Below are 62,156 nucleotides of genomic sequence, written 5' to 3'. Positions count from 1 at the left end.
CTAGCAGAAAGGTCAGGAATTTTAAGAAGGAAATGAATTCCTTAATTGAAGATCCTATAAGAGTAGCAGAACAATTAGATCAATTTCTAGGGCCTAATTTCTGCTCATGGATGGAAATGCTATCTATCATGGGTATGTTGTTTCCTGCAGGAGCTCTTATAAGAGGCTCAGAAAGAGTATGTCAGAAGGGAGATGAGAAACAAAAACAAAAGGCTAAATTAATGGTTTCAACAGTGGATCATGTAGTGAAACAAAGAATTGGTAACAGAGAAAAGAACACGGAAGGAAGGTTGAGCCATGGAGGGAGACAGAGAGAGGAAAGATCCCAAGGATAAACTGTACTGATTATTGTCACTGTCACTGTGATTGTTAAATGTTTGTGTTGTGAAAGTGTTACCTAAGAAGCTGTCATGGGACAAGGGGTCTAAAGAGATAGCGACAAGAGCCCCTGGGCTGTATTTTGGCTCACTGGAGAGATGTTGCTGGTGAGCCAGGGGGAATATTGGATAAGAAATCAGGAACATAAATGATGAAACAGAACCAGTTTTTATAACTGAGTCTCCTAATCGTGAGACCAAGTGCTGGGTGTTTGTGGAAACTGAAGAACTGTATTGTTTGACTTGTGGGTTTTGAAGGGAGTGGGACAAACTGTTTTAATGGTATATGGAGGTGTAATTGTTGATGGTATATGATATGTGGAAGTGCAATTGATGATGGTATGTGGAAATGTAATTGAGGGTATGAAAATGGCAAAAGGGCTAAGGAAAACAATGAATCTGAGATATTAGGGCTTGTGATCTGTGCTGGCCAAAGCAGATGGGTGCTGGCACAAGAACAACCCCTCACACTGCCCCCCCTCCTTTGCAGCTCAGAAACAGAACTCTTGGAGTGAGAGAGCCGGGAGCCAGAGATTGTTGCCGTGAGCAGCATGTTACTTGTGAACTGGGAAGGGAGGGGACAGGACGCTGGAAGTCCTGTCCCCTGTCCTTCATCTGCAGAGATCTAGGAAACCCGATATCCCAGTGTTAGCACTGGAGGGCTCCAGAGGGGAGGAGGTGAAACTGAAATATAATGTTAGTAGCTTTTGTAACGATGAAAGTTTGGAAAGTGAAAAAGGTTTGGGAAAGACACAGGCTGAGGAAGGCAGAGATGAGCAAGATGTAACAGGAATGTCAGGACCAAGAAGAGAGGTGAGGGATTTGGAAAATTGATTAGCAGGGAAATTGGGAAGAACAACAGCAGCTGCTACTGTTGCTGCACTAGAAAAGAGCCCTAGGACTTGGAGATCCCCTGAGGAAAAAGCAGGGAGTCTGGAAGGCCCCAGGGAGGGTTCCACCCCCACTGGACCAAAAGCAGCATGCAAATAGCAGAGGAATGAGACATTGGTGAAGAAACTGTACCCAGCTGAGTGGGGGAGGGAACCACCTCTGATCACAAAATCTAAGTGATGGAACCTGGGAATTTAACCTTAGCAGACCCACTGCTAGGGTTAAATTGGTTAAACTGAAACTAGGGGAGCAGGGTAAAGAGCTTTAATTACTACCCGCAGACAATTTTTCTAGCAGTAGTAGGAAGCCACTACTGGCCAACAAGAAGCAGCTTACCTTTGGGGACCAATTAAATACAAGCTGGGAGGATAAGTAGGAATACATAAATTATATACACCCAGTGGTGGCAAATCCATACACTTCATTAACCAAGTTAAGGAATGAGTAGGTGGAGTTTACCTTCTGGATTTGAAGGATGCATTTCTGCCTGGTTTGGCCAAAGGATTTGCCTTTGAATAGGAAAACCCCAATACAGAGAGAAAAAGATTCAGTTAACCTGGACAGTGTCACCGAGGATTGTGAGAACAGCCCAGTGATTTTTTGAGAACCAGTCAGCTCATGAGCCCAAGACTTGGGTTTGTCCATCCCAAGGTGGAAGTTTACTGCAATATGTGATGCCACAGTAACAAAAGAGGACTGTGTACAATGGACTGTGAGTTTGCTGCATTTCTTGGTTTAAATGATTATCAAGTTTCTCAACAGAAAGCTCAAATGATCCAAGAGAAGGAAGGAAGCAATTTGCTGAATGCCTTGAACACCAACACAGAGCTACCTCCGAGCCAGCAGCATGTGACTGCTTGGAGACTGTCATGCCAGTCAGCTAGACCTACAGGAGGAACCACTGGATGATGCTGAGGATTCCTGGGTTCATCGATGGAAGCAGTTTTGTGAGACAAGGAAACCGTAAGGCAGGATATGCTACTACTGACAAGGAAATAGAAGTAAAACCATTACCTGTGGGGACTTCTGCTCAGAAGGCTGAAATAACTGCCTTGACAAGAGCCTTAAATATATGGACAGATGCTAAATATGGATTTGGAGTGGTACATGCTTATAGTACCACCTGGAAAGAGCAAGGATTGCTCACACACAAGGAAAACAAATTCAGCATGGTGTAAATCTACGAAAAAGCGTGGATATTACACATTGTAAAGGACATCAGAAAGGTAACACTGTACAGGGAACTGGAAATAAGATGATGGATCAGGTGGCAGAACAGGCAGCTGACGGAAAAGAAATTGTTGAACTGGCTTTAATTCCAGACGGTAAACTTCCAATTTCTGAACCCAAGTCAGAAGGTGTAAAGTATTTTAGAGGGGATAGGAATCTAATTAATGGTTTAGAAGGGAAGAGAGCAAGCTGACAAATGGGTGCATACCTGGATGGACACACTGCTGAGCCCATTAGTATTTTATGGAAATTGGTCCTAAGGAAACATAATAAAACATACTGGGGGAACAGACGCTACGAAGTATTTGCATGATCTGAGTACCAGGAACAGGGAACAAAAGGGACCTATTGGGAAAGAGAACCTTCCAGGGCAACAATGGCAAACTGTTTTTTCAGAGTTGCCAAGAAAAGGGGGGTCTTGTTATATACTAGTTCTAACCAATATCTTTTCAGGATGGCCGGAGGCATTCCCTTGCAGAATTAATAAGGCTAGGGAGGTGACAAGAATTTTGTTGCAAGAACTTTGTTGCTAAGGTGGTGCAGAAAATAAGCAGGTTATTGGGAATTGGTTGGCAGCTGCACACACCATAAAGCCACTAGAGAAAATGAATAATTTGATCAAATTAGAGATTGTTAAATTGGGGCAGGGAGCTGGCCTGTAAGAGGACGGCTCAGCCTCATTTCTCGTCAAAGAAATAGTATGTGTGTAGGATTTGCTTTAGCCTGGCTCGATAATTCATATCTTAATATCACTCAAAACACGGCACAGAGGTTAAACCTCTCTGACTGCCGGATATGTATGGCTCTATCCAGGAAAGGAGGAATGGAATTCACCAGGTATGGGATTCCAAGTACTAATTGGACAGCTTGTCGCAGTAGGTGCGCTCATGTAAATTCTACAAAAGAATTAGGGGAATAAATCAGAGCTGTTGTGTCTATATTGGCCAGTCTCGGAGGGTGGAAACGGATTTAGAAACATACACGACTGATACATCAAGTATCTCTTGATGATACCTCCGCTGGGTTTACAGAGCTATGGGGCAAATTAACCAGTTGGTTACCAAATTTTGCATGGCTAAAGCAACTCTTTGTGGCTTGTATTATTGTAATCATCCTGCTAATTTTTATGTGCATAGCAATGAAGTGTGTATTATGGCTATGTAAAACCTCTGGGAATAACTATGAAGAATGGAAAAGGCACAAGTTAAGGCAGAAAGTGGAGAGTGGAAGTTATTTCAAATCTTCCCTTTCCCGGAATGGAGTAATCTAGCAAAAGAATTTGCTAGGTTCAAGAAAAGGGGAGATTGAGTTCGAAAGGACAGTCGAAGGTTTAACTACTGCATGGGGCTGGGGTAAGTAGAATGTAAGGCAAGATAAGAAAAGGAACTCAGCGAAACTCCATTATCAGCAGGGATCAGTACAAGGAACCAGACGAAGCCGGAGTGACTCTGAAAAGCAGCAGTGGGGTGAAAAGGGCAGAGTGATGAAGACGCCGAGCCTTCATCCAACGACCACCAGGAGGAGCTACAACACATGCCCCAGGGGGAGGGACCGTATACAAAGGAATTCCCAGGAAATGATGAATATGTAGATGGGTCCCGGGAAACCTGCTGAATATGTATAAGCTTGGCTTTTAAATATCTAACATTTCTGCCCATGGTTATGTGAGTTTGGTAGGGCAGCGACCCCCCTCGTATCCGTTGTGGGCGCAGCACCATAATAAACATACCCGCTTTATAACTTAATCTTGGGTTATGGAGTTTGATTCTGCAAGTCAAGTTAGTGGGTTAATCTAATTATGAGCAGCATTTATGAACAGCCTGATGGGGGATCTGCAGAGGGTAATAGAATCTGTTCTTGAATTATGAAATTGCACACACTACACATCTGGAAGCTGTCATGGGACAGATCGCTGCCTTGTAAATGCATGCTGAGTGTTACAATATTTTATTAAGCACTCCCAATCTGTCAGGGTTTACAGGAGAGTAGAGACTGAGAATATTTGGGATCGTTTGTGGCTTAGAGCCATTAGCTACTTCCACCCACTTATTGTGACATTATTAATAGCAAAATAATCTCAAGAGCAGAACTTGGCTTAGGTGAGATCTTAGATAATAGGAGTGATATTCACTAAGGGTCAAAACCAGAGAGCCAAGCCCCAGGCAAACACAGGGCCATGCAGGACAGCTCCGGGCTGAGCTGGTAAACGTGTGCACTGCTCCTCAGAGGAGCAACTCAGACCAGGCCAGCCTCAGTACTGCAGGTCTGTGCAAGAGGAACTGCTCAGGAAATAACCAAAGGAGAAACGCTACCGCAGAGACACGACACTGATCATTGCTTTCCTCAGCATGGTTAGTGCTAAGAAGGGTGCTATGCACTGCACATGATATTGAAGAGCTTGCACCTCAGAGAGCTATGGACATGGTAACAAAAGCTATCTGCCAGAACAGAAAATATGAGCTGTACTGCTGTGCTATCCCTTCTAAAACTCAAGCTAACTGGTTAAAAACCAGTACCATCAAGCTTGCATGACATCCAAGGATGCTTACAATTACTGCCAAGGTTAAGCAACACCGTAATACTTCCGGAGTCAGAATGGCCAGTTAGCTATCATGACCCACCATCGCATACAAGTCCATGTCTGGTTAGGCACACAGGGATGGATTTCATCCCATGAAATGCAATCCTCTGCTGAGGAAATCAAGACTTGGCCTGTGAAAGAAACTTTGCACCAAGCTTCTTCACCTTCTGGAGCCACAGCTCAACAAGAAGATTTGAAAGACTTTACCTCCAAGGTTTTGGCTCCTTATTAAGCTATTGCATGCCTGCTTAATTCAAATCCCCATCCAATCACTAAATATGTTTTTTTTCTTATGGGTCATTATGATTTGATTTACGGCATCAGTGTAATTGTCAGAATTACTGTGGGTAATTAAAATACAAAATGCATGCTGCCAGAGGCTTCAGTCACTCTCAGCACCTCATTAAAAATCAGAAGCTGACCAAATTATAAATAGACTGGTTTGCACAAGTTCACAGGGAAAGTTAATTATGAAACTTCTCCTTATGCACTCAGAGCGCACACTATCAGTCATGCAAATACTTTAAGTGATTATACTGTTGTATAATGTGGAGTCAGATTAGAACATACAGGTGGGTGCGACTCCAGTTACCATACACAGCACAACTGTACTTCGCATGGTGAATGTGGGCCCCTAAAATTCTTATGGAAGCTTGATGATAGATGCAGGACAAGGGCCTGGGGAAGAGAGAAAAGCTGCAATTTCCTGAGAAATAGGGAAGAAACTGAGGAATGCACGGAAAAGTAGAAGTTGCAAAGAGTAAGGTCTATAATGGCAAGCCTGAAAGAAACAACAGAAGAATGTGAACTGAGGAGAAGAAAGCTTCAGAAAGAAACTGGGATAAACTTTGGATTAGCTGTAGTTAAACTCATAAGGAATGCTGGCTGGCTAAAATCAGAGAAAGATCAGGTGCCAAATATAACGAATGTGAAAACAAACTGAAAATCTATAGGCAGGAAAGGCCTCAGCCCTTGTCCTTACCTAGCAGTAGCCTGAATGTTTTACCCTCCAGAACAGAAAGAAACAAAATGAAAACCACAGAGGAAAAAAAAAATAGAGGCTTATGTACAAGGTCTAGCTTAAATTCCATCAAGAATTAAATTGCCGATGAAAGTGTGCTGTGGTCCCATCACATCCGGGGACTTAAAACCCAAACGGAGCATGCTTTTGCCTATTACGAATTTTGATCAAAATAAGCATGGGACCCATCCTTCAGGGGCAGCAAGCAGACTTGGTTTTCATACAAAGAGGCAGTGCAGTCTGCACAGAGCAAGTCTGGGCATATGCTGCACGCTGCAGAAGTAACTTTCCTCCATCAGGCCTCCGCTGGAATATCTGATCCATCACACTGATTCTTGAGCTGTGAGATTCAGTGACGAAGAGAAAGACGTTATTGTTCCACAAGCAAGATGCAGCCAGCCTGCACTGCCAGAGCCAGCCCCGTTTATTTGGGTGTCACCGAGACCGAGAGGAGTTATGTTCCAAAAATAATGCTGAATTATATTGTGTACCCGTATGAGATCTGGGGGTTGGAGGTCTGAAGAGAGAAAACTTGGGGGAAAGTATGTACAGATGATGTCCCTACCTGAATTTTCTAACCCAGAACTACCTAATTAACTGCAGGTGCATTTATCAGTTCATCACATCTATCGCTTCATCCAATCTGCCCTCTTGACTCTAACAAGGACTCCCCAGAAATGCACAGCAAAAACGTGGGCCTTGCACAACAGAAAGCAGAATGCAAAATATCCTCTTCTTCCTAGAGGAGCTCCCTGCCTGACAGCAGTTCAGACTTCCAGAGCCCAAAGTATCTGCCCATTTTCTTCTCCCAAACTGCAGAAGTGCCACTGGCGTCATTCAGGAAGGATTCTTTTGAACATTCCACCCCTATCGAGAGATAGGTATCCGCATTATTCCACGTTCCTATAAACCCTCTGAGGTTGGGCTATCACCGAAACACGCCCTCCACATCTTCCCCATTCTAGCAATAAAAGTAAATCCAAAGGAATGTGAAACTCATCTAACGCGAGGTTTCTTTGCTGTGCCAACTGACTGCTAAATTTTCCAACGAGCCCCCACCCTGTGGCGTAAATACCAGGTAGTGAGCAAAAGCACAATGTGCCTGCTGACAAAGGGATCTCGCTCACTTTAACAACAGTTTCTCCACCTCTATCTAGCTCCTTTTTCTTGAGAACACAGTTTTACACTTGTCCTTCATACAAATAACCTGAGGGTGGGAATTATTCAGAAGGCTCATGTTTGACACCCCATCTGTTCATTTCTGACAGCGATATATAATGTAAGGCTATAAAAACTTGAAAAATAATGCAACATAAAAAGGGATTGACTCGGCTCCAAGAGGCCATAAACAGTAACAAATACCGTTGTATGACTTATTTCGTGCTGTAATCTTTACAGTAAGTCATCTTTCTGACATTTCCTTGTGACAGGTTTTAATAATATTAATGCCCAGAGCAATCCAAATCATCACCATAGACATATTTATCAAGCTGCCAATCCAAGTAAATGAAATTCTATAAGCAATAATGTAACATGTTTAAAGGAAGCTAATAAAACAAGTCAGGAGAGAAATATTACTGCAAAGTATTCTCTCTCTTATCCGGCCCTGGATTTTATACTGCCATAATGCAAATCTTCCCCTTTGTGATTTATCGCTCCAAAAATACCAGTGACCTTTTTGGGATCTCTTGCACAGCCCTTCTCACACATTTATAAAGACTGTGATGCATTCTGCCAGATGAGCTGAGCTGGAGCACTCAATGTTACCGCTTTGTTTTGCCTTGCCTTTGGCTTGGGGAATGATGGGCAGCGTTAGAGTGGGATCTTAAGTCTTAAAGATTTATTCAAGACTGACAAGCTCTAACAGAGGCATGGCAGGTATTTATTAGCAATTATCCTGGAAGTAGATAATTACAATTAAGAAGGAGCTAAAACTTGTTTCTTTAGCCTGGGTTCCCCTTTAATCTAATTCAGTTTTTATTAATCCCTTACCTGGCTGAAGTGCTTCTACACCGAGACAAAAGGGAAGGAGACGCTGCAGAGCCGCACGCACGGAGCCTTGCTCACAAACATCCTTTTATGCCTCACTAGAAACTGAGCAGGAAAGAAAAACAAGAGTCAACAATTCTGCAAAACACACACCATTACATTTGTCACACCTTAGGCAAGACTGCGGAGAAGCCATGAGTAGTAAAGCAAGTGTATCAATGCCTCAAGAGCACAGGAGGAGCCCCAACAGGTCCTGCTGTATTCCCTCCTGGATGAACTTCGTAGCTCACCCAGTCCTAACCCTCTTGTGTTGTGGTTTTTTGTCTGTTTTTCTTGGTTATTGTTGTCATTGTATTTAGTATTGGTTTGTGATTTTTTTGCTTTAATGATGCTAATTAAGATTTTTCCCTGGATATAAAGATCTGCTGATTTCCAATGAGAAAGAAAAAGAAGAGTGTATGAGCACAGTGCATGTCGTGCTGAGGGAGATCCCCTTTCATTAGAGCAGAATGCACCACCAGCAACACTGCGGAGACCCGAACGAGAATCATTTTGAGCCTTACAACAGGTCAAGTCCAATTCTTTCCCACCACACTTCACCGCATTTCCCTGAATTATGGTGTGATTAAATTTTTTATTGATTAGCTCATATGTAAGCCTTTCTCAACCTTAGATGCAAGATTCCAGTTTTTTAAACAGAAATCAAGTATTTAGCAGGCTAAATATCCCCACAGACAGATATTTTCAGATGGGCCCGCAAAGGGGCAGAGTGGGAGGTGCCCAAACTCATTCTGAAAGCACTGCCTGCTGCACACAGCAGAAGCAATCCCCTGGGTATACCCAGACATCTCAGGAAATGAGACTTGAGCTCAAGTCCCCATCTTCTCATTATCACATTGCAGTTTGCCATCTTACATCAAACAGAGCAGGGATTTGAACTTGGAGCTCCCCTTGGCTGCTGTCCCAACTATCCTAATTTGGATAGAAAAGGTCAGTGTTGGCTTTTCTATTAGCAGAACACTCCAGGTGGTAAAGCTCGGCTTGATCTGAAAATGGGCAATTGCATCCAATTCTAATTGGGGTTTTAATAATAATAAAAAATGATTGGGATTGATTTGAGAACTGCAATGTTATGAAGAGTCAGCTCCAAACAGCTGTATTTCACACTCTGAGTTTTCCTCTATGACTTTGGAGACCTCACTTCACCCTTTCCTCCTTCCCTTCACCACTGTTTAAAGCAGAAATCCTTTTAACTGTGCACACATACAGCATCTAACCTAAGAAGGCTCCAGCCCCAGTAGAAGCCTCAAGGCACCACTGTAATACAAATAATAAATACTGCAACTAGAACAATATGGTAAAACACCCTCCCCAGGGAAGTGCTGGAAGACCATTCCCTGGTGTCATTTAAAACTAGACACCAGAAAACATCCCTGCCCTGACTGGGTAGGATATAGTGTCTTTTTGATATGGTGATGAGGGAGAATCTTGATGGGAATGGGAACAACTATTTATCTGCACATTTGGCCATTTTTTAAAGGGATTTCAGGATCTCTCTTAGTAACAATTTTGTTCCTCACTGCTGAGCAGCAGCAGAAGTCTCCGGGAAAATAAATAAATAAATAAGAACTGCATAATCCCCAAGGTGTAATCCCAGAGCACAGAAACTCACTTCACTTAAATACCTCCCTCTGGCATAATTGACTTTTCATGCGCATGTTAATAATGGTATTTCAGCAGGTTGTAAGGGCTTGTTCTTCTCCCCCCTGCATCCTCCCCTTTGGTAAATTTTGTTATTGGGCATGAGGAGGGGGAGGGCCACATTATAAACCTAATTATACTTTCATTTATATTTAACAAGTCAGCGCAATCTGCTAGTATGTGTGTATGTATTTACCATGCAGTCCCAATATATACAGCTGACCTAATTGGTTGTAGGACAGCAGCACTGAGCAATGTTTTATTGTCCTGATAGCATGTCTGTGCTGGGGACAGCTGCTAAGATGCAAAGCTCTCCGGAGGACACCTTACAACCCTTACCATACTGACATTTGCCTTTGCTGCTGAAGCATAAGATGGGATTTTGCAGGGAGGGGAGACATTATTTATGAAACCTCTTCAGTTCTACAGTGACTGCAAATTGCTCACAAGCAGAAACAAGGTAAGAAATAATAGTTTGTGCATCTCTTCCCCTGCTAGGTTCCTGTCTACTCGCTGCAAATTCTAGCACAACGCTATTTGCCAATATGTCCTGTCACCTTCTTTAGTGGATGTAGGAAAAAGCATAACAGCTTGCTGTTACTGACAGCTCAGTTTCAGACCATGATATTCTTCCTTATGATGAATATAGCATCTCAGGTTATGAGGAGTTCCAATGCAAGTCAAGTGGGACTGCTCAGCAAACTAAATACACTGTAGTTAAAACATTGCAATTCACACCTCGACTTAGACAGAACATGACTACACTCTGCCACTGGTTTGTGAAACCTGCTGGAAATCAGATTCCTCCAGCCAGGAAGAATTCAGTGGCATAGAAAGGACTCCTCGAGCATGCATTGCTGATGCTAGACAAAAAGGCTGTCGGGTGAGATTTCTCTTGGATCACCAACTGGCTTTTAGAGCAAATATCATTTAGGGCATACCATAGATTGCTACTCTTCCATGTTGCTGCCAACAGCACGCTGCAGTTAAACATCAGAACAAGCAAAACTCGTGTTGCCTATTCACATTCCTACATCCAGCTACTCTTGCCTTCACCCTGCCCTCTGAAAAGCAGCAGAATAAATGCGTTCGTGATTCCTCTGAATTATGCTTCAGTCTAGAGGGCAGTAAGCACTTTCTTGAGGTGTACCAGTTCCTCCCTTCACTTTTCCTTTGTACCTCAAATTGGTATCATGAGTTCATTGCATCTCATGTATGCTTATAGGCTCTGATCCTACAGGATAGTGTTTGAGCTGAGGATTTGGATGCATAGACACAGTTTTGCTTTCTAGACTGATCAGTTAATCAAGATAGGGAGAAACCATAAACCATCCACTAACAATAGCAGAAGAACTAGGAAGCGGGCTGTTCCTGCTTCCCACACAGGTTCTCAATGAGTAAGTTCAGGAAATGCCTGTTCAGCACTCACACATCTTTACATTTCTTACCCATCAACAAATCTCTGAGGGGGAAGGACACTAAGAGACCTTGACTTTGTAGGTTCTCCATCCAAAACAAGCGATTCTCCATAGCATTTCAGTTTCTCTGAAACAAAGGCAACGGAGTAAGATTGGCTTCCTTTTGAATACCCCTTGGTTGTGTTTAGACTGTGTCTGCAAATGGCCACTATACCATCTGAAGATTCTGACATGGCTTCAGAAATGCTAGGCAAAGGAGCATTTAACTGGTTATTCATGTAAGTGGTCAGAAACACAGCACAGTACTATAAAATAGTATTTCTATCTACTATGCACTAAATGGTCTTAAGCATGGTGAGCATGTACTTATTGCACCATCTCATTCCAAAGGGGGCTCCTTTTCTTTTTGAAGCATGGTCCTTCATGGAAAGGAAAAATAAGCCAGAGAATAGGCAGAGTACCCAGTACTCTGTACATCCTCAGTACTGTACTGTCCTGAGTTGAAATTATTAATGACTCTATTCTCACGATGTCTCTGAGAGTTGAACCTGTTATAGCTGCATCCCTTTCCCAATAGGAAACCAAACTTCAGAAAGGCTAGGTGGCCTACAGTCCCAGATTGAATCCAAGGAAACAGATCAAGAGAATGAGCTTGAGCTTCCCAAATCCTAAAGTAGCAATTTAACAGCTGGAACGTCTTTTCTCTAACATTTGATCAAGTAATTTCTGGGCCATAATCTGAGGTCACAGGCCATTAAGACCAGCAGTAGAACACCAGACAGTGATTTGAGGATGTACAGCTGCACTCTCGGAGGTTTCTAAGTCCCTACCTGCACCTCCTGTTTTCCACAGCAATGCAGCAGGTTCAGGACATACAAAGCTATTCCTTACACTCCCCTGGTCTGTGTCTTTGTTGCTAATCTGCATTCCTCCCCTTATTGGTGTTTGACAGGAGGTGCCAGGCTTTTCATGTCACATGTGTCCAAACACATCCAGTGCATTCAGGTGGGGAAGGAAAGGGTGGACTGGAAGAACTTTCAGACACAGATCTCTATCTCACCAACTGACAGGTGAACCCTCTCACATACCTTCAACTTCCTTGTTTGGTTGCAGCTGTTGCCAAAGCACACTAACTCGGATGAAGCAGCTAGTGATTCTAAACATACCCTGGCAGAAGAAGGGACATCTCTGAGTGGGTGATTTGTCAACCTTAAGCTGTAATTACTCTGCACAGGTATGCTAAATGCACGTGCATTTAGACTCGTAACAGGATAGCTCCTTCTACAGCCCTGTGTTCAACGAGTTGGGAGCTGGAAGGGCAGAGAGGGAGCTCTCCAAGGATGCCACGTGACACTCAATCAATCCCTCTAGGTCATGAAAGTATCATGAGACACGTCAGAGAATGAAAATCCTTCACAGCCTGTCTTACACAGGCAGTAATAAGTAAACGTCTCCCAAAACAAGATAATTTGTTTTAACTTACAGCCCTCTAGTAAGCCATTCACACTTGTTAAAATAGCAAAATGATTGCTCTTTTAGCTAAAGTTCACAGCCTCAGGCTCCTACATTAGTTTTTTATTCATGACAGTGAACTTGGTCTTCACCAGGTACACTTTCCTTTTTCCACTGCAGGTACTGGAGGCATCCTCACCTACACCAGCTGGAGTCTTCTGCATCTAACCTCCTTTATTTCCCTTCCTCCCACAGTGAGTCTGGATGCATCTAGGACATTGAGTACTGCTTAAACTGTGTTATATTGAGAAGGGAGGAATCAATCAAAGTAACTACAGTTAAGCTCCAATCCATCTGGAATCCTGGGGAAAACTGATTGCAAGGTCTTTTGGCTGGTTCCTGATGCAGCTCAGGCAGCCATCCTTTCTACTGCATATCCAGTGTAGAACTGCAGGTTTGCAAACAACTGCTCTTTACTAATACGTATCCTGAAATGCAATCTTGTCCTTTCAAAATCTAAGCTTGCCTAGGAAAGCAGAATAAAACCACCCAGGTGGAGAGAGCTCCCACAGTATCGATTTATTTCTATTCCTTTGACGCTGAATTCTATTAAGATGTCTCCAACACTTAAAGAAATCTCTTTTCTGGGAGGTAGCTGGCTTTCAGGAACCTCAGCTGCATCTAAGTTGATAAGTGTGTGGGACTGAAAATGGGCTCCAGTTTCCCTTTCTACATGACATTACTACACGGAGTCCTCCAGGTGTCAGTATGTTTCTTCTCGCTGTGTGAATGAGTTTTGCCTTCATCTCTGCCATCTGCAGTTCAGAGACATGTTTTGTAATGGGGCTTGGCTGCCATCTGCTGCTTAAATTATTTGCAAGTGTTAGAAATAAGCAGGAGTATGTGTATGCTCTTATTTAATGGAAAGCTCCTTCTCAAATCTTTAAAGCAAAGCACCATCGCCATGGAGGGGAGACACCAGAAGAAAAATTCACAAGTGGACATCGGTGTGCATTTTGGCCTTTAGTGCCTCACATTGCTGCAGTTAAACAGAGATCAAAGAGGCCACATTTTCTGTCTCAGCAGAAACCAAAACCAAAGCAAAGCCCAGGAACTGCCTGAAGGTGGAGTTTGAGGTGATGAAAGCACACGATGCTCTGCTTTGGATTAGATGTTATGATGAATCTGCTCTCTCAGTTCTCCTAAGTTTTGCTGTCTGCAGAGCATACACCATCAAAAGCCGCCTCGCACAAACCCCACAGCATTTTTCTGATGTCACACTCAGTGTTCCCTATTCTCACAATGGACAGGACCTAAATGCACTTCTTCATGGAACCTTGACCAAGAAACTAGTACAAACTGGGCACAGAATTCTTGTTTCATACAGCTCTATCTTTTGCTGTGACAAACCTGTTAATAATTAGAGTGCAAATCCTGAACAAAGTGTATTTTGTCCTTTTTTAGCCATGAAACTTTGACTCCTAACGCAAAGCACAAAGAAGCCTTCAAAGTAGTACCCATAAGATTTATTAGTACAACCAGAAAGATCCTTGTTTTACCAGGTAAGGGCTGTTCCAACCTGTTCTTATTCTTAGTATCCTTATAACCATGATAACTAGTTAATAAATATACAATCAACAGATATTGATTTGACCTTTTTTTTTTTTAAAGTCAGACATGGATTTTAAAAACTTACCTGAGAAAGTTTTTGAGTGAAGTTTGCTTCCACACTGACATTTTTCAATCTGCTCTGGATCCTGTGTAATCACTGTGACGAGCTTTGCAATAAAAATGTGCCCTAGAAAACAAAACTGAATTAGACAGAAATGAATTATGCTTAACTGATCAGATAATAAATGCACTTGTCTGCTCTTGAAAGTATTTTCTGTTCTAGAACTTTTTCTCCACAGAACAGTAATGAAGTACCTTACCTTATGACTTCTTCAAAGGAACGAGCAATAAAAAACCCCATTGTATTCTGGCAAAGCTTTATCTGTGAAGATGGATTGATCAGGATAGCGCTGTATGGAGAAACCATCAAAAGAACAATCGTGGTTTGCCTGACATTTTCCACCTCTGCTGTGAGAATTCAGACTAAATGATCACAGCAGTCTTCTCCCACCTTTACATTTTATTTTAATTCCCTTTGTTATAATTTCTATGACCCATGTTAGTTTCTTTTTCCCTCTTGCTTTCTCTTCTCATCATTCTATTTTCATCCAGACAACATATGAGCTCAAGAAACAACGGATTGAGGTGTGGCCTGTTTTCCATTAGCACTGAGCACCTACAACACGCACTGGCTGCTCTCGGTGTAGGGTTCCTTCAGCATTCGCAGAGAAGTCCCAATGTATTTCACACAGCAGTGGTTCCCCACACTCCTTTGTTTGCAGAGTTTCTATTCTACAGCCATTTCCTTTATAAAAGTGGAAAGAGTAATAATTGCACTCAATAGTCTGCCTTTTCTAGATGATTTCTCAAGCTTTGTAAAGATCTACGGCACTCATTTACTCTCCTTTCTGAACTAGTTCCAGCTTCCCCATTAGGATGTCTTGTGTTTCATCATTAGAACAGACGAGAGTGTTGTCTGGCCCAGGACCAGATCAGCTTTAGACAGCAAAATCTCTGCTGCCAGCACTGACAAATTATCCCTTTATGACAACACTTTATAGCATTTAGGAGCTAAAACTCATGTGGTTAAAAGAACATGAGAAGGCGTTTCCATTACCCATGAAAATAAATATGCTTGATTTGCCACAAATCAAAGGGAGATCAATGACACTTATGCTGAGTGCATACGGAATGGAAGGTGAAAATGGTGTCTCATCCCCCACCTCTTGTTTGAAAGGAGGCAGAATTTTTTTTTTGTGTATGGTAAAATTCAACCTGGCACTTAAGCAACTAGGAATGACATCCTTATCCCATCTACTAATTAGTGTGCGTAGGGAAATAAGAGGTTGGTCAAATCTGTGCAGACTTGAGGGCAAATCTGAGTTCTTTGGAAAGCATTAGTTTGGAATTTTTTGACTTCTTACTAGGAGAGCATTCTCCCTGACAATTACCTCTCTCCTTGACTGCCGAACTTGAGCTCAATCCCCAGGAGGACAAGGTTCAATTTTACAAAGCACAACCTAGGGAAAGAGACCAAGTCAGCCACGCTATCTGTCTGCACTGTGGAAAGGTACATCCGGAAGGAAATAACAGAAAAATGTCCACATCTGTGCCACATACTGACAAACCTCTATAAAAGTCATGTCTGCAAAATCATTGGAGAGCTGAAAAGTCATTACTTTGTAGTCTTTGTCTCTCAGAACCATCTTGTCCTTCAGATGTTTTCTCTTTGTCTAAAACAATCGATCATAAAGACAACGTATTTATTCAAGGCAAACCAAGTAGGATGTGTAACCTAACACTGGGACATTGCTCTAATCATAGAATCATAGAATTGCTCAGGTTGGAAAAGAACTTCAAGATCTTCAAGTCCTACTGCAACCTAACCATACTACTCTAACGACCCACCGCTAAATCATGTCCCCTAGCACCGCATCCAAACGGTTTTTAAACACATTCAGGGATGGTGGCTCAACCATTTCCCTGGGGAGCCTGTTCCAGTGCTTAACAGCCCTTTCTGTAAAGACGTTTTTCCTGATATCCAACCTAAACCTCCTCTGGCGCAACTTGAGGCCATTTCCCCTTGTCCTGTAACTGTCACCAGTGAGAAGAGACATGATATCAGATCAAAGGCCCTCAGTTACTGGCAGCAGAAAGACATCAGCTGTATGTTGTCAGAAACAATATCAGAGTTCGTATACAACAGACCAGGGAAAGGCTTAACTCTTCTGGACAATTCCAATTCATATTATCGTTGAAGAACAGGTGTAATTTTACAACTGCAAAGTATTGGGAGTCCATTATTTGAAGAAAGTTAGGCTTTATTTTGCAGTAAGCATAGCCTGGCTCCCTGGTTATTTGGGTCTTATGTTTAGCATTACCAACCATATGTGCAGGAGAGCTGTGATGAGCAGTGAGGGCCTACTTCAGGGTCAGCACTTCTCGATGCCTTTTCGTTTGTTCTTCAAGATAGCAGTGTGACTGAGGAAGGTTTGTCAATATCGAGGGAGTTAAAGCAGCAGAACATCCTGTTGCTGACAGCTCCTTCAGCTTTTATCCCCCTACTCATTACTTCACAGTATATGCCATTCTCTTGGCACACGAATGCCTTTCACATAAAACTTGATAGGCTGTTAAGCGTTTTGCTCTCCAAACAACAATTATTTAATGGACTTTTTAATTGAGAAAAGCCTCAGAACAGAAGTTTGCTGAGTTTTCATAGTACACATTAAAAATTTCAAATAACAGCTCAGCTAACTTTGCAGTGGCCAGGTGAAGCATTTGGACCTGAGAAACAGTGCAACTATGAAAAAGCACTTTGCCTACAGACAGTGGTTCTACATAAATCTTCTATATTTATCTTACCTGATATTTATACAGTTTGTCTGAATCAATTCTGTGAATGAAAAGCCCCTGAATACAGAAATAGCAGTCCAATTTAATTTTCTGTTCTGGAGAGTAAGTGAAGTATCACATACAGCCACTAGGTGATAGCAAAGGCATGTCTGCTGCGGGACTGGCAACCCCGAGGCTTGCTTGAGCAACTGTGTGCCCAACAGTCACGTCTGTATGTTTTCATTACATCTTCTGGCAGTCACATGGAAATTTCTGAGCAACTGTTCTTGTGCTGTATATTTAAATTTAAATTCAGAAGTGTTCTTGCCTTCTGCACCAAGGTAATCCCAGAACGATCAGGTAAGTTACAAAAGCCTCAGCTGCAGTTTCTGCACAAGAGCCAGTCCCATACCTCAGAGGGCACCCACTGGGCTACACGTACATGATTTAGACAAGCAAAGGATTTACCTCGGTATTCTCTTTCCCAATGAACAAACTGGCTAGGAGATTGGACAAATCAGGAACCAGGCAGCTCTGTGCAATGATGCCTAACTTCAGCTCAGCAAAGCAGATCATACTGTCTTCCATTGTCCAGTCCCAGCTGAGTATGTTTGGCAGGTATACTTGTTTCAGGGTAGGAGAACAGTTACAGGTCAGCACAGCAATGGCAGGGCCACTGTTCCTGTAAAATGTTCATCCTTGTCTTCCTCATATTCATCATTGCACTTCTTGAAAATCTGCGCCAGAATACATTAAGTCTAAGCAGATTTCTGATTTTGACGTTCTTTTGGTTTTGTTTTTTTCCTTCGTATGTTGAATGTGCATTTACTGACAACTTTGACAGAAACAACAAAGAAATGGTTGTTATTTATTTTTAATAATGTTAAAAGATACTCTAGCTAGGTTAGTGCCTGTAAGACACATTGGATAATATCTCTGCCTTCCCCAAATAAGGGCCTTTGACTCCAAAAATGCTAGAATTTTAACTGTGACACCCCACTGAGACAGGGAGACCACTGCCATACCTTCTTATGAGACTGAATTATCTGTAAAATGACTCTCGTTTTGGGGTAGTGATTCTTGATTGACAGCACTCTGTAGAAGAGATATAATTTTGGATTAATATGCTTGATTCTGGCTATGGACCCTCATTTTTCAAGTCCAGCTCAATGAGTTGGACTTCCTGACCTGAATCTCCACTTCTGTAGATGCCCTACAGATGGAAAGTAAAGACGATCCAGTTTGGAACTTGGACTTCTGGACTGATCTGGGGGGAGAATACTACCCCATCTGGGCCACCACATTCACAAAATCCAGTAGTACTACAAGATAACTCATTTGAAGTCTGATTGGTATGAAAATGCTTATAATATGAGACCTGACAGCTGAGCATAACTCTTTCCAGAGTAAAGCAAAGAGAATCCTTGACTGTTGCTATTCAGGATAGCGAAGAAAATAATTACACTGTATTTAGTAACATTATATTCTGCGAATGATTGCAAGACTGCACAGCTGCTACCTGACTCTGTCCTTCAAAGCATGATAAAACCATAGCAGAAAGCAGTCAGTTGGCTTTCAGAGTTCTCCTGACAGAAAAAAACATAACAGGACAAATATGCTCTGCTGCCAGCTGCACTGTCAGTGTCACTGTTAATATCAATCAGATAGAGAATGAAAGCACTGGAGTATCTCATCCTACCTCATGATATTGGAAATGTCTTCAGTATAGGGTTCTGGAGAGCAAACATTTGCTAGAATGAGACGTGCATTTGCAGACTCCATCCCTATCCCACAAGAGAAAAGTTAGATCAGGGTTTAATCCCATATGAAGTACAACAATCTCTAACAGTGGCATATGTCTTTAGTTAAAAACTTGCATAAGGTCATAATGATCTTATTACTTTGGAGCTGTACACATGTCAGAACATTTCAGCAGTGACACAACTCCAATCAAACACAGCGTGTAATGCATATTTCTATTTTCAAAGTGCTGGAACATATGAAATTTACTGTTTCTTGTGCTAACAACTTGCTAGAAGAGGTTACAAAAGCCAGACAGCAGTGCTGTATTCTTCCCCAAAGTCCAGCCAAAGCACTTTAGAGGGTCAGTATTTGGGCAGGTCAGAAGAACTCTGCCTCTGCCATCTAATTAACATTTGGGCTCTATGGTGAAATTGATAACAAAAAAGAATAGTTTCATATATGGTAAGAATTTTTATAGTCTTCTGGGAATTGGATGGAGATCCACCACTGAATTTCAAATAGGATACTAACCACTAGAATCCACAGTAAAGCCAAAGTCAGTGGTGGATTTTTGTTTGCTCTGTTTGTTTTCCCTTTAAGCCAGCTCCATTCCTCTTGCTTCTATTGGAATATTTTACTGACTCTTCTGCATCTCAAAACATGAGGTCTCTGCTTTCCTGGATGTTCATGAATGTAACTCAAACACAATGCACGCTTGCAAGAAGAGGTAACTAAGGGCTATTGTAATTTAGATACTATTTCCAGAAATGCTGCTACCCAAAATACCTGTATAAAACTAGTTGATCAGTTTGGCTCTGCCCTTTATTTTTCATGGTTCAGTGCTTGAAAAATTTTTAGTCAGAAAAGTCTGTTATGCCCAATTCTTGCATCTTCAGTTCCCAGGATTGTTATATTGGTGTGCAAAAGGTACCACTAAAATAAATTGAGCTGCTTGAAGTGTAAATCACAACATGAATCGAGCAAAAGCAGCTGATGCATCCTTTCATAAGGGACTAGATTTTCACAATACTGATACAAGAAAGGGCAAAAAATAAAGAAATTCTTACCTGAACTCTTTCCAGATCTTCAGAGTTCAGTACGGAGCCATAAAAGAAAGTGGTATAGGATGAATAGCATTTGAACACAGCTATATTATACCTATTCAGTATAAACAACAACAAGAAAAAAAATCCATCAATCTCTCATAATTATACGTTCTGCAGTTCTCCATTTCTCAGAGAAACCATTTGCTGTTAACTACTTACTGTTTAAAAGGGAGCTACAGGGATTTTGGCAGCTCAGCCAAAGCACATAGTTTAGATTTTAATGAAAACAAGCTTTTATAAAACTTAACAGTCGTGAAAATGTTTCCTGGATTTTTTCTGTCTTCTGCTATTGTCATTAATTTTTCATGAGTGTCATTCCACACCCATCCATGCAACTGTAACTGTATGGCTCACTGTTACTGCACAGGGTCAGGAAATGACACTTCTCAGGGCTTCATTCTGCATTCTGTGTTCAGATGAAACTGCTGAACTTTGACTTTTTCTCCAAGTCAAATGTTATTTTCCCATCCAATGTATGCAAACTGTATTTCACCCAGGAACTTCAGTAACATTCTCTTCTATTGTAAAACTCACATAAATACATTTGTGTGCTGATCTCATCAATGAAGTGTACCCCATAGGAAGGTATCCAGTCTTGATTTAAAAACAGGGGTTAGAAAATCCCCCTCCCTCATTCTCTAAGCAGTTTGTTTCAGTGATTATTAATCACATCATTTCTGCAAATGTATGCCTTTGCTTACGCACTCCTGCCTGAGTTTGCTCAGGTTTAATCTCTGGCTATATTTTCTAGGATTTTTGTTGTTGTTGTTCTAATTTGTTTTGAAACTCTCAGTAATCAGGTAATCAAGCACATAATGTTGCCTTCATTTAATGTCAGACCTCCCACACTTCCCGTCAGCATTCAGGAAATCAACATGAAATATCTCACAGAAATAAGAATACTTACTCTCCCAGAAAAAGGATTTCTGTACAAGCACTCCCCTTGTCCTGAAGCAAAAAGTCTTGTAGGAAAGTAGTAACGCTCCCCAGAGTGACATTATCACAGATAACAATAAAGCTACAGGAAGAATCAAGGAAGACTTGACACTTGGAAAACAGCAAAGTGGTTGTTGCAAGTCTGACACTGTATGACACAATCTGCTTGTACTATATTAAAACCATCTACGCAGAAGAAAGAGGAGTTTGTGTCTTTGGTTTGATGATAATTTCACCCATCATGGGTATGGAACTCAGGAGTTACATTAGATGGGAGGAGAACTGTGCCAGGAAGTAGTGAATAGAAGAGATTTGCTGAGTAAAAAGTCATAAAAAGAACGGTATAAAATCTCCTACTTAATCTATCTCGTTCTATGAGCGGTGAAGGAAAAACAACGAAACAGACACCCACACACAAAACCCCTATCACACTGATAGTTAAAAAATCAGCAGTGAAGTAGGTCTCCTCAATCTAAGTGAGGCTGCCACATCACCTACATTTTCCCTTCCTTTGAAAACAAAACCCACACTAAAGAGCACTGCTGAGAAGGTTTATTCATACACGCTTGAGGTAAAGAACAAACGAGATTAAGTTTCAGGATTTGATTTAAGCTACTACAGGAATTTCTTATGAGCTGGTTCCCAACCTAGAAAGTGGCCTGGTTTTTATATTCCAAAGACAAAGAGTCACCATACTTACTTTTTCCCACTCACCACTTCATAGGAGGATTTGAAAGTTTTATAGCTTTGAACAATTTCCAAAACTTCAGGAATAAAATTTGCAAGCAGGACCTAAGACATCAAAAAATATCATCTTCCTCAGAGCCAATTCTGCATCTCCTAATCATGATACATTAATTCAGGAGAATTATATTATGTGGAACAACAACTACAAATTTACTTTGGATTCCTAAAAGTCACTGGCAAGGACGTATAACTGTATAACGCAGCGACAATGGATTTATGCTGGAGATAGACTTGGATTCATCTTGCCCAGCACTTTGGCTCTAGCCAGGAAGAAATGTGTACCAGAAGCCCTGCCAGCTCTTACAAAATTACTCTGTAGCCATGCCAGTGAGGACTTAACGTTAAAGCTCTGTTTCTGCTCATTGATGCCTAATCCCCACCTGGAACCCCGTAAAGCTCAAAGCTTTGCTGACAACTCTGTTCATTCTCTGCCCCCAGCTGTCATTTTCAGAAAAGAAAAATCGGTTTCTCACCAAGCCACCAATAATGAAGAAAAAAAAAATGAAGGTTCGACCCAAGGCTGTTTGAACCACGACATCTCCATAACCGACGGTGGACACAGTCACCATGACACCCCTCACTGCAAGAAAGACATTGAGGCCCTGGAGCGTGTTCAGAGGAGGGTGACGAAGCTGGTGAGGGGTCTGGAGCACAGGCCTTATGAGGAGCAGCTGAGGGAACTGGGATTGTTCAGTCTGGAGAAGAGGAGGCTCAGGGGAGACCTTATCGCTCTCTATAACTACATGAAGGGAGGTTGTAGTGAGCTGGGGGTCAGCCTCTTCTCTCAACTCTCTCTCTGGTGACAGGACGAGGGGGAATGGCTTCACGTTGCACCAGGGGAGATTTAGGCTGGACATTAGGAAACTCTACTTTTCTGAAAGAGTGGTCAGGTGGTGGAATGGGCTGCCTAGGGAAGTGGTGGAGTCACTGTCCCTGGAGGTGTTCAAGAAACGTTTAGATATAGCGTTGAAAGACGTGGTTTAGTGGGGTTATTGGTGGTAGGTGGATGGTTGGACTGGATGATCTTGTAGGTCTTTTCCAACCTAGCTAATTCTATGATTCTATGACTAGGTACACGCAGTTGAAGTAGGTGAGGGGCTGGGAATTTGCAGGCTGGATCCAAGGATCTCCACTGTTTTCTACCTGTCCAGTGAAGGGAAAAAAAGAAAAGAGAAGAGAGAAGATTAGAGTGGTTTTGGTTGGAGTGCACCTCCCATCTAAAACTATTTGATTAAAAAATCTACACTATTTTTTTTATTGTAAAGTGATACATTACCACAGCAGGGAGTGCTGCTGCATAAGTGTCACCAAATCTGGCAACATGTGCAAGTAAACCATGCTGGTATATGTCATGCTTTTTGGTACAATAAATTTGTTCTTTCTCTCCAAAGAGAACACTGCAGTCATCATAGAAAACAGAAACCCAAAGCTTGCATGGTCATACTGATTTAAGGTGACAAGGAAGGACATGCAGCTGATTGTACATACCAGGTGAATAAATCCTGCAGCTGTGAGCCACGTGCTGATAAACACAGCAAAGAGCTTGGAGAGCTTGATTGAATAACTGGAGATAGGAAAGCAGAAAGCCCAGGATGTTAAATATGTAACACAGCACTGGCAACAGTTAAAGCTTCCCACAGGACCCCACCTCTGCTCAATGAACAGTTTTCTCCAGTAACTGTAACACTATATTGGAAGGATTTAGAATCAGAAAAAGTCTCCCTATGTCCAATCCAGACCTTCCCGTCACAGGCAACATGGCAGGCAATATCATTTTTTACATTTATCTGTTTCAAAACCCTTTAAGATTTCTTGATTTATGATTTCCCCTTATCTCCATCCTCCCTCCAAGAGTTTCACTGAGCTGATGGTTATAAATATTTTTGTCATTTCCAGTCTAAGATTATTGATAGCAACACTTTCCCCCTTTGTTACCCAAGTCACTTAAACACAGACATCAGGGAGAAGGCTTCAGAGAGTACCCAGCAGGGCTTTAACTCACTTGTCCTTGGTGATCCTGAGGATCTGCAGTGTGCGGGGAAGGTCTAACAGCCAAAGTGCTCTCAAAAAACGCAGACCTGCAGAAAAGCAGGAAAGTCAGTGAGAAAAAGCAAACCTGTCTATACAAGCGGAGGGTCTCCACATATTCAAATATATTTAACAATGCATGCTTTATTCTCCACACATTTACAGTGGGTAATTCTTCAAACCCAGCAAGAGAGGATACTGCTGCTCCGTATTCAGAACCTTTATAACACTGGATTTCCCTTTATGCCCTCAAAGGCGCTTTGAATTATGAGAAAAATTAAGAAATGTTGTTTCTCTGAGCTGTAATCTGAAAGCTCAGGTGACATAGAGGTCCTCTGGACAACAGACCCTAAGCATGCAAGAAAGCCCTTCACAGAAATCAGGGAACTGTAGTTACATCCCCTCTGGGTGGCTCCTCATCCCATTGGTCATGGACAGAGATTACCAAGATACTAAAAACCAGGCAGACAGGCAAACAGAATAGAGGCAGAGTTTGGTAACTCAGAAGTCCCACAATGAAAGGGTTTCATAATAAGGAGGACAGAAACACAATTAAGTAAATGAGTCCCATAAGTCAGCCCAGGTGAACACCTACTCTCACCTACAGGTGCAATGCTCTTCATGGAAAGAACTCCATGTGAGTAGGATTAACTGCCTGCTTATGCCTTAAAAAATAAACTCTTTCCCTTCTGAAGCTATTCCTAGCTGTTTGTCAGATTTATAATGCCTTGGGACTGAACACAATATTGGATTGCTCTTGATGTGTAATTCTGTTTCTCACGTTTACCCCTGCTGATTGAATTCAGCTCAGAGCGCTCCACAGCTTTTATATTATATTTATTTCATTTTATAATTCCATTTTATTTTTCCACTGTCATGCATCAGTCCAAGCAAAGCACTGAGAACAGTGCTCTGGCAAATTAAATCAAAGGGTTTTACATATGAATATCTTTTTACCCTTAAGCACATTCTACAAGATGCATGCATTTAGGCAAAGATTGGTAGAGGAGTGTGCTTTCTTAGACAGTTTTGTTATTTTACTCCCATCAAATTGTTTACAGAAATCTAGACTTTAGAGAAGAACTCCATTCCCATTTGGGTACCAAAGATAGATGGCTAGATTTTCAAACGAGCTTGGGGTGGAGTGTGGTGAGCTTTATTAAAAGCTTAGTGTTCTCTAAATATTGCAACAGGAACAGCTGGGCTTTGAATATTTTGAAAATATCTGCTTCAAAATGGGTTTTGGACCATTTTCAAAACCTGTTTCCAGCTGCAGGACTCAGTGACCTGTCTCTCAGCTCTTCTGAAATTCCAGGCTTGAAGGCACAAAGAACTATGTATACCAAAACCTGAACAGCTGTGACAGAAAGATACATGCTGTCACATAACAGCACCCATGGGCTCCTCTATCTAATAGCTGTGGCTACAGAACAGCTCTAAGAAAACACATCAGCTTGAGTTTCTACTGTTTGCTTAAATAAGCTTTTTGGATAAACTGGTAATCTACTTACCCAGTGAGATCAATAAAATAAATGATGGGCGCGCCAATATTCAGAGGGAACACCAGTATCATCTGAAAACACATGCATTAAAAAGGATGTTATGAGGCTTACTCTGCTAGCAGCACAGATTCCACCTAAAACACTACATTTACTGTCTGTTTGCAAGTTACAGAAAGGCTGGAGGAACAACATGCAGTTACCTGAGCTCTACAACAATTCCAGGAAGGGCAATTTTAAGTGAGGCCTGCTCACAACAAACCAAAATCTCAACCAATACAAGCCCACATTGTCACGTTGATTTGCTACTGCTGAGGGCTGGGTGCAGCTGACCTAATCATTCCCATGCAACTCCGATAGCCTGGTTGTCCCTGTGAAATGCCAGGGAATCCACACATGTGACTCATTCACCAAGTTGGAATACGTGTGGTCTGTTCAGGAGGATTTTCTGAATCATTTTCCAGACTAAATATATTTGTATGTGGAAAAAGTTTGAACTGGACCATGTGAACTGCAAAACTCGGCACATTATTGCGCTGTCACGCAGTGTCCTCAGAAGTGCACAGACCCCTCACTGCACTGGAAGAGGAACCCATGCTAACTGTTCCACTTACCAATACACGCCCCATGGAGGTTTGAGCTGATAGAATCATTTCCATCTGTGTGGAGAAGATTCTTATGTAGTAGACTGATCTTTGTTTCCTTTTGTGTGACCACCAGGCATCTTTGTCCTGACAGAGAAACAGATTGTTATCCTTGGCCATGCCAGACACTGTTTCCCAAGTCAGCTAAAGAAAACACATCCAGCCACCAACAAATCTGAACAGTAACTGAAGGAAAGAAAGCAAGAGGAGCATGTCTTCCTTAAGCTAAGTGCATCAGAATGCCATCTCCTCCCAGACTTCACAGAGGACATGCTGTGCAGACAAATACTGTGATCTTCCCACCAGATCCACCATCATTTTATTAGTCACATCAATGAATGTTGATTCTCATCAGCTTGATGTGATTGCTTCATAACCTGAGCCTGAAAGGAAGTAGCTAATAATGCCTCTTCACTGCTCTCCCCACACCTTCCCATCTTATGCCAGCAGTGAACCCATTTAAGTAGTTTGATTGTGTTTTTCTTGTATAGCTTCAGCTAATTCTGATGAGCTTCTGCTCTGAGTACAATTCTGTCCTTCTCACAGACACAGTTATTGATAACTGTAACAAATAACTAACACAGATTATTCAGTGACAGAAAACCTGCAAACACGTACCAGTAAAAATATGATACTGCTTGTAATGGGAGATACTTTGCTGGCCCCTCTTCTCTTACGGTCAGTTTCCCAGGCACCAGAGTCTGCAAAGAGCTGACACTTAAGAACTGAACCCCACCTCTGCTCCAGCAGCCAAGAGAACAACAGAGAGTCAGGTTAATTTAACTTTTTGGCACACAGATTGGCACAGAGTTGCTTACTGCTTGCCAGCAGCACAAGTGTTCCCTTTATCTTCTGCCCATACAACCCAGGTGAGCTAATGACAATGTCAAGCCCTCCCTTGGAAGTGATGGAGAGAAATGGTCTGTGACAGTTGTTGGAGGCAACATGAAGTGACACAAAGAAAAAGCTCTTCAGTCCTGCAAATGGCACTGTAACTCAGTAAATAAGTGACATGGATGAGTCATTTGAACACCCTGGTGTTACCCTCGGAAGCTACTAATACCTTCTTAAAGCTTCATAACACACACAGAGAGGGCTGGGACAAAAGATCTGGTGGAGGATTTCTTTTCAGCATGCTTAATCCCATCCTTGTTCAGTTGGTCCAGACCACAGGAAAGCACCTATCCTAAAATACTGAAAATGGCTTCTTAAGGCAATTATCCCAGTACTTCCAGTGTACAGAATGGGAAAGCATGCTACTGAGAAATTAATTTTGACCCTGTATATGTATTCCTCATTTCTGTTACAAACCTGACTTGTTTTTTAAATACGTACGAGATTGTGTGCATTTGCATATATAAACTTGTGAGTTTAAGAATTGGAAGTTGTATGCAAATGCAGATATTATGACCATTATTAAAAGGCAAGCATTCTAGTGCTCTTGTGTGCACCTGCATTCATCTGCACATGTAGGAGCTGAGCTTTCTCTATGTATCTTTGTGCAACTAGTAATAACTACATTGGTAAAAACCACCTTGTCCCCTCCTCTTGAAAGAGGAACAAGGGTAATAGACAAAAGCACTAACTTGTTAAAGTACTCTTCTTGAAAATAAAAGGAATACATCTGGGTTGTCCCAAACACAACTCTGCCTCAATATGCCATGTTCAGTGCACTAAGACACAAGATGAAACTTCTCCAAACCAGTACTCCTTCCATACCAAATGTAATTCTTGAGTTCTCACATCAACATACAACAAATGATCTAAGCCAAGAAGACTTTGCCTTTACCTTTTTCCTCCAGATTTGCTTTAGGATGAAACTATAAATACATCAAATCAACCTGAAAGCCAGAATGATAAGCAGGCCTCCGAGGAAAGCAAAAAAACTTGGGAAAATAAAAGATAACTCAAAGTGCAGCGCACAGGTGAGGTCAGATTCTGCCATGCTCTGGTCCTGACCTTCTAGAACACACACTGCTCCTGTGACGCTGGTGCTCACGCTGGTGCCTGGGGATGGCCTCTTCCACAGTGGGAGCTCCTGAATGGGAGTTCCAGTTTAGAACTGTGTCTGTGCAGTGATGTTACAAAGGTATTTTTTCTCTCTGGAATCTCTCAGTTTATAAAGCTGGCTCTCACACAGACTCTCTGTATAAACATAAGTTGCTTATCCAGACCTGTGAAGTCTCACACATGGCACTCAGGACTCATCCATTCAGACCCAACTTCACGCTTCCTTTCAAGAGCTGCAACACAGACATACAGCAGTACTCCCCTGTGAATTTCCACTCCACTTTTGGATAGAGTCCTGATGCTGCTCAAAAATAAATACAAGCAAGATGCCCTGGCACTGAAAGAGTAGATGTCATAATGAGAGCTTTGATAGAAACAGTGAATAAACACAAGATCGGCCAGATGAGTGAGACAAAGGATGCATTTAGCCTGCTGTTCTGATTGTTACCACCCAGTTGCTGGTGATGAAGGACAGTCTGGCCTTTTCCCTGTAGTCTTTGTTTAACTAGATAACTATCTTTCTTCCTTCTTCTACTTTAATAAACTTCTTAATCAGAAGAATTTCGACAAGATATGTCAAAGTTTCAAAGACTATGCACACAGATACCCCTGGGATTGATGTGCTGTCATCCCGACAGGTGGCAGCATTCCCCTCGAGTCCAGTCACCTTTGCACGGCTGTATGTAAAACCAGTTTGCTTCTCAGCATCACTGTAGCCTTGGACAAAGGGAAAGACAAAGTGGAGCAGCACAGCAAGCCGTCCACCGAGAGCACTCCGTGAAAGCCAGAGCTCGTCCTGCCCCACGAGACCTTGCTGTCCCTCCCACGGGTGCTGGGCTGTGATCAGTTCACACAGCCATCTTCCCCACTTCTGTTGAAACTGAATGTCCCCAAAAGCTTTCAGTCTAGTCAAGAGTTTTAAAGTCTTTATGAGCATTGCAGATGAATAACACAATTAGACTGTTCTTCATGCAATCAGGACAACTGAGCATGGAAATAGTGATTTTGCCTGAAATGGGAAAAACATGTGCCCAGAAAAAAAATAAATTGCAGAAGAATGGTGAAATAGCAGCCCAGCAAATAGCTGGCTGGGAGGCAAAGAATGTATTACTGTAGCCTTTAATAAATACAGGAAAGCCTTACGTCTGCCCTCCTCCTTCCTTTCCTCCCATGCTGAGCATCAGAGGGGTCTAAGAACGATTGAAGCCAGTGGGATGTTTTGAAGGGAGAGGATGGTCCTGGGGACAGTCTGTCAGCTGACAGCCATCACCTGTGTTTTCACGGAGACCAACTTGACACAATCGCAATCAGTTCCTCATCTAAGGCTCCAGGATGCCTGAAGTCAAGGACAAAAAGGATTCAAGTTCTGCGTTTCTCCCCCTAGCTGCTGTAGGGAGGCTCTGACTGGAGATGGCAGCCTCTGCACATTTTGTGGTGCTGCCCAGAACTTTCAGCTGATTCCTCAGTCCAGCTGTCCCCAGAGCAGAAACAGGCCATCCACAAATCACAGCCACTCAGCAGGAGCACAGAGCTGCAGGAAGGAAGTGATTTATTAGCATGTACTAGCACACTGCCCTGTCTGCAGCAAGGTGCGTAAGCGAGGAAAGGGAGCTCACAACAGAGAGCAGACTTATTTTCTTTAATCTGACTAAGCTGTAGTTTATGCTGCACTGATGCACATATTCAGAGATAAATTATGGAAGTTCACGAGGAGATATCACATGCTGCTCATTTTTGGTGCCAAAACCACCTGGTGTTCAGAGTGCTTTCTGAATGTGAGGACTTCCAGCCCTGCCTCCCCAGGGCAAGCACACCAGTGCTGTCAATAACTGCAGGTAGGAAAATTGAGGGAGAAAAATCAAGGCCATAAGAGAAGTAAGCTGGCTAGCAGGAACCTGGCATTACTGACATAGAAGCCTGTGCTTTAAGCCAACTCCTTTTGAACATGAACATGAACACCATCACTGTAATGAGTCTGCACAATGCTCAGCCACTCTCCAAGGGCTGTTTGCAGTGACACATCATTTTGCTACGTCTATAGTCAGCAGAATAAAAGTAGAATAAAATAACGCCCTCCATCAGACAGAATTACAGATCCCCTAAAAGAGAATAAACCCCTCCAGTGGCTAATTAACATCTTAAACTTTCCCTGACAATGTGTACCCTCTCCCCCCAAGCTCTTGCACTAGCTCCAGCTTCCCAGGAAGTCCTTCTCCTGATCTTCCAGCCAAATCCTCATCTATTTGTCTACTGGCTGGAGGAATCATCTGTTATCAGAAGTCATCTTCCCTGCATTTGTGTTTGCATTGTGATAGAGCCCCCTCTTTACTTCTTCCATAACCTACGTGGATCAAGCTCCTAATATCTTTCACTAGAAAGACGTTTCCTAGACTTTGAATCATTTATACGACTCTTTTATGAATCCTTCCAATTTTTCAGCATCCTCTTTGATCTGCAGACACCAGAACCTGAATTGCTATCCCAGTGAAAATCTGGCTAATGGGGGTGGTAAGCTTATTACATTAGATCTGTGAAAGGAAGTCCTTGATCATAAAGTACACCAGTTTGACTGAGAGGAAAGAAGGATAACAGAGGCACGATGGGACTGCAGGAGGGTACACTGGAAAGTCTTTGAGGAGCCCTAGGGACGCCAAGGGAGCTCAGGGAGCTTGCATGGAAGAAAAATGTCAATAATTAGGATTGCAGCCCTAGACTTCAGGAGAACCAACTCTGACCACTGCAAGGGTCTAATATCCCATGGGTTAGAGCACTGGAATGTAAGGGAGTCCAATAGAACTGGTAGACATTCAAGCACCACTTTGTCCAAGCTCAAGACTGGGGAATCCTTATGATTAAGAAATCAAGTGCAGGTGGCAAGAAACCCACAAGGATGAGCAAGGAGCTCATGGGAAATCTCGAATGGAAAAAAGAAAGTCTATGGAATGTGAAAAAGGGTCTGGCCAGTTGGGAGAAATACAGGAACATTGTTGGGGCATGCAGGGATACAACAAGGAAGGCTAGGACACTCTTGGAATTAAATCTGCTGAAGGATGCACCCACAAGTGCTGAGGGAGCTGGCAGAATTGATTGCTGAACCATTCTCTTTCATTTTTAAAAGGTCATGGAGAACAGGATAGGTGCCTGAGGACTGGAGGATAGTCAGTGTCACTCCACTCTTCAAAAAGGGCAAGAAGAACCCGAGAAACTACAGGCCAAGAAGCCTCACCTCTGTCACTGGGAATGTGATGGAGTAGCTTATTCTAGATGTCACCTCCAAGCAAGAGAAAGAAAAGAGGGTTATCAGGAGTAGTCAGCATGGGTTCACCAAGGGGAAATCACGCTTGACCAATCTGGTACCCTTTTATTGTATACATCCACATTTATTTTATCCACCCTATTTATTTTACATGTCCACAAGTCTATGGGTCCCAATGAGATGCATCCCAGAGTCCTAAGGAACTGGCTGATGTAGTTGCCAAGCCACTCTCTGTGATATTTGAAAAGTTGTGGCAATCAGGTAAAGTCCTTGGTGACTGGAAAAAAGGTAACATCGTGCCCATTTTTAAAAAGGGTAAAAAAGATGACCCAGGGAACTACCAACCTGTCAGTCTCACCTCTGTGCGAGGGAAGATCATGGAACAGATCCTACTGGAAGCTAGACCTAGATGGGCTGGAAAGTTGGGCAGGGAGAAATTTAATGAAATATAACACGGGCAAGAGAAGAGTCTTGCATCTGGGCAAGAACAACCCCAGGTACCAGTATAGGTTGGGGACTGACCTGCTGGAGAGTAGCATAGGGGAAAGGGACCTGGGGATCCTGGTGGACAGCAGGACAACCATGAGCCAGCACTGTGCCCTTACGGCCAAGAAGGCCAATGGCATCCTGGGGTGTATTAGAAGGGGTGTGTTTAGTAGGTCAAGAGAGATTCTTCTCCCCCTCTACTCAGCCCTGGTGAGACCGGATCTGGAATATTGTGTCCAGTTCTGGGCCCCTCAGTTCAAGAAGGACAGGGAACTGCTTCAGAGAGTTCAGTGCAGAGCCACAAAGATGATTAAGGGAGTGAAGCATCTCCCTTACAAGGAAAGGCTGAGGGAGCTGGGTTTCTTTAGCTTGGAGGAGAGGAGACTGAGAGGCGACTTCATTAATGTTTATAAATATGTAAACTGTGAGTGTCAGGAGGATGGAGCCAGGCTCTTCTCAGTGACACCCTATGATAGTACAAGGGGTAGTGGGTGCAAGCTGGAACATAGGAGGTTCCACATAAATATGAGAAAAGACTTCTTTACAGTGAGGGTAACAGAGCACTGGAACAAGCTGCCCAGAGAGGTTGTGGAGTCTCCTTCTCTGCAGACATTCAAAACTCGCCTGGATGCGTTCCTGGGTGACCTAAACTGGGTGTTCCTGCTCTGGCAGGAGGATTGGACTAGATGATTTTTCAAGGTCCCTTTGAATCTCTGACATTCAGTGATTCCGTGATTCTATGCTAAGGCACATGGAAGGCAGGGAGGTGATAAGGCAGAACCAGTATGACTTCACCAAGGGCAAATCCTGCTTGACCAACCTAGTGGCCTTCTGTGATGGTGTAACTACAACAATGGACAAGGGAAGAGCCACTGATGTCACCTATCTCAACTTCAGCAAGGCCTTTGACATACCCCACAACATCCTTCTCTCCAAATTTGAAAGATATGGATTTGATGGGTGGACTGTTCAACGGACAAAGAACTAGCTGCAGGATTGAGTGCAGAGTGTGGTGGTCAATGGCTCAATGTCGGAATGGAGATCAGTGACGAGTGGTGTCCCCCAGGAGTCAGTGCTGGAGCCGATACTCTTTAATATCTTCATCAGTGACTTTGACACTGGGGTAGAGTGCACAGTCAGCAAGTTTGCTGACGACACAAAGCTGTGGGGTACAGTTGATACACCAGAGGGATGGGATGCCACCCAGAGGGACCCAGACAGGCCGTAGTAGTGGGCCCAGGTGAACCTCATGAGGTTCAACAAATCCAAGTGCAAGGTCTTGCACATGGGTTGAGGCAACCCCCATGAACAATACAAGATGGGGGATGAAAGGATTGGATGCAACCCTGCCAAAAAAGACCTGGGATACTGGTGGATGGGAAGCTGGACATGAGCCAGTAATGTGCCCTTGCAGCCTAGAAAGCCAACTGTATCCTAGGCTGCATCAAAAGTAGTGTGGACAGCAGGTTGAGGGAGGTGATCCTGCCCCTCTGCTCTGTTCTGGTCAGGCCTCACCTGGAGCACTGCATCCAGATGTGAAGTTCTCAGTGCAGGAGAGACATGGACCTGTTGGAGCATGTCCAGAGGAGAGCCACAAAAATGAATGGAACACCTCTCCTATGAGGACAGGCTCAGAGAGCTGGGGCTCTGCAGCCTGGAGAAGAGAAGGCACCAAGGTGACCTGATAGAGGCCTTTCATTATCTGAAGGGGAGATACAGAAAAGGGGACAGACTCTTCAGCAGGATCTGGGGTGAAAGAATAAGAGGAAACGGTTTTAAACTCAAAGAAGGTAGATTTAGATTAGATATAAGGAAAAATTCTTTTACAGTGAGAGTGATGAGGCACTGGAACAGGTTTGCCCAGAGATGTGGTTGATGCCCTGTCCCTGGAGACTTTCAAGGCGAAGCTGGATCAGGCCCTGGGCAACGAGATTTAGCTGTGCATGTCCCTGTTCACTGCAGCGGAGTTGGACTAGATGGCCTTCAGATGTCCCTCCCAACTCTAAGGATTCTATGATGATGTCACAACCAGCTAGGTAGATGAGGGGTGAGCAGTGGATGTTGTGTACCTTGACTTCAGCAAGGCTTTTGACACTGTCTCCCATAACATCCTCATAGGTAAGCTTAGGAAGTGTGGGACAGATGACTGGACAGTGAAGTGGATTGAGAACTGGCTGACTGGCCGAGCTCAGAGAGTTGTGATCAGTGGCACAGTCTAGCTGTGTCTCCCTTATGAGGAAAGGCTGAGAGACCTGGGGCTGTTCAGCCTGGGGAAGAGAAGATTGAGAGGGGATCTTATCAATGTTTATAAATATCTGAATCATAAGTGTCAAGTAGAAGGGGCCAGATGATTTTCAGTGGTGACCAGCACCAGGACAAGAGGCAATGAGTACAAACTGGAACACAGAAAATTCCATACAAGTATGAGAAACAGCTTCTTTACTTTGAGGGTGTCAGAGCCTTGGAACAAGCTACCCCAAAAGATTGTGAAGTCTTCTCTGGAGATATTCAAAACTCCCCTGGATATTTTCCAGTGCTATTTAATGTAGAGGACTTGCTTTAGTGTAGGCTGGACTAGATCACCTCCAGAGGTCCCTCTTCCAGCCTCCTTGATTCTGTGATTGTACAGGAGATGTCCCCAGTAGCTACAGCTCCAGGAGACAGCTAGCTGAAGAGATACATCAATTTCTTTTATGGGAACCGTTTATGCCCTCATAACAGCCTTGTTTTCACATTAATCACGTTTTTTGAACATGTCATCTACAGACTCAAATATAAATTCCTCTCAAGTGACTTATATGATTCTGTTCACTACATGGAGAAGTCACTGTCAATGCATGTATATTCTAGAAATCTAAAACCAATATTATGAATCAACTTTGCTAGGTATAAGTTCTTAATTTAATGTAAAAGTGTTCTGTGCTATGCACTAAGTAATTACTTTTTTCTAAGGCTATTTAAAGAAGTAGTAGTAAAAAAAAATGGCTCGGGTGCAGAGACATCAAAACTTTGAAAATCAAAAGTCACACTGACAGCATCAGAAATTCTATCACCAGCTGAAGATATTGAGGCCTTAACTTTAATCTTGGATTCTACTGAATTCCAGAAAAGATCCTAGAACTCCTTTCGAAGTGTATCACTCCTGAACTATGGAAAATAACTAGCAAGGAATGTTATCAAAACTCCCTCATACGAGTATCTCTATAGAAATAACATCATTAAATATTTTCTGCTAGGACTCCTTTAAACTCGTCCTGCTTCCCCCTCCAATTTGGGGAGATGGCATACAAAAAGCAGTGGTCAGGCCTCTCCCATGATGTGCTGGTGACTCACCTGAGCTCAAGCCAGCACTAAATCCCTGGGCAATAACAGGGACATTATCACATTCACAGAAATACAGGAAGAGCAAGTGCAATTTTCTATAGAGTGCAGGCAAGTCTGATCACAGAATTTTTCACAAGGCCATTCCTAGTAGTATTAAATGTTTTCAAGAGTAATCCTTTCTGTAAAGTATTTCTCTAGCAAACATACCCTTAAGTTTTCTTGGCCCATTTCTCGTGAACCGCTTGTTTATCTTTAGCTTTATCTAGGCCTCTTTCAAGACTTCCAAATAGTTTGGCCTTTCTCTTTTTTTGGCTGCTATCCACATGAGCTAGGTTGAGATCTAAATCCACAGAATGACACCTGTTACAAAACCAAAGTAATTAGTTGTTTTTCCTCTGCATTCTGACAGTAGTTATTTCAGATACATTATTAGAATATTACCAGACCTGGCTGAATGATGAAAACAAAAGCAAGTGTAGTGCGTGATAAGAGTTTCTGCTTACAAGTCAGTTGAGCTTTAAGCCCAGAGATGCATTTTAAAATTGCAGCACTCTGGGAAAATGGAACAAGATGGGATTTACATTATGGAAAATAGGAATGCATTCTGAAGATAAGTGACTTCTAGTTTTAAATTTTTTTTCTGCTTTAAGTGTTTCCCAGTGAATACAGAACGAGGTTTTTGGAAAGTTTTAACCAAGAGAAAGGAAATATAGCTCACTGTTGTGAACAAGGCTTCCTACGCTGTTCATGGATTAAGGTAGCACTGCTCTAAACCAAAACCATATACAGATAACTGGACATTTACCTTCTCTCAGAAAGAACCTCAGTTGCTGTCAGTTCATATGTATGTGTTGGTGTTTTGGGGTTCTTAACTGGGGTGACTGTTGACAACTGGCTCTCTGAAAGAAAGTATCCAAACCAAAGCAGGTATGTTTTTGCAGTGGAGAATTTCTTTTTCTTTAGTCAGGATTTCTCATGATTAGTCATCAATTTTTTTTAAAGCCAGCCTCCTATCTATTTCCGGTCTGCACCTTCATAGTGATAAAACAGGTTTTAACTACAACAAGACTACAAAAGAAAACGGACCGATTTCCCCAGAGCTCTGTAAGTCAAGTCTTTGACGGACCAGCGCAGTTCAGTATTACAGGTTTGGAAGGGACAAGGATTAGAACTGCTTTCTTGTTCTGCCACTGGTCTCAGGACAAAAGCTGAGGAATTTACTATGTCAAAAAGCTATGTTCCGCATCAAGTAATTTCCTTTACATGAAAGGTGTGAATTACATAACATGCAGTAGTAACTGTGGTTAAGTAACAACCTAAAAAGTTCTACTATCCACATGTTCGAAAAGAGTTCTGTGGAGCAGTTTTGAATTTCCAGAGAGTCTAATGGTAACATCTCAATCTAAAAGCTCAAAGATTCAGCTTCACATAGCAGCAGTTGGCCTCAGACAATGATGTTCTCCACATTTCCAACAGATACTTCCACCATTTATTATCTCTAAGTACTAATTTAACCTATCCTGAATGCAAGAATTTCCAATAGAACAACAACAAAAAAATTTCATTGTTTAAATCTCAGGAACGTCTAACAAAAATGAGCAGAAACCATACTTCCGCACTTCTCATTTAAGAAATACCTACTTTTACTTTTTAAACTTACTATAAGACAAACATCACAAGTTACTGCATACAATCTTAAGACAAAAATGAAACTTGTGTGAACAACTAGCTTTTGTAACGCACTCGGTTGAACACTTAACAAAGGAAAGTGATATGTACAAGAACCCTCAATAACTTAAATTAGACTGCAAAGATCTAGTGTTTCTAAACAATATTCCCATGCATCTGGAACAGGAGAATCTTAGATCGTAAGAAATGCTTAGTATTTTAAAGGGCAGAGTTAACATGTAGAGTATCAACACTAAGGCTGAGGACAAACATTTTTGTAACTCAGAAGAGCTGATATAGCATGGACACATTTCTATGGTCCATCACATAAATGTAGGTATCTACATTGTTAGCCTAAGTATTTTGAAAGCCACGCTGAACAAATATATGGAAGTACTGGTATGCTATCATGAGAAATCCAGTAGGTTATGTTTCTTTTAGAAGCAAGATGCAATAAAAGCACACTTAAGTAAAAGCCTACCCATTACTTTCACTCAAAATAGTAGCCCAGAAAAAAACATAATGAATGTTGAAGAAATCTTCTACTAAATCTCCATGGAAAGTGGAACCACGTGCTAGTTTTAGGAACACAGCACTTGTCTCATTGTCTGAATGCATCTAAAGGCACGCTCCTATGAAACTGCGAGGAATTCTATAATTAATAGATGAGTAACATGCCCTGACATATGGTTAAACCTCTTGCAGTACTTTGTCAGATGTACAGGCTGGTGAATGTATGTGCTATGACCAAAAAAAACCCCAACCTAAATCTTCCAGAAGCAGAAGTTTAGGATCTACCAGTATTGTGTTCATATTTAAATTTAAAAAATTCCTAAGTGACACGTGTTCTAGATTTTCATTGGTTAGATCCAACATACCTTTGAAGATACATGCCTGAAAGGGTATGCCTTGTACTCGCTTCTCAGTCTGACTCTTTGAAAAGGTGTCCTTTGGAGTAGGAAGCGCAAAGGGCAGTTCATTTCTTAATGCTGACTCTGCATCAACATTCTCTTTGCATGCTTCTTAGATGCCGCTTTTCTTGTCACTGGAGTTGACAGTGTTAATTCCATATCACCCAGTTGAGTATCATGCCTTGAATGCTGCCAGCGATGTAACAAAAGAAAGGTATTCTGATCACATCCAGAGAAGTTACTGTCAAGGAAATTCTAACATCTAAGCAGGTCAGACACAATGCTTATAAAAACATCGTACACTACTTATCTATTGAGCAAAATAGTTAAAAACTCTTCAGAACCTCTGATTCTCTCCTAGAATGAGTTTGCTTCTTATAGATTAAGTCATATGCCATTTCCTTATTTGTTAATCTAAATTCCATATTTAAGATAACTCCTTGCCAGCTTATCTAAACTTAGTTACGAATTATCACTTAGTTTAGCTACAAAATTTGAATTGCTTCACTGTGGATTTTCTTGTCCAATACAGAGAGGCTGAATTTCTTTCTGTGCCTTCAAAGTTCTGTCCAGCTCTAGTCTAACTCGGAAATCTTGTTCACTGCGCCTTATCGCTTGCCATTGCGTTTTAAAATCCTCATTGACTCCTTTACTCATTCCCTTACTTGCTGTTTCTGTGCAAATCAAACATTGAAGTTAAGGTTCTCATAAAATGAATCATGGCCTACGGGTAGAAGGCACCAAAATTTATGCTCAGCATACTTCTTTGCTCAATCTGTATCTCCCTTTGGTCAAGGTCTACACTTGTAGACCTTGTACACTAGATACTTAAATATGTAATTAGCATTATATACAATGAGAAGTAGATTTCTGGATTAAGAATTGTGCTTTTTCTTTAAGAAAATAGCACAAGTTCTTCAGACACCTGCTTTGTTCTGTGAGTATTCAGAATAAACTCTTCTAATGGAGATTCTTCAAACAGTGAAGCTGCATCAGAAAATTCCATGGATCCAAATGCATATGGCACATCGCTGCAGTCTGGTACATCTTCATACGTCATAGCCTTTTCAGACTGAACAGAAAAGCTGAGATTCTTTGCAGGATTAAAAGGAAGATTTAATCAGAAAAAATAACATCAGTAAAATCTAAATATGATTTCTTTGCAAGTTCCTAACTATGGCTAACAGCTAATGGAAGTCCACATGCCAGCAGCTCCAAGATTCATATTATGTTCTTAATATTGTAATTGTGGATTTGACATTCATATCAAGAGCAGAAAGGAAATTATTCTCAAAGCTCAAGTTATCTTTCACAACCTGTGTCAAGGACAGCAGCATCTCATAGCCTTCGATTTGAAGACTTGGACCACAAGCTCTTTCCACCAGAAATCAAATAACAGCCTGGAAAGAACCTGAGAGAAGAATGCAGTGAAGTCTGAAAGTGGGTCACATAAAGGTAAACAAGTCATATCCACAACATATGATTATGGAATCTGCAACACTGCTTGAACTGGCACTTGGAAGCCAATGAGCAAGCCCAGGCAAAAGTTACTTACTAAATTATGGAATTCACAACTTTCTAACCTTCATGTCTCACTCCACATATGACTGCAATATCAAAAAATCCTTTGTTTCTAACAGCTTTCTATGATTTCAGGAACCTATTTCCTATGGACTTATTTCATACCACTTCACCAAAACTGCATACAGCTACTTTATCAGTCCTGAGCTAGAAAGGAAGCATATTTGGAAGGTATGTTTTGTTGACAGATAAGTGTCTCCTGACCTATATTCATAGATATCATAATGATCAGGTGTCTCATTACTACTGAATGCAGAAATAGCAGATCTAGTACCATCCTGGGAAGCTCTATGATGACTTACTAAAAAGCTCTTTCCAGAGGGCTGCTAGCTACAGCCAAGAATCTCTGTACTGTAACTGAAATTATGTTCCACTACAATATGAATGCCTGAGCAGGATATCTTGACTAACTATTGTGTGTGTTCCAGAAGAAGTGTAGGCCATGGTGAATTTTTTGGAATGTCCTTCTACATCAAACTGTTTGCAAGAAGATGGTGTTATGCATATTCTTGTGCCATCAAATTCACAGAATCACAGACTGGGTTGGCAGGGACCTACACTCTTGCTCAAGCAGGGCCACCTAGAATAGGTTGCTCAGAACTATTTCTGTCGGCTTTTGAAAATCTCCAAGGAGGGAGACTCAACATTTCCGGCCAATATGTGACAGTGCTCAGTCACTCACACACAGAATTTTTCCCTGATGTTTAGATATAATCTCTTGCATTCCAGTTTCCAACCATTTCTTCATGTCCTGCCACTGGGCACCAAGGATAAGAGCCTGGCTGCTCCTTCTTTGCATCCTCACTTCAGATATTTACTCACACTGGTAAGATCTCCTTGAGCCATCTCTCCTCAGGCTGAACAATGCCAAGTTATGTGAAAGGTTCTGTTTTCTCACTTGCTTGTCTTCACATGAGATCTGTTCTAATTAGTGGCATTTATTTGCAGGTTGGATATTTTTGCAGGTCAAGCACGTATTCACTTGCATTATCTACATGCAGGCAAGTAAAGCTTATCCTGAGTACTGTAGAAGGACTAATAGGCCTCTGCGTTATGTGGACATGATTTTCACAATTGTATGTGAGGTCATAATGCATATTTTAAATAGCAGTACTAGCCAGACCTAATTTACCTAGCACCCATATCACAAGTAGAGATACAGAAACTTCACTGTTGCTGAACCCAGAAAAACTAATGATCTGGGTGCCAAAGACTAACTCATTGTGATCACAGAAATCACATTATACCTATTCAGCAATTCTTATGATACACTTTCTGTTATGCAGAACTTGTAATCTTAGAACTCTCATCAGCATTACACAGCAGCTGTACGAATGAACTGAAAGGATTTACATGCAAGTGAATCAGATGTATAATAATGTATTTATTTTAAGAGCTTGTCTTTACAAAAATAGCATGTTCAGCTAGCTAGCTAACAATTTTATGCAGAATTCCAGAGTTCAAGTAATGGTTTATATTATGTCTGCAATTTTATTGAAAGCTTTCAAGTTCGTCAAACATAATTATCACTGACATCACAGACAGCTCCACATTATGTATGTGATCACAAGCAACCTAGCAACTTCAGACAATTTCCAAAGCACTCGATTTGCATACAATACCATTTAAGAATCCAAGTCTCCAGAAAATAAAGTAAACCAAATCCTCGCCAGGATTGTGTTCTAAAAGGAAACAGATGAATAAGATGTGTTCTTCCCCCTTTGATCATCCACTCATGTAACGTCCATGTAATTTCAAAGTATGCTGCCCAGAAGAAGATTGAGGATGCTTCAGAAGGCCTTCCTTACTAAGCCAAATAGAACAAGTGAGGTACCAAGATATTTAGAACCAAACATGGAAAGGTGCTCTAAGAAGGTATGTATCACAAGAGACAATCAGGAATGCTTACACAGTCCAAACAATGCACAATTTTAGTTCCACAAGCTGCCAAGAGGAGTATGTGCAGTACTCACAGTGCACCATGTATGCTGCTTATTCCAGTCGTTCTACTTTGTAGTACCAGCACAGCTTGCTAAAACATTTTAATGAGCAGTTTGAACTGTCTGGAATAGAACAGTTCAGTTGGAAGGGACCTTCATAGATAGTCCAGTCCAGTTGCCTCACCTCTTCAGGTCTAACTAAACCTTAAAGCATATAAGACCTTAAAGCAGAGAAGCATGACCAGCAGGTCCAGGGAGGTGATTCTGCCCCTCTACTCTGCTCTCATTGAGACCCCATTTGGAGTACTGCGTACAGTTTTGGAGCCCACAACACGAGAAGGACATGGAGTTGTTGGAGCAGGTCCAGAGGAGGTCCACAAAGATGATCAGAGTGCTAGAGCACCTCCCCTGTGAGGACAGGATGAGAAAGCTGGGGCTCTTCAGCCTGGAGAAGAGAAGGCTCCAAGGAGACTTTATAGCGGCCTTCCAGTACCTGAAGGGGGCCTACAGGAAAGCTGGAGAGGGACTTTTTATAAGGGCAGGTAGTGACAGAATGAGGGGAAATGGCTTTAAACTGGAAGAGGGTAGATTTAGACTAGGTATGAGGAAGAAATTATTTACTGTGGGGGTGGTGAGACACTGGAACAGATTGCCCAGTGAGGCTGTGAATGCCCCCTTCCTGGAAGCACTTAAGGCCAGGCTGGAGGGGGCTTCGAGCAACCTGGTCTAGAGGGAGGTGCCCCTGCCTATAGCATGGGGGTTGGAACTAGACAATCTTTAATGTCCCCTCCAACCCAAACAATTCTCTGATTCTATATTCATAAGGTTATTGTTGTTCTCTAATTTGTTGTGCTACTTGAATAGAATAATTTTGCACAGAACTTGCTTAGAAGATGCAGTTAAATTTGCTGAAGCCTAAGGCCACAGACTGCTGCACTTTTACCTAGCTGCAAGTAAGGAAGGCCACAGAGCTGACTCTAGCTGCAAGATAAGGAAGTAAGAAAGACTAAATTGACAGATCCTACAGTCCTGAAGATTGGAGAAAATAGCCCATCAAGAGACAATGAAGGAACCAATCCAGAGCAGAAAGATCTCCAACGTCAGTAACACTACTGGTCTGCATGGCCAAGTGAGGCACTGGGAACATACAGTGAAAGTGCATTTCTTTGTTCTGGATCCTTCTTCAAGGGCAATAATCTTGAATTGTTTTTGTAATTTCAATTCTGTATGGCTTTTATTTGTTTTGGTGGGGCAGCAACCACCTCCCTAGGAAGCCTGTTCCAGCAGTTGGCCACACTCACAGTAAAAAAGTGTTTCCCACTGTCTGGTCCGAACCTCCCCTGGTGCAGCTCTGTGCCATTCCTACTCGTCCAGCCATTGATTCCTAGGAGAAGATAGCACCTTCCTCTGCACTTCCCTCTTCAGGGACTTACAGAAAGCAAAGAGGTCATCTCCTGGTCTTCTCCAGACCATACAATGCAAGTGCCCTCAGCCTCTGCTCAGAGCGCACACCTTCCAGTCCTGTTAAGAGCTTTGTTATTCTCCTCCTGGCTGCCAGGGCACACCACTGTCTCGTGTTGAACTTGCTGTTACCAGCGCCTCTAGACCCTGTCCTGAAGTGCTGCTCTCCAGACACTTGTCTCCTAATCTGTATCTTTGTCTGTCCACATTCTATTGCTGGTACAGTACCTGGCATTTTCCTCTGCTGAACTCCATGCCACTGCTGATTGCCTAATGCTCTGATCTATCTAGATTCTTCTGCAAGGCCTCTCCTCCCTCCAGGGAGCCTACAGCACTTCCCAATTAAATATCATCAGAAAACCTGCAGAGGATGCGCTTCTTTCCTGCATCCAAGTCACCAGGCTGTTTACGCAGGCACAGCTTTAGCACACAGAAACATTTTTACCAGAATGTTGTGCTGAACTTTAAAACTTACCCCTGGGCTTGCTGATTGTGTTGTACTGGCATGTCGTGTTTGTGATGGAATACTTAAGTGAATGCGCTTGCCATGAACCTTCTTGGATTGGAGCAAGAGATACGTTGCTGACATCTGGTCATAATTACACTAGAAAACAAGAGTATTTAGATCTCTTCAGAAAAGTTGTCAGTACAAAGAAAGTTAGGTGTTCTAAACATTTCTCCAGACATGCAATATTTTCCCCTTGATGTGCAACCTTTATGTCTGATCACATTAGGGTAGTTTCAGACCTCAGCTGATTCACACAACATGTTTGAGATAAAGAAGCAGACTATGCTTGTTTTTTGCTTGAAAGTTAGTGTGCAGTACAACTGCTGAAAGTGAAAACTAAAGCTGGTGCCAGAATCTCTCTATTGAAGTGAGTGGTTGCAGCGATCAGAAGGACCAACGCGATGGAAAAGGCATTACAAAAGAGGTGGAAGGACCAGCATGATAGCAAGGTGCTACAAGAGAGGGGAAGTAGATTGCTCACCTGTATCAGAAGATTCTGGGTTCGCAGGGAAAGGCTTCCACCAAGAAAGGATCTCCAGAAAGAGATCCTTCCTTAGTGGCAGTCAGCCCTTCAATGAGGCCTAAGAGGGGAGCCAGGCTCCAGCCCTTCTGGTCACACAGGTGAATTGCTTTCACCTGTGCTCCCATGGCTGACTGGGTCTTTCCTCCAGGTGCTCAATCAGTGGTTCAGGCCATGACTCAGCAGTTCCCATACAATGGCAAAGCTCCTATTAGTTCAGTTTACACAGTATTTCAGCTGGACTGCCGTTTTTGGGGGTCATGTTTCAGCCCAACTCCAAGGAGCATCGATGTTCAGCTTGGTTTTCAGCAGCTTTTTGACAACTATGAGGACCACAGGTACAATGCTTGACAGACTCACAGTGTGGTTCAATTTGCTTGAATTACTTATAAGGCATTAGAAGTCCTTTGATAAAGGACTGGGAAAATATCACAGACTAATGTGGAAGAACTTCTTCCCCTTGAAGGTAGATTGTTCTCATCATTTCCTGTACCTGAAGAAAAGTAACAATGTCTCCACAAATGATCTCTCTTAGGTAAAACTTGTACATCTATTCCTACTAAAGTTATGTGGAAATCTTAACAATTCTTCTAAGTTCTACCACTTTCTATTTAACAGAAGGAAAATTCAATTTCAAGAGACAATTTTCAGATTCAGGTTAAAGCCAGAGTACGCACCATGTTTTAAATCTCTTCTACAGCTTGGAATGTCATTATTAACATTTATACTATACTTCTACAAGTACTCAGTTTAGCTTTTCTCATTTATTTTCAAAAGTTACTGGTACAGATTCATTTCTTCAAGAGTTTGTGAATTGTAATTCCCAAAAACTTGTTTGATTGTCTGAGTGATGTGTTGATATTTTCCACTTATTATTGAAACATTTCAAAGCAATGAGTTAAGCCAGCATATTACATCTGTTGTTCATCCATAAGTTTCTGTTTTGAGTCTATTTGGACTTCCAGAGATTCATAAGGATTTCAGCATGGTAGAAAATAACAGAAAGGCTTAGGAAACACAATTAAAGGAGAAAAAAATAAATGTGAACTTCAGAAATGTAGTTATTAGCTACAGCTAGATTATGAAGATCAGCAGGCGTACCTTAGCTCTGAAGGGTATGAGAAATTTCATGTTTGAGAATTACTGAGCATTAGCATTAGCTCATGTTTATACGGTAAGGTTATTTACTGTAGTAGTGGGCTTAAAGACAGTGAATTACTGACATATATTTATTACCTCTGATATTAATGCTGATATATTCTCTCTGCTCTGGTTGTGAAACACAGAAAGCTCTGCTACACAGTCTTCATCAAGGTGTCCCAGCTGCAAGAACAAGACCTATATTGAAGCAACAGCTTTCAAGTCATCTCACAGAGCCAAATCTCACCATGACAGTGTTCTGATATGCAGCAGTCAAGTCAATGATTAGCCATGATTTCAGATTTTCTATTTTAAATAGTGTCATGGCGAAATATTGCAGGGAGTAAACAGAAAGAGTCACCCAACTTCAGCAGTTGGGTCCTCTGTGGCAACAGGTTCTGAATTCAAGTACAAAAGCCTATCAGCAGATGAGACTTTTTACTAGGGCAGAAATTACACTTTTATCTCTTCTTAATGTTCAGTTAGGTGGCATGTGCAGTGTGCTGTGTTGCTCGTGCAGCACAGCTGTTCTTCAGAGAAACAGTGGCACCCAGTGGCCAATAGCAGGCATTGGCTGCGAATACACAGCAACTTCTTGGAATCTACAGCAACAATCTCCCCACACCCTCCAATTCCCACCCCCGCCCCAACCCTGCTTCCCCAGACTCTCACACGTGTAAAACAATGGAGAGACAAGGAGGACAAGCACAATTCCAGAGAATCATAGAATGGCTTGAGTTGGAAGGGATGTTAGAGACCACCAAATTCCAACCTCCCTGTTGAGAGCAAAGTTGCCACTCACCAGATCAAACTGTCCAGGGCCCCAGTCAACCTGGCCTTGAATACCACCAGAGATGGGACATCCACAGCTTCTCCTGGCAGCCCGTGCCAGGGCCTCATAGCCCTCTGAGTAAAGACTTTCCTCCTAGCCTCTAATTGAAATCTTCCCTCTTTTAGTTCAAAACCATTCGTCCTTATCCTATCACTTGGATTTGGCCTTGTTGAATCTCTTTAGCTTCATGCAGGCCTAATTCTCATGCTTGTACAGGTCCCTCTGGATGGCCTCCCTATCTCCTGTTGTATCCACTGCACCACTTAGCATGGGGTCGTCTACAAAATTTCTGAAAGTGCACTCAGTTCCACTCTCTGTCACTGATAAAGACATTGAAGAGCACTGGCCCCAAGACAGACCTCTGAGTGACACCACTTGTCACCAGCCTCTGAAGAAATGTATTATCACTCCCATTCTGTGAGGATGGCAGTGGTTCAGAAAAGATTCCAGAAAATACTTAGGCTTCTCTGAGTAAATGTACTTACTGGGTACTTACTTTGCCACTGAATAGCATCAGAATAACCTTGCATGAGCCAAGGGTGACTTAACAGGTGTTTAACTGTAATCCGCTTCTTTGGGTCTACCTAGTGGGCAGTAACATTCAAGCTGTTACTTAAATCATTGAGAAGTACTGAAGAGACAAATTGTCTTTTACTAAGAACTTCAGGGTGCCTAGAAGCACAAATGGAAACCAGCAGTATTTCATCACTTCAACAAAAGGAAGGTCAAACACCTGAGCTGTGAAGAGCAGTTACAGAACCTATGGTTACAGTAAACGTTCCACGAGCAGTTTGCATTTATGAGACTGCTTAGATGTAGCCCTAATGCATACTTAGTATGTTCAGCATTCTTTATGGAACATCTCTTGTTTACAAATCACTTTTAGTTATACAGCACAATTAAGAACAATTGAAGTCTGTTTAATTATTCAAATTTTAATTGTTTCGATAACCATTAACTAGTACCATGTTATTATCTGCAGAAGGCAATGCTAATCTTCAGCAGAAGGCAATGCTAATCTTTTCTTCAAGGATTCGAAGGTGTGGAACATTTTAACTTGTTTAAACACTCACTGTTTTCCAACTATTCCATCCATGTTTTGAGCTTACACAACAGCATTTTATAGATCAGTTTGAATAGAGGCAGCACTTTTACCTGCAGCAGTTGGTTAAGTAGCAGTGTACTGCTAGGTGAAAGCCATTTTGGAACAGTGTATTTTCCTCTCTGCAATAAAAAAATTAAGTTAATGAAAATAAAATAAATAAAACAGAAGAGGATTTAGAATGAACCTTGAACAGTTCACTCAAAAGGAACTGTTAAATTATTTGTAGGATATTAACATCTCTTTTCTTTGAAAATGTAGGAACAGGCATATGCAAATTTAGCTTTAAGAATCACATAAATAAATTTAATGGTAAAATTAGCATCTACTTGGCTGAGGGCAATGCTGGAGGGCAAATTCCTCACAAGAGCTACAAAATGCATAAGATCACACTAGAAATACTTTATTCTAAAAAAAGTTATGGCACATGCTCAATTTCCTTAGGTATTCCCCAAATTAAGCGATGTGGAGCATTACAGGGAAAGAAACACTGCACACAGGCACTATGATCCTGATTAGATTCAAGCAGCAGGCTTAAAACAATTCCGAGTTTTAGATTCCAGGACACTTGAGGATCTATAGCACGTGAAATTCTACTCCACAACAATGTCTAAATGTCTGCATTTCAAGCAATTTTCAGACCACAGCCACATAAAATTAAAACAAAGTCAGTGCAGAAGTAATAAGCCTGTATCTTAATACCCATGAGATTATCCATTTTTTACAGCATTCAGACTAAGTTCTAAAACTTGCTTATCCCAGTTCACTTAAATGAGTTCCACCAGTCCAAGCAATGCGGCTCTCAGCTCCTGTGCGCTTTAGACAGTTAGGACTAAACAGTGCAGGAATAATCTTTGACAGCTTTAAGAGCTCCATTCTGCTTACAAGCTCTCCGTCCAAAACTATTCACAATTTTAAGGAAATGAACAACTGAAGCAGCTGGATCGTTTGCCACATTCTGCATCTTGGTGTAATCATCAGAACAAAGGGTTTTCTGCAGTCCTGCAAATATATGCTTACAGACGAACAAAGTCTCAATGTACAACACAGTTCATACCAGACTAAAAAGTCATGTCATTTGATTAACTAACCCCATGCTCTAGAGAGCTCAGGTTGTTATGTACCCTGAAAGGAAACAGAACCAACTGCTGAATTATGAAGGCAATCTATTGGGTCCTACATTTCCTCCTCATTCTGGAGGAGGAAATTCTAATAGCAAATGCAGAACTTTGCTGTTCCTAGACATGAGAAGAGCTGGCATTTAAAACATTCATTTCTGGTAAATCAAATGATGTATTTACATATCTACTACAGGTAGTATAGGGAGCAGCCAGTCGAAGGACTAGATATAAAAATCTAGGCCATTGACAAGAAAATACTTCTCCTTAAACTCGATATGCTGTCCTATTATAGGAGCAGGCTACACTACCACATAGGCCAACTGAGGGTAGAACTAAGTCCGCAAAATGTTGGTAGACAAAGCAGCAAAAAGAGGGACAAGATTCAGCAGACAGGCCTTTTCACCCACAGCACAGCTCAGCATGTTCTGCCATCAGAAAAGCAAGGCCTCTTGTCATGCTCAGCTATGTCCCTTCTCAGTGTATTCTAGCACAACTGATACCTACTGTTATCCTCCTGTAGACCGCCATCACATTGTCATCATCAAAAGGAAGAAAGCCAAACAACAGAGCATACAGCAGTACACCCATGCTCCAAATATCTACCTAAAAAATAAAAGGACAAGTTTACAAACGTGAAGCACCTAAAGTGGCTTACTGACAGATTGTAATGTCCAACATTGCCAAAGCCCAGATACAACCCATGAAAAGCTGGCTCTTTCCCTCAGGAAAAAAACCTTATGGTCCCAGAGAAAGCATACGACCCTAACTCAATTGTTCTTCCACTCAACTAAAGCTCTACTAAAACCAGTATCCTCATCTTAGCTTATCATGCTGCTGCACTACCTTTTATCTACGAGAATTTCACTGGCAAAAGTGAAATCAAACCCATCACAAAATCAAAAAACTAAAACCAGTCTGCATACCTCTGAGCCAATATACGCTTTGCCCTGGATTAGCTCTGGCGCTCCATAAGCTGGGCTTCCACAGCATGTGTTCAGGCGGTAACTGACACCTCCCTGGAATAACGAGAAAATAGAGAACAATTTGCTTTAATGGAGTTTACGTCTTCTGGTAATGACACTTCAGAAGCCTCAGAGGCTTCTTCTGCTTTGTATATTTTCATTCATTGTATATTTTGCTTTCATTCAATAGGTGATCTCACTAAGCAAATATTGTCTAAGACACTGAGTGTTGTATAAATGTACAGATCCCAAGCTGCTCACTTATCTAGCATCCTTAGCACGATACATTATTTTCCTCAGCTGATCATCTAATAAGATGAACTGTCTGTGCAAACATGAAACTTGGAAAGAAGTGATGCAAGAGCTATTGGGATTGAGGCTCACTAGTCATTTAGAAAAATATTTAATGCAGTAACTTTACAAACTTTATGAAGAACCACTGATATAATACTTCCTCATTCAGAGTATCATAGAATCATAGAATGGCCTGGGTTGAGAAGGACCTTAAAGATCATTGAGTTTCAACCCCTATGCTGAGTGCAGGGTTGCCAACCACTAGACCAGGCTGCCCAGAGCCACGTCCAGCCTGGCCTTGAATGCTTCCAGGGATGGGGCATCCACGACCTCCCTGGCCAACCTGTTCCAGTGTGTCACCACCCTCTGAGTGAAAAACTTCCTCCTAGTATCTTACCTACATCTCCTCTGTTTAAAATCAATTTAAAATCATTCCCCCTTGTCCTGTCACTATCCATTCTCGTAAACAATCGTTCCTCCTCCTGTTTAAACACTCCCTTCAAGTATTGGAAGGCCACAATGAGGTCTCCCCAGAGACTTCTCTTCACCAAACTAAACAAGCCCAGTTCCCTCAACCTTTCTTCATAGGAGAGGTGCTCCAGCCCTCTCATCATCTTGGTCGCCCTCCTCTGAGCTCTTTCCAAGAGCTCTGCGTCTTTCTTGTACTGGGGACCCCAGGCCTGGACACAGTACTCCAGATGGGGCCTCACAAGAGCCGAGTAGAGGGGGACTACCACCTCCCTCTCCCTGCTGGCCACTCCTCTTTTAATGCAGCCCAGAACATAGTGGCCTTCCGGGCTGCCAGCGCACACTGCTGGCTCATGTCCAGCTTCTCGTCCACCAGGACCCCCAAGTCCTTCTCTGCAGGGCTGCTCTCGAGGAGTTCTTCCCCCAGTTTGTATAAATACCTGGGATCTCCCCAGCCCAAGTGCAGCACCCTGCATTTGGCCTTGTTAAACCTCATTCAGTTCACATGAGCCCACTTCTCCAGCCTGTCCAGGTCCCTCTGGGTGGCTTCCCTTCCCTCCAGTGTATTAACTGCACCACTCAGCTTGGTGTCATCTGCAAACTTGCTGAGGGTGCACTCGATTCCATCATCTGTGTCACTGATAAAGATGCTGAAGAGCACTGGTCCCAAGTCTGAGCCTTGGGGGACACCACTCGTGACCAGCCTCCACCCTGACATAGAACCATTGATCACAACCCTTTGGCTGTGACCAGCCAACCAGTTCTTAATCCACCAAACACTCCATCCTTCAAATCCGTACCTCTCCAATTTGGAGAGAAGGATGTGGTGAGGGACAATGTCAAAGGCTTTGCAGAAGTCAAGAAAGATGACATCTGTTGCCCTTCTCCCATCCACCAGTGCCATCACTCCATCATAGAAGGCCACCACATTTGTCCAGCAAGATCTGCCCTTGGTGAAGCCATGCTGGCTGTCTCGGATCACCTCTTTGTCTCATGTGTGCCTTGACATGTCTTCTAGGAGGATCTGCTCCATGACCTTCCCAGGCACAGAGGTGAGGCTCACCGGCCTGTAGTTCCCTGGGTCATCCTTTCTCCCTTTCTTAAAAAGGGGAGTGATGTTTCCGTTTCTCCAGTCACTGGGGACTTTACCAGACAGCCACGATTTTTCAACTATGATGGAGAGCAGCTTGGCAACCACATCAGCCATCTCTCTCAGAACCCTAGGATGGGTATCATCTGGCCCCATGGACTTCCATTCATTCAGTTTCATGAGGAGGTCTTGGACTTGTTCCACTGTTACAGTGGGACGGAATCCGCTCCTCTCACCCACACCTTGAGGTTCAGGGTCCTGGCAGACATGAGGAGTCTGAGCACCAGTGAAGACCGAGTACCTCAGCTTTTTCCATGTCTGAGAAAGCCAGCTCTCCATTACCTTTTATCAGAGGGGGAACACTCTCTTTGGCCTGTCTCCTCCTGCCTATGTACCTGTAGAACCGCTTGTTATTTTTCACACCCCTAACCAAGTTCAGCTTTATCTGTCCCTTGGCTTTCCTGATCTTATTTCTACACATGCAGACAACAGCGCTATATTCCTCCCAGGCTACACAACCCTGCTTCCACTTCATGTACGTTTCTCTCTTTTCCCTCAGTTTAAGCTGCAGGTCCTTGCTCAGCCATACCGGTTGCCTGCCTCCTCTCCTCAATTTCTTCTGCTGGGGGATGGAGTGCTCTTGCGCTCACAGAAGGGTGCCCTTAAAGAGCTGCCAGCTCTGTGCTGTTCCTATGCCCTTAAGGACAGTTTCCCAGGGGATCCCATCCAGCAGTTCCTTGAGCAGCCGAAATTTCGCTCTCCTGAAGGTCAGGGTCCTGACTCTGCTTTTTGCCAGGCCCGCCTTCCTCAAGATCACAAACTACACCAGGGCGTGGTCACTACAGCCCAGGCTGCCTCCAATCTTAACCCCTCTAATGCTCTCCTCCACATTGGTGAGCACCAGGTGCAGTAAGGCTTCGCCTTGTGTCAGTCCGTCTAATACCTGGACCAGGAAGTTATCCTCAACAGACTCCAGGAATCTCCTGGATTGTCTGCCGCTCGCCGTGCCACCATCCCAGCAGATATCCAGGTGGTTGAAATCCCCCATCGGGACAAAAGCCCACGAACGTGACACCTCCTGCAGCTGGAGCAAGAAGGCCTCATCAACAGGCTCCCCCTGATCAGGTGGCCTGTAACAGACCCCAACCACTAGATCTCCTTTACTGGACCGATCGCTGATTTTAACCCATAAGCTCTCAACCTGGTCATGGCTGTTTCTCAGGCACAGCTCTTCACAATCTATCCACTTCCTACCATAGAGGGCGACTCTTCCTCCCTTCCTGTCTATCCCTTCTTAAGAGGCCGTAGCCCTCAATCAGAATGTTCTAATCGAGGGATTTGTCCCACCACGTTTCCGTGACAGCAACCAGATCATAATTTTCCAAGCACATCATGGTTTCCAGTTCCTCCTGCTTATTTCCCATGCTCCATGCATTAGTGTAAAGGCACTTCAGCTGGGCTTTCTGGCACACTACCTTTCTGCAGGGGCCCTCCCTCTAACTTCCGGAAGAAATCTGAAGTTTTCCCCCACTGCTTCCCCCACTAGCACAAGCCCCTCCCACAAGCACTGGCTCATTACATACAGGCTCCTTACTAGTGACCCTGGTTTCACCCCCACCCCCCTTCATACCTAGTTTAAAGCCCTATCAATGAACCTTCCAAATTCCCATCGTAAAACCCTGTCATGGTTTTGTGATTTTCGGTTATTGATATTCCACATCATAACATCATGTAGTGGATATACCTGGTTCTCAGAAGAGAAGGACTACTACAGTCCCCACGGTACTTTGCTCCTCTGTTACCATTTCCAGCTGGAGGGAAAAGATAAAAGCTCGCAGTATAAAAACTTGCAGATCACGAGACCTCGCCCCTTTTTCCGCTGTCTCTCGTCTTGGCAGCACCTCGCTCTCCAGCCGTCTTATCGTCGGTCGTAGAGTAAGGCCTACCTTGATTTTGGGACATTCTCTCTCTCTGTATTGGATTTATCAGCTTCAATTGTAATTATATTGTATTATAGTGTGTTGTTTTGCATTCCGATATTTTATTTAGTAAATTAGTTTGTTTCTCCTCAGATTGTTGCCACTGTTCTTTGCTCTCAGGGCCATCTCCTTACCCTTTTTCCCTTTTCCCTTTTCACGGGGTGTGGACCCGTGGATCCCCCGTCCCCTTCGTCACAGAACCGGGCCGAACGCCCGTAAACCGTTGACAAACCCCTTTCCACCAGTGGGATAAGCTACTCCTTTCGGTTGCCAGCAGGCCTGGTCTCATGTACATCGAGCCGAGGTCGAAAAACCCAAACCCCTGCCAGGCACACCAGGCTCGGAGCCAGATGTTAATCTGTTGACACACCATGTTTAGTCCCTCGTTATGCCCTATGATTGGAGGGATACAGGAGAACACAACTTGTGCTCCTGAACCTTTGACCAGACGTCCTAAGACTCTGAAGTCCTTTTTCATAGTTCTAAGGGAAGTTCTTCCTATATCATCACTGCCTACCTGAAACAACAACAGACGATAACTATCTGAGGGCCGTACTAGGGAAGGGAATTTCTTCCTTACATCTTTAACCCGGGCTCCCAGGAGGTAGCAGGCCTCCCTGTGTAGAGGGTCAGCTCTACATATTGGGTTTTCTGCTCCCTTCAGCACTGAGTCACCAACAACAATGACCAGTCTTTTATTCTTTGCTGAGGAGGTTTTAATGTTAAGGGTAGTCCTGCTAGGCTTCGGAGACACCTCCAGGTGGGAAGAACCATCATCTCCACCACTGTCCAGCTGTCCCCGCAGAGCGCTGTACGTTTTCTGCAGGGGCAGATGGGGATGGAGGGGAATTGCCAGGTGGGTGCACCTGCACCACCAAGCAGGTACCTTTTGCCATTGCCACCTGCCCCCGTGTTCATCACCATTGTTAGGTGGGGGAGAGGACTGGGGGAATCACTGCAGCAGGAACACTGTCTGCCTGCCCTGTTACCTGTTTGCAAGGCAGTAGGGGGTGACCTGCTTCATGCAGGGCCACAGCTGGCTGCCTAGATCTCAGGGACGGTAGGGACTGGCACCACTGATAAATCTCCTGCTCACACTCCCTTATACTCCACAGCCTCTCCACTTCCTCCTTCAGGTCAGCCACCAGGTTAAGTAAATCATTTAGCTGGTCACATCTGACACACATGCTGTCTCCATCGCCCTGCAGTGCAAGGGCCAGGCTCAAGCACTCACTGCAGCCAAAAACCTGAGCAGTAGCATGTTGTTGTGGGACTTCTGTCTGGGTCTCCTCATTTTTCTTGGCGGCAGCCCTCCTTTTATGTGTGCATGGGACCTCAGTCTGGGTCCCCAAATTTTTTCTGGAAATAGCCTTCCGCCAGGGGGCAGCCATGGCAAACCAGCAGACACTAACACAATCTAGGGCAACCTTAACGAGCTGCAACTGGTCTGGTCCATCCTATTACCTCACTTAGGTTTTGTTCTAAACAGGACAGAGTAAGATGACTTTTTACCATTGAGACAACAACCTGCAAGATGCTCTAACTTTGGCCAGGAAAAATGATTTGAGGATAAATAATTCTCTTTGAATCCGTAAGGCAGTCTTCCCATTAAATTCTTTCTTACCAGCGCTCACCTCGCATGTTAAATAAAGGCTCCTAGAAACCAATTTTAAGATCAAGAAACAATTCAGTTCAAGCATATCCAACCACAGGATCTGTATATGTCACCTGCAAAACTCATTTGGTTCTATCCACAATCTCAACTTACATACAGATCTTTTGAAGAAAGATTTACACAGTTGCTTAGGAGAGAAAATGACACACCAGCCCAATACTCCTATTACAGACCCTTGACACTTAAGACAGAAGGCAGTACACCTACACGATTATCTGCAGCTTAGACTATGAGAATAGGAAGTCTAAGTGGAAAAAAGAATCTAACTGTGCTTCTGAGCAAGATGTTAACCATTCTCACACAGTTAAGGCCCTTTCAAACAAGATGTGACTGCATGTCAATCACAGAAACAACTTGAATTTAGGGTGTTCAGGCAAGTCCCTGTTGCATACTGTGGTCAAACATGCATTACTTGCATGCACATTATATTTGATTTAACAGATACTCTTACCTTTGGCTTTGCACAGAGTCCAAAGTCTATCAGCTTCAAATTACGTTCCTCATCAATCAGCAGATTTTCCTGGTGAATAAAAAAGCAGTCAGGAATGCTTTCACACAAGTGTCCAAGGAAACATATTTTCTCTTCTGTTATTTCTGTTGCGGTCACTGGCTTGCAGTCTACTAAAAGCTCAGGTGGGAAATACTAGTTTGTATCTGCTGGAAAGGGCCTGGGGACTAAGACAGGTGGCGACAGACCACAAGCTGAACCCAGGCCAGCAGCGTGTTCTGACAGAAAAGAAGTACAACAATATAATGGGCTGCATTAAAAAGCAGCACAACCAGACCAGGACAAGTCACCATAGCCCTCTGCTTCACACTCATTGGACCATATCTACAATACTGTATCTAGTTTTTGGCCAGGAAAGATATCAAGCTGAAGCAAGTTCTGTGGATGGCCTCCAGTCTGAGCATGGGGCTGAAGCTCCCACGCAGTGAAGAGAAGCTGGGGAGAAAGATGTTTGTTCAGAGCGCAGAGGAACCTCATGGCAGCCTCTAAATACCTACATGCAAGGCGTGAAGACAGACTGAGGCTCTGTCCAGCAGGTCATGATGGGATAGTGACAGAAAACAGTCACACATTGAATCAGCAGACTGGATATAAGGAAAACATTTTTCAAGCACTGAATAGATTGTCCAGAGAGAGCATGCAGCCTCATCCCTGGGAGAGGCTGAGGATGAGAGTGGAAAAAACTGTGAGAAACTTGGTCTCAACGCTGCTCAGAGCAGAAGGTTCAGGCACATATCTCTAGAAGTCACCTCTGTACCAAGTTACTGTCCAAGCCTATGAATCCATCAGCTTTTCCGCTGGAAGACAGTTCCTTCCAAAAGGTATAGACCATGCTTTATTTTACAGAGGGGAAGGTTCTTTAGGAATACAGATTTCATAAGATGCCTAAAAAAATGCTTGTGCTGTAATAATTTGTTTTACTCAGAAATATCAGCAACTTAAAAAATGCAAAGTTCTAACCCAGAACTAACCCAGTGGAGAAATAATTGTAGCTTCCAGTACCTAACCTGTGCCTAAAGTCTTCAGTGACAGAAAATCCATAGGATGGGGCCAGAGGCATGTATGTCACCCCATACCCTCTGTATAGCCACCATTTGTTTAAGAGATCACTATTCCTTGAGGCACAAAACTGGAGCAGTTTACACCACAGACTGACACCACAAAGGCTCTCTCTAGATACAAACTGCAACAAAGGGCATAACAAAAACGTGAAACCAACCGTCATATCAGATCTGTGTCTCTGCTCCACTCCCACTAGGAGCATGATGGTTTACTTCCCTTTCAGAGGAATATACTTCTTCAAGGATAACAAAATCCAGCTCAGCTGCAGAACGTAGTATCAAATAAAAATAATTAACATTTTCTGTAGTGAAAGAATTCTAAGCACAAGATAATGAAGGGTGTCTGAGTTTCAGCTGGGATGGAATTGTTTTCTTCTGTGTCTGATGTGATATCACGGTTTTGTTCTAGAAGAAAAACAGTGTAGATAGCACACAGATGCTTATAGTTGCTGCTAGGCAGTGCTGTACAGAGTCCAGGCCATTCTCCACTGAGGGCCCAAGGAAGTGAAAGGGAACAGAATTTGGATAGCTAACTTAAACTGGAAAAAGGGATATTCCATACCATATGACATTGTTTTGAAGGGCCTGGAGTTCATCTGGCTCTCTTCCGCTACTAGGAGTCTAATTGGACATTGATCAGTAGGTGATGAGCAATTGTTTTTGCATTCTTCATAACTGTTATCCTTTTTCTTTATCTCAGTAAATAATTTTATCTCAACCAATGAGTTCTACTTTGTGTTGTTTTTTTCTTCCCCTCCAATTCTCTCCCACGTCCCACAGGAAAGGAGTGGAGGGAGTGGAATACTGTGTGATGCTTAGCCACCTGCCAGGTTAAACCACAACAAAGGGATAACTTACTCTGTCTCGCAGTGGAAAAATAAAAAGACATTCATTATTATTTATGAAAGACTGACTACAGTTCAGGCTTACTGGTTTGACGTTTCTGTGGGCATAACCCTGACTGTGAACATAAGCAATTGCTGAAACTATCTGTCAAAAAAAATACTCGAGCTTCCTCTTCTGAAAGGCGGTCCTTGGAAACAATGCAATCAAACAGCTCCCCTTCAGGACAATACTGTAATAAGAAAGGTAAAGTTATCTGAAAATGTATTTGGAATGTATTTGAGAAACATAAGTAACAATGAGAGCACAGAAAGCACTGAACAGCACCTACTGGACGTTTTTCCATTCCCTGTGCTTTAATTTGTTAAATTTGCTGTAATAACGTTGAACTTCCTCCATTTTACAGCCAGAGAATATTGCCCTCTGAACAGCAAGGAACAAGATTTGCAATGCTCTGTTAAACTTATTGCAATTCTACAGCATTGCAAAAGACAATGGGACTAGTAGGTTGCATTTCCATATACCACCACCCTGTGTTCTTGAGAACTCCACAACTCCAACAGATGATATTATCAAATTAAAATACCTTTTGGCTTACCCCTAAGGCAACTTTGTCCACAATTCTTATTGCAACTTTTTCACCAGTAAGAAGATGTTGTCCAAGTTTTACCTTCGCAAAACCACCTAAAATTCAAAATACAGATGCTTAAAGTTGAGTGCAAATACTTCTCTACTATAGTATTACAGGGAAAGCAGAATATGTAGCACACATTGTGTGTAATGTTTTAATTAGAGGAAGAGGCGATCAGCATACTCTGTTTCCAACTAGTTTCAAAATTCAGTGTCAAGTTTATACACTTGAAACCCGACTTAGAGATCTTATAAGAGCAGTTAATTTATTCTCAGATAAATTCTAGAGTGGTGAGACAGACTGTTAGACATGCTATTTTTGTACAAAGATTATGCTTACCCATTCCAATTGTTTCGTGTTATTCACAGTACTTGAGAATTTCCTCGTAGTTGCTGCCAGACATTCTGAAATCTGCAAGAACTTGAGATCCTCCAAGCACCTACAATGAGTAAGTGCAAGCAGTGTTCACGTACTACTTTGGACATATTCTTAGAAGCAGAAGGGACGCTTGTGGCAGCTCCAGCACCACACATCTTCTCACCAAGATGCATCCCCTCTCACCTAGCAATAACAAAACGCACTGCATGACGCTGACTTCACATAGGCTAACAATATAGAACACCCCTCGGGGCTTCACGCTACAGAGCAGCGGCAGGGCTGGGCTACAGCTTTAGGAAGCAGCAGAAGTCTTTCCCTACAGGGCTGCAGCGTCCCAGCAGTGCTCTGTCTGTTAGGAAGGCTTTGCCTCTGCCGCGGCTCAGCACAGAGCCCACTCCGCACGCCGCTCTCTCACGGAGCACAGCTAGACCCCTCTGCAGATCGCCCAGCTCCCGAGGAAGGGCCGCTCCCGCCCAGACGAGTCCCGCTACTCCCCGCAGGGGGACACATGGAGCGCTACTCGGAGCTCCCCGAGCTTTTTTTTCAGGGCTACCCAGCCTCCACCACATGCCGAAACTGCGCTCCGATGGCTCTCGGGACTGCAACGCCAGACCGGGCCAAAAGCGAGCAGAAGCACTCACCAGCTCCACAGAGCACGATCCAGCGCAGCAGTTCACGTTTGAATTTCGCTGCCGGAGCGTTCGCTTCCGTCCGGGATAGCGGAGGAACCAATCAGCGCCGCGAGGAAACCGGAACTGCGGAGATCACGCAATGACGGGAAGAAGGTAGAGACGGAATTGAGTGTGGTGCCACGGCGGCGCCATATTAGGCGTGTCTCCGCTTCCGCTGCAGCGCCGGAGGGAGACGAAATTCGGTGGTGAAACAATTTATGCAACCCAAGGAGGCCTTGGTTACCGCCTGAACACATGGTGTGAAAGCTCAGCTTATGCAGCACTAGAGCTAATCCAGGGCAAAGCGTATATTGGCTCAGAGGTATGTAGCCTAGTTTCAGTTTTTGTTTGTTTGGATTTTTTTACCCTCTCTCTTTCACTCTCCTCCCCACAGAGCATTTAAAGGCAATGGAGTTCAGATACACTCACTTGGTTTCCCTCCTGAATTCTGCTGGTTGCATTACTCAGTAGTTCTCAGAAGCTGTCAGTGATCACAGACTAGAAAAGTGCAGTTGGCCTCAGTTCACATAGCTGGCTGGTTTGTGTCTGGATAATCTTTAGCTATCTCCACCAGTTGTTCCCTGTTATAGTGCTCTACAAAACAGCAGCTTGCTCTGATGTTCATCACTTTTCCTACCTCTAAAGTATACACTCATCAGGCCTTCTGTCTTTTCCTTATGCCGGGAGCCCTGATTGCAGGACTTGGGGTCTTTTCTGTGGGCCAAGAGCAATTTTATGGCAAAGAGGAGGCATTTGTGGTTCAAAGACCTGTCTTTTGTCTAGACATAAATGCACTGTGGCTGCAGGACCTCCAGTCTCCCACCGAGTAAATCCCTGGTGAGAAAGCAGCTACTACCTTCCCTTTCCCACCCCACATCTGGCAGGGTGTGTTCTGCCTGCTCTTTGGAAAGGGCTTAGGGTAGAGAATTGTCTGCAAAGGTCAGGGTACAGCTTGAGTTCCTCCAAAAGAAACCAGACCCCAAGAGCTGCTTGTCATTCTCTAAATGACCTTAACATAGCATGTTCCACAGTAAGCAGCATAAGTCTTTAGCAATAAAGAAAAATATGAAGGGTGAACTTCAAAAATAATTCAAAGGGAACACAGGAAACAGTTTCATTTTTGTATGTACTGTACTTTTAATAATTTATACTTCTACAAACAGATGAAACAGAGTGATCATGAACTCTACCAGTTACTACTACATATGTATGTTATCATATTAGCATGGGGAACAAACGAGCAGCATTCTGTTTTTGTTTATATAGTCCCATAGCGATAATTTGGTTATATGCCATTTCTATGTAGATTCATTTGATACCCAGACTATCTGTATGTATTTCTGTCCACATCTGTTTTTTTTTTCTGAACTTATTCCTCATGCCTTCTCTCAGTTTCCATGGCAGCACTGCAAACTAACAAGTGTTAAAATTGCTGGTTTATTTAAATGGAGAAGCCTTTAAAAAAGCAGTGCCAAAGCAGTTTTTTTCAGATTTCAGCACTGAGGATCTCTAATTATGTGGTGAGGACTTCAGTCATTTAATCATTTAGGATAGAGTGACTAAAGCAGCTAAGGAGACTGAAAGCCATGAACAATAGCCCATTTCTTAGGGTGGATACACATTCAGGCCTGGCAGTGCAAATGGCAGAAGAAGCAAAACAACTTCAGTCTCATTAACTGCTGAATTAAACTTGTGCTCTGATTCAGCAGGTAAAAAGATAGCCTCTTATTTTTCTTTGTGTGTGCATGCTTAATGTTGACCTGTTTATATTACCTTCCATCCATTTGGAATAGAAAAGCACACACACAGTGTTCATAAACTTTGTACTTTTGAAAAGAATATGCTCAAACTGGCTATCTTGAAAAGACTGTCTATGAGGGCTTACAGCAGCCGAAGAGTAGAATATAATTCCAATGAATGGAAACAGAAGGAGTACCACAAAACTTGCAAGGATAGATCAAAGACACTTAGAGCTTAGTGAGACTCGGAAGAATAAATGACATGGGCTTAGCAATTGGAGAACCAGACAAAACAACCTGGATACCCTCCAACTGGATGGTCTTCATCTGGCCTATGACAGAATCATAGACAAAACTTAGATAGTCAGAAATAGTGCATACATGGGCAAATAAAATTAGCATGTCCAGCATCGACACAACATCAGACAGCTTGTACAGTCAATGAATATGTTCACAGATCTCATCCAGTAGTTTACGTTCTGTTCTAAAAAAAAGACACTGATTTAGCTGTTGTAGAGTACCTATTGCCTCCTTATGTATCTTATGGAAATAAAGCAACAGTTAATAATGTTCATACTGTGTATGCTAGGATGTATGTTTACTTTATAAAGTGCAATCACCTCTACAAAATGCGCGCAAATACCTGAATTTCTGTGAAGATATTATTGTATAAAATCTTAACCTCAAATCAGTTATTGCCTCCCTGATTGGAGGAATAGGCATGGCTAGAACGACCCATGACTGATTGGATAAGCACCTGCATGCGCAGTTAAGGAGTGTCTGTATGGAATGTTTTGTTGACATGTAAAGGGAAGTGGGAAAGTTACAAGAGAAAACTTGGGAATGTATACAAGGGGTGTTAGAACCTGCGATAAACAACTTGAATTGTTCATATCTGAGTCCGTGTCTCACATGGTGCAGTGGGGTGACTCTGGGAGTATGATAGAGTATACTAGAAGATATGGGAAGGTCCTTGGAGTCCAGTAGGTCATGTTTGGAAACAGGTGAAGAACCTTAGAGCACACTGAGGAGATGTGAGAGGGCACTGGGGTGCTCTGGAATGTCGCTAGGACTCTCTAATGCACACGCAATTGGTCTGGGGTATGTCTGGATGTCTGTAGAGCTCACTGTGGGGCCCTGAAAAACCTCTGGGGCACATTAGGGGGCACTGGTTTCCATGGGAGTGTTCATGGGTTCCCAGAAGTCAACAGGGAAGCACTTGGAAATCCCTTGGGAAGACTCTATGGGGCCCTAGAGCATAGGAGCAGCTTGTGTTGGTTGCATCTGTTTGGCTGGGAGGCAATTTCCCTGGTGGGAGCTGATTGGCTGGGAGGTGATTCCCTTGGTTTAATTAATTTAATTACCTGGGTGATTAAATAACACTATTCACCATTCACTATAGATTATTTTTTTCCAAAGTTCTTCTGTGGTGCAGCTGTTGCAGCTTCGCTAAAATACGTTGAGCTTATTCAAAATTCCACTGATGCTTCTAAAGCACTTGAAGTGCATTTGCAGGGGAGGGATGAAACAGCTCTGAGGGATTCATCATTAACTCATAACCTGGAACTGGTAACTAATAGCAGAGATTCTTGGAATGAGTATTTAAGTTTTCAAATTACATTTTTATAAAGTTGTATTTCACCAAGTTTCACTGACATGCACATTGAAGAGCTGATTGGTATGTTTATTTCTGTGTGACAGAACTTATATACCATTCAAAGCATTATAAAAAATACTTTGGACAGAGAAAAGCATTACAATTCAGTGCAAAAGTTGTGGCATAGAACATCCTCCAAGTGAACTACAGAAGAAGAACATAGAATCATAGACTGGCCTGGGTTGAAAAGCACCACAAAGATCATCTAGTTTCAACCCCCCTGCTGAGTGCAGGGTTGCCAACCACTTCACCAGGCTGCCCAGAGCCACGTCCAGCCTGGCCTTGAATGCCTCCAGGGATGGGGCATCCACAGCCTCCTTGGGCAACCTGTTTCAGTGCATCACCACCCTCTGAGTGAAAAACTTATGGATTTGTGGAAAAATTTGTTGGATTTGTGGATTTAATCCACAGAATCCAGTGGAGCATGACTGCATCCAACCTCCCTGAGAAACACTACTGAACCCAGAACCACTTGTGGGGCACTGCACTGCAGGTGGGGGCCTGCACCAGCAAGTGGGGACATGGGGGATG

The 62,156-nt window shown here is 42.8% G+C and overlaps 2 protein-coding genes and 2 long non-coding RNA genes across 5 annotated transcripts in view; 1 reads left to right on the top strand and 3 right to left on the bottom strand.

Annotated features, from left to right (window-relative positions):
- LOC110389357 overlaps window positions 1-4,243 on the top strand; it is a 6,134-nt gene extending 1,891 nt beyond the window's left edge. The window contains exon 2 of the long non-coding RNA XR_002433173.1: window positions 3,907-4,243. This is a non-coding gene — a long non-coding RNA (uncharacterized LOC110389357). The remainder of the gene's footprint in view (window positions 1-3,906) is intronic.
- The window catches only part of LOC110389355, a 30,338-nt gene extending 15,759 nt beyond the window's left edge, over window positions 1-14,579 (bottom strand). For both annotated transcript variants that reach the window (XR_002433170.1, XR_002433169.1), the window contains exons 1-3: window positions 14,357-14,579; window positions 11,239-11,335; window positions 8,093-8,194 (exon numbers count right to left, since the gene is read on the bottom strand). This is a non-coding gene — a long non-coding RNA (uncharacterized LOC110389355). The remainder of the gene's footprint in view (window positions 1-8,092; window positions 8,195-11,238; window positions 11,336-14,356) is intronic.
- Window positions 16,280-22,323, bottom strand: LOC110389351 (potassium channel subfamily U member 1-like). The gene is made up of 5 exons (XM_021379603.1): window positions 22,112-22,323; window positions 21,592-21,683; window positions 20,863-20,973; window positions 19,917-20,007; window positions 16,280-18,890 (listed from the first exon to the last, which is right to left on the bottom strand). Exons 1-5 carry the CDS (start codon window positions 22,205-22,207, stop codon window positions 18,858-18,860), a joined length of 423 nt encoding a protein of 140 aa, XP_021235278.1. The 5' UTR covers window positions 22,208-22,323; the 3' UTR covers window positions 16,280-18,857.
- On the bottom strand, window positions 22,609-57,912 carry LOC110389348 (maternal embryonic leucine zipper kinase-like). Its single transcript, XM_021379601.1, is given in 16 exon segments — window positions 22,609-22,781; window positions 23,127-23,202; window positions 23,641-23,716; window positions 25,178-25,239; window positions 25,780-25,896; window positions 37,432-37,653; window positions 42,922-43,050; window positions 44,711-44,797; window positions 45,943-46,030; window positions 46,602-46,670; window positions 48,174-48,272; window positions 48,593-48,685; window positions 54,589-54,657; window positions 56,637-56,699; window positions 56,701-57,233; window positions 57,520-57,912. Coding segments are annotated over 8 exon segments (690 nt in total). The 5' UTR covers window positions 56,896-57,233; window positions 57,520-57,912; the 3' UTR covers window positions 22,609-22,781; window positions 23,127-23,202; window positions 23,641-23,716; window positions 25,178-25,239; window positions 25,780-25,896; window positions 37,432-37,653; window positions 42,922-43,050; window positions 44,711-44,783.

The sequence above is a fragment of the Numida meleagris genome, chromosome Z (assembly GCF_002078875.1).
Source record: "Numida meleagris isolate 19003 breed g44 Domestic line chromosome Z, NumMel1.0, whole genome shotgun sequence".
In the NCBI taxonomy this organism is placed as follows: Eukaryota; Metazoa; Chordata; class Aves; order Galliformes; family Numididae; genus Numida; species Numida meleagris.
Note: the sequence above shows the minus strand (reverse complement) of the source record. Positions and strands in the feature narration are given on the sequence as shown.

What these genes read in the sequence shown, in the direction of transcription:
- LOC110389351 (XM_021379603.1), bottom strand. Translation starts at nt 22,207, where the DNA reads ATGGTGACTGTGTCCACCGTCGGTTATGGAGATGTCGTGGTTCAAACA. An exon ending in TCTTCATTATTGGTGGCTTG is followed by an intron (nt 21,684 to 22,111) that starts GTGAGAAACCGA and finishes TTGATGTCTTAG; the next exon opens with GTCCTGCTTGCAAATTTTAT. An exon ending in GAAATCCTTTTTCTGGGAGA is followed by an intron (nt 20,008 to 20,862) that starts GTAAGTATTCTT and finishes TATACTGAATAG; the next exon opens with GTATAATATAGCTGTGTTCA.